The following is a 67,772-nucleotide window of genomic DNA, read 5'->3' as shown; positions in this document are numbered from 1 at the left end:
GCTAGGAAGAAAATATTAACAATGAATTTATTTTATATTATTTTTTGACATCTCATCAAAGATGAAGAAGAATATGGAAGTCTGGGCATTTACGGGACTGACGACCGTCATAGGCTGGTTTAAGTGATCACTTTACACACGTGTAACATTCACCAATTCTACCCATTATTGACAACCACACTACTCAAATTCTTGGAAGTTCTATATATATGAACCAATTTAGAAACCTTGTTCTTGAATCACTAGAACTTCACTAGAGACATCTATTGGTGAGATGTAAAGAAGCTTTTTACTAAGCAGAAACTCTTTTATTAGTATGTGAGGTCCGAATCCTGGATTATAATCACACACATGAGAAACCCCAGAAAATACAATTTTCATTTTTATTATTAAGCTTATAATTTGACCAGATAATTTATTTACAACATTTTGAGTGTGTCCAAATACTTGTTCATAAAATCTGGATTATCTCCAATTACAGGAGTTATTTCATATTATTTTTTTTTTGACATCTCATCAAAGATTTATTTTATTATTTATTTATTTATTTTAGGATGAAGAAATTTTAAGTACGCTGGAAAAACACAATATCGACGTGAAAGAGTTCAGACAAATGGTTCCAATGGGTACCAACATTCACCATAAGACGTACATGCAACAAAAATATCCGGTAAGTAAATTTACTAGCGATCTATTACAGATTTTTATAAATCATTATAGATCTGAAATAGATTACTCTATATCAGGTGCTTGTCCGCCTCCGTAGTGTGATGGTCAGCATGCTCGGCTACCGTTCTGGAGGTCCCGGGTTCGATTCCCAGGGAGGTTTAATAAATATAAGTGATTTTTTCACTCTAATATTTATTCAATATTACACTGGACTGGTACCTGAAGTGGAGGGCTGATCACCTTTCCTTCATGTGTAATCGATCGAGATAACACTGCGTTCATATGAAGCAGTGCCCTATGCACCATTGGGTGCGGTAAGGGTTTTATTATTTATTATTATTATATCAGGTATTTAAGCCTGACAAGTGAAAAAAAGCTTTTTTTGAACCCTAGATATATATATATATATATATATATATATATATATATATATATATATATATATATATATATATATATATATATATAATAAAAAAAAACTTATTCGCACCCCAATGGTGCATAGGGCACTGCTTCATACAAACGCAGTGTTATCTTGATCGTTTACACATGAAGGACAGGTGATTACCCCTACGCTTCATGCACCAGTCCAGTGTAATATGAAATAAATATTAGAGTGGAAATTTACTAGTTGCATTATATATCTATAATAGTTATTTTAGCCTGTGACAGGATAGAAGGACAGATAGGAAGAATAAGGTTTTTTAACGGTTTTTACCGCAATGGCAGCGCCATCTGTTGAACGTGACAGAGCGACATATTAAAACATCGCTCATGGCAACAGCATACTTCTTGACAATTGCTGTCATTAAAGTTATATTCACCGATTGCTCTGAGTTTTGTAATGAATTCGCGCGCGTTTTAAGTAAATATAAATGTAAACATTTGTTTGCTTAAAATATTCGACTGGTAAAAATATATTACACAATACGTTTTGTGACAGGTGAAATGAGTTTTATTTGAAACAGCTATTTTTACCGCAATGGCAGCGCCGTCTGTTGAACATAAAAGAAATACAGGCAATAGACAAGAAATTCTGTCACATAGCATTTTCGATGTTTTCGATTGAATTATTGTTTCATAGGTTTATAATATTTTCATTGCTTTATAAGATAGTGAAACTTTATACTTTTTTCTTTTCTATTTAACCAGACTGAGTCGTAGCAACGCATGGTCGGTACAGTTAGTTTATTTATAATTGACGATCGAGAAATCTTAGTGTAGATCGATGCAGTGCCTTATGAATATGCCGAATAGGGGTTAATAGAAACGTCATAAAAATGCAGAACACAGAATTTTACAAGTAAAATGATTTTCAATGTCATATATCCTTCCAGCATTTAAAGAAAATAAGGAATATTTAAAATTACAAAACGATCAAGTAATCTCTGCGTAAATACGATGTAGTTCCTTATGCACTATGCCGAATAGGGGTTAATAGAAACGTCATAAAAATACAGAGCACCAAATATTTCAAAGAAAATTAAAATACAATGTCATGAACGTATCAATCCAGCAATGAAATAAAATATAAAATATTTAAAATTACAAACATAATAATAATAGTTTACTTACAAAATAAATAGATCCCTCAAAATCCAACTGTCGTCTTTATATTCCGCGTAAGTACTATAAACCTTGGGGTTATTAATCTAGAAGGCACTGGTTTGATTCAAATTAGAACTCACTGTATTTGATTTATTTCACAGAACTTTTCACCGCCACAAAACATCTCGAGGAGCCTACTCGCGATGACGAACATTCCCAGTTCACTGGCATATCCGAGACCCGTCCAGCCTAAACTAATTCTCGAACCAGAATACTACGATTCAATTGAAAAGGGGAAAAATCTAATACACCCGCCATTGAAACGAATGTCAGTTACCTCAATAAACGAACAAACCCCCGATTACAGAAAAATGTTTGAAAGAGGTGGGGATCTCGGGTGGAATCCAGCGAGGAAACCTACCCGCTTACAAAGCTTCGGAAAAAATCCGACAGGCTGCGGTAGTGGTAACGTTTTTTGGAAAAATAATAAAGTTGTACATATGGAGAGCGATCTGCAAAAGCGATTTCAATGAAAAAATTAGATAAAAAATATAGCTGCATTTAAATTTAAACAATAATTGTTAAAACTATTTATGTATTTATGAGCAATTATATAAGTTCTTGAGGAAAATCCGCCAGATGTCAGCACAATAAGGATTTCTTGAAAAAAATAACAAAGAAATGTGGAAATTAATCTACAAAAAAATGTATTAGTGAAAATTTACACTTTTATATTGTATTTAAAATGTATTTTTTAGTACTACTGTAAATTAATAAATTAATTACGTCACAAGTTATTTATTTATATTTTTATTTCATTATTTTAAAATTATCTGACGTTTAAGAAAGTGACTGAAATCTAGCTACGGCTATTGTAACACCGCTTATCATGGCCCCACATGGGCTTCAAATTTACAAGCTTTATAGCCTTTGTCTACTCGTGGGTAGATTTACGCTTTATGTAAACACAAGTTATTTTTTGATATCTCATCAAAGATGAAGAAGAATATGGAAGTCTGGGCATTTACGGGGCTTACGACCGTCATAGGCTGGTTTAAGTGATCACTTTACACACGTGTAACATTCACCAATTCTACCCATTATTGACAACCACACTACTCAAATTCTTGGAAGTTCTATATATATGAACCAATTTAGAAACCTTGTTCATGAATCACTAGAACTTCACTAGAGACATCTATTGGTGAGATGTAAAGAAGCTTTTTATTAAGCAGAAACTCTTATATTAGTATGTGAGATCCGAATCCTGGATTATAACACAAGTTAAAATAATTTCATGTAATTCATGAGTGAAAACTTTAGGCAAAAACACTCGCAATTCATGGTATTTTCATTCGTTTATGTAAATATGTTAAAAATACAAACAATTACAGTAAATGTATTAAAAAAATAAAGTTTTCCTTCGAAATAAATACTATATGGTTTTATTATTGAAAGGTAAGGAGTTATAAACTAAAAAACAATATTTTTCAATATATGTTTATCCATGTAACGACCGGGTCTCAGCACAGCCGGACGCTTAGTGAAATATATTATTGCGAGTAGGGCCTTAATAATAATAATAATATTAACTTACTATGTAGGTACTCGCAAGCAGCGCACTAAATTTCACGAGCGTGCCTTTGCTGTTGCGGACCGAACGCGTGAAATGCTCTTCTACCAGTAGTTAGAAATTAGAAATAGTGTAAATAAATCATGTATACTCTCTTCTTTGTCCAATTCAATCACAGCGATGCGCTGTTGAGGTAGTATTTTACGAAAATGGCGCTATATAAATTATCCAATTTCATTATTATTTACAACAAGACAGACGATCAAGTATTAAGTTTAAATTCAGTATAAAATCGACTAACAGGAGGCCGTCATTAACCCTTCCTTCCCGGTGTTGTGTACCTTATACACATTGCTTCTAATAACCATAATATCTCTATAAATATAATAAATACAAGGCTAAGATTTACGGCATTCCTCCATAACATATTTACGCATCGTTTTAAAAAATAATATTAATAATTATCCGAATTTATCGGGTACATCGGAGGTATTTTGTGAATATCAGAAACAAATTCGCGTATAAACAGCGCGTGAAGAGTGTGCGGGAACCGCGACACTATAATCGCATCTCATTCTTGCATACTTGCACCGTGCAAGCGTGAGGAGCTCAAACTCAATGTTCTCTGGCTAGCGGCAGTAGCTCTTGGGCTTCCGACAGGAGTGGAACTATGCTTGTTCCTTGAGCGTTGCCAGATGGTTTTTTAATGTTTTCAGCAAATAAATATAAATTTTTACTTCATTTATAATTAATTAAGGGGATTAGCTATGAATGTCTGCATTTTTCTGGTTTAAATTCGCTAATTTTTTATTGTATAGTGACAAGAGTGGACCTATGCTTGCTCAGTGAGCGTTGCCAGATGATTTTTTAAATATTTTCAGCAAGTAAATCTAAATTATTATAATTTTTTACTTCATTTATAATTAATTAAGGGGATTAGCTATGAATGTCTGCCTTTTTCCGATTTAAATTCGCTAATTTTTTATTGTGTAGTGACAAGAGTGGACCTATGCTTGTTCCGTGAGCGTTGCCAGATTTTTTTAAAATGTTTTCAGCAAATAAATCTAAATTATTATAATTTTTAACTTCATTTATAATTGATGAAGGGGATTAGCTATGAATGTCCGCAATTCTCCGATTTAAATTCGCTAATTTTTTATTGTGTAGTGACTACCCAACACCGGGACGCGCGTTTTATTTTAGCGCTGGAAGGGAAATGTTAATCCTTCACTGCATGACTTTTTTTGCATGACTGCATTGACAGTTCGTCTTGGAGAGACAGGTGAAGTTATTATTTTGGCGTTAATAGCGCGCCTTTTGGCTAAATTATGAACTATATGTTAGCTACATGTTAGCCAATGCTTTTGAAAGTATAGATTTATTTAATTTGGGTAGTATGTTTTCTAGGGATGGAAAGATTGATAAAGACATAGAAAGGAAATTAAATGCTGGGAACAAAGTGAATGGTGCACTGAAATCAGTTATAGCAAATAAAAACCTATCAGCGGAAGCTTAACTGGCAGTGCACAACGGAGTCCTGGTTCCAACTCTAATGTATGGAAGTGAAACATGGAGTTGGCAAACGAAGGATGAAAGTAGACTTAAAAGAACGGTTAAACAAATTTATGAGGCGAATGTTAGCGGGAAAAGAAGCAGAGGAAGACCGAGAAAAACATGGCACGATCAGGTATGCCAAATACTTGAAAGTGGTCAGGTTAGGAGTCGTAACAATCGGCGGGTATGTATGAGGAGATGCATGAACGTGGAAGAGGCGAAGAATGTTTGCAAGCACAGAGTGGTGTGGCGCTCTATTCTCTCTGCCTACCCCTGCGGGGAAGTGGCGTGATGGTTAGTTAGTTAGTTAGTTTAGATTTATTTAATATATTGTTATCCTCCTTGAAATCTGTACTTTCTCAGCATTTCTTCTCCATGTTACAATGGTAAATGTTCTGTTTCAGTCTCTCTTGCTGCTCGCTGATAGTGTTTGAAGGAGAGGTGTATTTACCAGTGCTTACTATTTGTTATTTTAATGTGATTTTATGTTATAAGACTATTTGTTATAAGACTTTTTGTTTCTCTATTAGTGTATTTTTATATTAGATACTGTATATAATATACATATGTATTATCTTAAAGGCCGTTCAATAAATAAATAAATATATACATGAGTTATCAATGTATCTAATCAGTAGCAACAAAGAATGGTTGCTTATATTTTTAAAGAACGTTTTAACACGAGTTTTGGGTATGTAAGAAATTTAATACACTTTGCAGTGAAGGGTTTTTTTTTCCTTTGGGGGTCAAGAGATCTTGCATCCCTTATGTCACTGCGACCCAGTGGCGTGCCTAGGGTTTACCAGTAAGGCAAGCCCATTATTTTTCACATTCGTGAATACATGATGTACCTTTAATTTCTTTACCTCATATCAATCCCAGTATTAAGCACCCAGAAAGTATTATAAATATAAACAATGTATTGTAATCATTGTAAAAATATGCTAACATGTAACTTTTGTAAGGTATAGCCATCGACTTGAAATAAAGAAAATGTTCACTTTAATAAAATATCTTCCTCAGATATTAACCATAACCAATAAGTATCATCACCATATAATGGCATGCATAGTGTTTAATAATCATGTAAGCTCGCGATAATTTAAAAACAGTCATACATTAATTGTGTATTTTCAATCATTTGGTCTAGATTTAGTCATTTTTATTTGGAGTTGTTAGGCAAGCCGGGCTTTTGGGCTTGTAGGGAAGTACCGCCACTGCTGCGACCATATTAGGTCTATTGTGCCTTCCCTCTGTACAGCTCACTGCCAAGACCTACGTGAGTCATGTAACTCACGACCTGTCTTGGTGGTAGGAGCTTCACCTTCTCGGAGTCCAGTAGAGGTCCTCTAAGGATGTGACTTCGTTTGTGACAATTGTGACATTTGTCACAATTGTAAAGAATGCGGATTGGCGTTTCGCTATCTTCCATACAAAATCAGCATACTGGGGAGTCATGAAGTGAGATTTTTGTCATGTGTTTCCTCAGTTTGCAGTGTCCTGTCAAGGTCCTGGTTAGGATCTTTATTTGTTTTTTGCTAAGCTTTAAGCAGTGAAGGGTTAAGGAGTTTGGTGATATCTGGGGTGCGGCGTTCCATCCTCTCTGCCCACCCTCCAGTAGCTTGAAGTCTGAACGATCTTCAGGAAAATATTACAGTATAATGGTCGATATTTGCTGGGGTAGTGCGAGTCGGAAATCAGAGATCAGAGGTGCTGAAACTTGAATGTGCTAGGGGAGGCGATGCACGTTGGAGGGCGGAGAGGGGGGGTGGCCGAGGGGAGGGGGTGGCCGAGGGGAGGGGGGTGGTACTGATGGTTCTAAAGGAGGAGGTCAAAAGCGAGATTAAATTTTCTGCTAAATCTCAGAGGTATAGCTTATTATTACCCTACAAAACGCCGGCGGAAACTACATGCAATATTTTAATATTAATATTTGTTATTATTTTTTGACATCTCATCAAAGATGAAGAAGAATATGGAAGTCTGGACATTTACGGGGCTGACGACCGTCATAGGCTGGTTTAAGTGATCACTTCATACACGTGTAACATTCACCAATTCTACCCATTATTGACAACCACACTACTCAAATTCTTGGAAATTCTGTATATATGAACCAATTAATAACCCTTGTTTTTGAATCACTAGAACTTCACTAGAGACATCTATTGGTGAGATGTAAAGAAGCTTTTTATTAAGCAGTGATTTTATTTTTTGTTACACGTGTGTAAAGTGATCACTTAAACCAGCCTATGACGGTCGTCAGCCCCGTAAATGCCCAGACTTCCATATTCTTCTTCATCTTTGATGAGATGTCCAAAAATAATATGAAGTTTATTTTGTTGCCAAGCAAAGGTCACTTAAATGGCCCTCCTGAAACATTCGTGTAACACGTGTAACATTCACCAATTCTACCCATTATTGACAACCACACTACTCAAATTCTTAGCCCATGTCGTCAGCCCCGTAAAAGCCCAGACTTCCATATTCTTCTTCATCTTTGATGAGATGTCAAAAAATAATATGAAAATAACTCCTGTAATTGGAGATAATCCAGATTTTGTGAACAAGTATTTGGACACACTCAAAATGTTGTTAATATTACTTATTAATTTTTTTTACAAAAATGTTAATAAAATCAGTATATAACCACTCACCGAGATTTATATGTCTACCGGTTTCGAGACGTACCCGTCTCTTCGTCAGGACAACTACTAACACAGCATGCAAATAATACTACTCTTCACCACCATAGCACCATTTACCTCATCTCGAAACCGGTAGACATAAAAATCTCAATGAGTGGTTATATACTACTTTTATTAACATTTTTGTAAAAAAATGAATAAGTAAAAATGACTAACCACAAAGTGAATGCTTTAAATATTAATTTTATTGAGAATAATATATTTTTTTTTTTTTATTATTATTTTTTTTTTCATAATACATAGATACATTCAAATATACATATTCATTTCATATATACATTTATTAAAGAAAACACCACTTGAGTTTTATTATAGACTACATGTTTCAGAAGTTAAACTTCCATCATTCAGGTCTGTATAATAACTAAAATATAAAATATAAAATTGTTCTATAAATAAGGAGAGGGGAAAGTAAGGGGAAGGGGTTAGTCAAGGGACGGAATTTGAAAACAAAGGAAAAATGGAAAGCAATGGCGAAGAATTTTGAAACAATATATTATTTAATAAATTATTATTAGAATTCAGGTTTTTTTGGATTTCTAAATTTTCAAGATAATTCATAATTTGGCCTTTATATGGAACAAGGTGCAATAATTTTAATTTATGAGAGTGAAATGAGTGATTAGTATCTATTATATGATTTGCAAATTCAAAACGAAGTGTTTTCTTTAATCATTGTAACATGTCTTACCACAAAGTTAATGCCGAAACAATAAATAAAATATCATATATACATTTATTATACGTATTACGGCTCTTTAGGCATGGCCTGTGTTGAGCCGAATACTAACATGGTAATACAATTTTTATATTATTTTTTTAATAATAATAATAATAATAAATCCCTTACCGCACCCCAATGGTGCATAGGGCACTGCTTCATATAAACGCAGTGTTATCTCGATCGATTACACATGAAGGAAAGGTGATCAGCCCTCCACTTCAGGTACCAGTCCAGTGTAATATTGAATAAATATTAGAGTGAAAAAATCACTTATATTTATTAAACCCCCCTGGGAATCGAACCCGGGACCTCCAGAACGGCAGCCGAGCATGTTGACCATTACACTACGGAGGCGGACAAAATTATTTTTTTATATATTTTAAAATAATATATTTATATTATTTTAATAATAAGAGTGCACTATGCACCATCGGGGTCCGGATAAGGGTTTGAATGAAATTTATAAACCTATATTATAAACCTATATAAATTTATAAACCTATATATAAAGAAAATTGTTCAGGACAGTTTTTTATTTGTTTTTCACCGAGTCCTATCATCCCATCTCAAAAGCGCATAGTTTCCGCCGGTATCCAAGCCCACCGCTTTCGTCTGTTCGTAATATTCAATTATTAAACAATAATCCTACGTTTACAGGCCCCGCGAGACCACCCTGTACCCCCATACACCCCATGTACACCCTACAAACACCATGCACCCTCCCTTCACACTTCGCAGAAAGCGTGGAGGCGTTACGAACTTATCAATTTTCATATTTCCACCGACTCAAGGAAGAGAGAGAAATGGGGAATGATTTGATGTTTTATTTATGTTTGATTGGGCTGGATCTGAGGGGTGGTGGGATGCTGAGATGGTGGATGATGAGATCCGGGGTTCGATGCTCCACGTGATGAAACAAAAATTGATTGACAACATTTTCAGTGCGTCCAAATACATACAATGATTAAAGAAAACACTTGTTTTTTACCACTTGAGTTTTATTATAGACTACATGTTTCAGAAGTTAAACTTCCATCATTCAGGTCTGTATAGTAACTAAAATATAAAATATAAAATTGTTCTATAAATAAGGAGAGGGGAAAGTAAAGGTAAAGGGTTAGTCAAGGGTCGGAGTTTGAAAACAAAGGAAAAATGGAAAGCAACGGTGAAGAATTTTGAAACGATATATTATTTAATAAATTATGATTAAAATTTAGGTTTTTTTTCTTTAATCATTGTAACATGTCTTACCACAAAGTTAATGCCGAAACAATAAATAAAATCTCCAAATACTTGTTCTCAAATCTGGATTATCTCCAATTACAGGAGTAAAAAAATTCTCCTATAATTGGAGATAATCCAGATTTGTGAACGATTATTTGGACACACTCAAAATGTTATAAATAAATTATCTGGTCAAATTATAAGCTAAAATGACAAGTATGAAAATGTTTTCTGGCGTTTCTCATGTGTGTGATTTATAATCCAGGATTCGGACCTCACATACTAATAAAAGAGTTTCTGCTCAATAAAAAGCTTCTTTTCATCTCACCGTTATATGATGCAGTGCCCTATGCACCATTGGGGTGCGGATAAGTGCTAACCCTAAACAAGAATAAGAATAATATGCCGCTTTTGCTGGGATACAGTACATTTTCTTGGCATTCCGAAAACATGCACAACTGAAAATTTACGGTTTTTGATATATGACGTTGTTGAACGGAGTGAGCGATTTGTACCAGAGCCGCACTTGGAAGGTCAGAGAGCCGCATAGGGCTCCGGAACCACATATCGCTCACTCCTTTCAATAACGTCATAAATCAAAAATCGTCAATTTTCAGTTGTGCATGTTTTCGGAATGCCCAGAAAATTTACTATATCCCAGCAAAAGCGGCATATTTATAACATAATATTTACCCGCTATAGGGCAGAAAGTGTTGTTTTTGCATTTTGAAGAAAAGGTATTGTTTAGTTATTTTTTTCAATAAAATAAATATTTTTCTAATGGAGAAAAAACCTTCAGGTTTTACCTAAAAAGATCTGTTGCACAGTAAAAAGTTCAATAAGTGGGTTGATATTTATTTTTGATACATTGTATTAATTTTTAAACTTTAAAAACGTTCTCCTGAAAAATAACGTTTTTTGATTTATGACGTTCTTGAAAGGAGTGAGCGATATGACGTTGTTGAAAGGAGTGAGCGATTTGCACTTGGAAGGTCAGAGAGCCGCACACGGCTCCGGAACCACATATGTCGGACCACTGGCATACAGAGATGAATGATATAATTGGTGAGGCAGTAACGAATGCGTTTACACTAAACTCCCATCTAGCGGCACATTAGACAAATATAAAACGTCTCTTTTATGTTCGACTCGACCAAATTACAAGACCGTCTGGTGAAAATAACTGGCAAAATTATAAGCTGTATAAAAATTTTAATTTCGCGTTTACAGGCGTCTCCCAGTATGTAAAATAATCCTTTTTAAAAGGGTCTTAATACAACTTACTCAAATAAACCATAGATGGATACTGCCGCGAACTCACGCATGAAGTGACTTGAGAATGGTGCATAGGGCACTGCATCGTATATAAACAGTGTTATCTTGATCGTTAAATATACGAATGAAAGGTGATCAGCCTTGCGCTTCAGGTACCAGTCCAGGGTCATATTAGACTGATTATACATATCGTAGTCGTACAGGATAAAGTGACCAAGTGCATTTTTTACAAAAACGCAATTATTGACTATTTGATATCTTACTAGCTTAATATTGCCCTGAAAAAATCCCAAAGGATTTTAAACTTGTTAGTATAATATATTGACTTGTTAAAAATGACTAGCTGCATTGATGTTTATTTTCTTACCAAGCAAAAGTGACTTAAATGGCCCTCCTGAAAATTTTACGTTTTGTCAATTGGTCACTTTCTCCTGTACGACTTATATACTTGTACGACTATATTAATAATAATAAAACCCTTATCCGCACCCCAATGGTGCATAGGGCACTGCGTCATATAAACGCAGTGTTATCTTGATCGTTTACACATGAAGGATCGTTTACACACAAAGGTGATCAGCCCTCCGCTTCAGGTACCAGTCCAGGGTAATATTGAATAAATATGACAGTGAAAAATCGTTTGTATTTATTTTACCCCCCTTGGGAATCGAACCCGGGACCTCCAGAACGGTAGCCGAGCGTGCTGACCATTACACTACGGAGGCGGACAAACATGACGGAGACATGACATACGGAGACGACTATATTAGACTGAAAAATCACTACCTAATATTTATTCCCCAAAAAAATCCACATCTCATATTCTTCTATGTATATTTAAATATACGTTGAGGTATTAATAAAAAAATCTATTTTTTTAAAAGTTTTTTCCCGTTTCGTGATTCGGTTGAACAGATAGTACCTACTTAGCGGTATATTAAGACGATCTGGCAACACTCGCGTGGGTAGCTACCAGCTACTGTTATACAGCGTACCCTCAAGAGTGCCGGCGCATTTAATGGAGTTTAAAAAACATAAACACTCTAATTGAAGAGGCTAATTTCCAAAGATACGTCGAGGAAGTGATTCGGTCCTAAAAAAGACCACTTCAGCGTGGGTCGGATGGAAATAAAACATTGAATATATCTAGACTACTTCCTTGTTTCTGTTGAGAACTCTAGACAACGCTTGGATGGGTCGAATCATGTACCTACTGTCATAAAAGTGGTATTTTTTTCTTCTTTATTTTAAATTCTTTTGTTTATACAATATAATATAAATACAAATACAAAAAATATATCGTAGTCATACAGGATAAAGTGACCAAGTGCATTTTCCAGAAAATCGTGATCATTGACTATTTGATATCTTACTAGATTAATATTGCCCTGAGAAAAATCCCAAAGCGATTTTAAACTCAAAGTATAATATATAACTGCATTGATGTCTTCTTCTTGCCAAGCAAAAGTGACTTAAATGGACCTCCTGAACATTTTATGTTTTGTTAGTTGGTCACTTTCTCCTGTACGACTATGATATATAAAATATAAATACAAAAAAGGTCATACAAAGACATGGCCTGGGTGTGGGTATACATTATATCGACGGCCCCTACGTAAAGTACTCTATCTGCAAATCTGTTACTTTACAGGAGAGAGTTTAGAAGATTTTTTCAACGTATTCTTTTTTATTAATAAACGGTTTTATCTGAAATTCTAAACTAGTATTATACATTCAAATACACGATAAAATAATGTATTAAATCGTTTAAAAACTTTATGCCTTGTCAAAATTAAGTAGAGAGCGTTTTAGGAGTTCAGTTCGTTTCGAAAATTCGATGTAGATAGCGTCTCATACGCCTGAAAACTAGGCGTAATTTATTTTATATATTTTTTGATTGTTTAACTAACTAACTAACTAACCATCACGCCGCTTCCCCGCAGGGGTAGGCAGAGAGAATAGAGCGCCACACCATTCTGTCCTTGCAAACATTCTTCGCCTCTTCCACGTTCATACATCTCCTCATACATACCCGCCGATTGTTACGACTCCTAACCTGACCATTTTCAAGTATTTGGCATACCTGATCGCGCCATGTTTTTCTCGGTCTTCCTCTGCTTCTTTTACCAATACCATTCGCCTCATAAATTTGTTTTACCGTTCTTTCGTCACTCATTCGTTCCACATGTCCAAACCATCTCAACACACCTTTCTTAATTTTATCGATAATGCTTATCTCAGCTTTGCATTCCTTCCTTATTTCACTATTCGCACATCTATCATAAATCGTTTTGTCGCACATTCTTCTGAGAGATTGCATTTCGACTGCATTCAGTCTACTTTCATTCTTCTTTTGCCAACTCCATGTTTCACTTCCATACATAAGAGTTGGAACCAGGACTCCGTAGTGCACTGCCAGTTAAGCTTCCGCTGATAGGTTTTTATTTGCTATAACTGATTTCAGTGCACCGTTCACTTTGTTCCCAGCATTCACTCTCCTTTCAATGTCTTTATTAATCTTTCCATCCCTAGAAAACATACTACCCAAATACACGAGGGAGGTCACAATAGACCTAATATGGTCGCAGTGATAAGAGATGCAAGATCTCTTGACCTCATAAAAACATTTGTAAATTTCGAAACTAGTCGTGTATAATGAAATAAAACTGATTAAGTGGTTTTATACAAGTGTTTTTTTTGTATGAAATTCTTCTTCATCCATGCTGTGATGTCAATAAAAATAATAATAAATTTGGATAACTTATATAGCGCCATTTTCGTAAAAAAAAATACCTCAAGGGCGCTTCACTGTGAATGAATTGGGGAAAATATTATGGTGGAAATGATTTAGCAAACAAATGTGTTTTAAGTCTTTTTCTAAAGATTATCTCATTCTCATTATTTCTAACCATTGGTGAAGAACATTACAAGCCGTCGGTCCCGCAACAGCAAAGGCACGCACGCCAAATTTAGTGCGTTGGTTGCGAGCTGGTAAGATGACTTTGCCTATTGCAGATGCTGTAGCCGATCGAAGCGTGAGACGTCTTTCAACCAATTCATCTGGAATACACAGCTCTTTTGGATAGATACTCTGGAGCCATATTGTGTATTGTTTTAAACATGAGTAGGCAGAGTTTATACTTAACCCTTTCGGGAAAGCGTAACCAGTGGAGTTTGTGAAGTAGTGGGGTGATGTGGCTGAATTTAGAAATACCAAAAATCAGTCTCGCTGCTGCGATTAACACTGATTACAGTCGAGTCATTTTATTGTTTAGTAGACCCGTGTATATACCGTTACAACATTGAATCTCTCTGCCTGCCCCTGCGTAATAACGATATAGTTTAACTTCATCAAACCATAAGTAAGACACGCACAACCAAGTGCATAGTTTAAAGCACAGCGCATAGGCTGTAGCAGAGAACCTGATCATATTGTAAACAGGAGATCGCCATGGATCTTCCTCGAAAGATATCTAGAGGAAGACCAAAAAATTCATGGATGCTGCTGAAAGATAACGTTCGGAGATAACAAAGATTCGGAGGCATGGCCTAGGTGACGTTGACCATGACAGAAGGAGACGAGGAGAGCTCCCCAACAGTCTACAAAGACGACAAATAGGATTGAAATATCAATTTTAATATTATTTTTTGACATCTCATCAAATATGAAGAAGAATATGGAAGTCTGGGCATTGACGGGGCTGACGACCGTCATCGGCTGGTTTAAGTGATCACTTTACACACGTGTAACATTCACCAATTCTACCCATTATTGGTTCATATATAAAGAACTTCCAAGAATTTGAGTAGTGTGGTTGTCAATAATGGGTAGAATTGGTGAATGTTACACGTGTGTAAAGTGATCACTTAAACCAGCCGATGACGGTCGTCAGCCCCGTAAATGCCCAGACTTCCATATTCTTCTTCATATTTGATGAGATGTCAAAAAATAATATGAAAATAACTCCTGTAATTGGAGATAATCCAGATTTTGTGAACAAGTATTTGGACACACTCAAAATGTTGTATATCAATTTTAAATTTAAAAAAATGAGCGTATTGTGCGTTTGTCAATTATGAGTAGAATGGTGAATGCTACACGTTTGTAAAGTGATCACTTTAACAACCTATGACATCGTTAATAATAATAATAAAACCCTTATCCGCACCCCAATGGTGCATAGGGCACAGCATCATATAAACACAGTGTTATCTTGATCGTTTACTCATGAAGGAAAGGTGATCAGCCCTCCGGTTCAAGTACCAGTCCAGGGTGATATTGAATAAATATTACAGTGAAAAAATCACTCATTTATTCTTACCCCCCCTGGGAATCGAACCCGGGTCCTCCAGAACGGTAGCCGAGCGTGCTGACCATTACACTACGGAGGCGGACAGACATCGTTAGCCCTGTAAAATACCCAGACCTCCATATTCTCCTCAATCTATTTTTTTCTTTCTTCTTTCATGTTGTGACGTCAACATTCAATCTCTCTGCCTGGCCCTGCTAATAGTCAAATTGTCACCTAGTTTGAGCTCATCAAACCATCAGTAAAACACGCACCAACGAGTGTTTAGTCTAAACCCTGCCGCATGTCACTGGAATGTCCTCCACGACGGTTCCTTTGCGCGGTTAGGGTGGAGCGTTGACAGCGCCTTATTGCCCAATTTCACGGCTGCGAGTCGGCGGAGATTTAGGGTGCTGTAAAGACCCCGGATCCGACGACTGGCGGGGTAGGTAGATGGGTAGGTACCTACCCCAGGCGGCGACCTAAAACACTTCCTATGTTATGATTTATGGCAACACTTCGGCTGCGAAATGCGAACGAATGCAGGGCGCGGTTGTTCTTGCTTAGTTTTGATTAAAAAATAGTTTTTATTTTTAACTAACTAACCATCACGCCGCTTCCCAGGGGTAGGCAGAGAGAATAGAGCGCTTTTCAGGGGTAGGCAGAGAGAATAGAGCGCCACACCACTCTGTCCTTGCAAACATTCTTCGCCTCTTCCACGTTCATGCATCTCCTCGTACATACCCGCCGATTGTTACGACTCCTAACCTGACTACTTTCAAGTATTTGGCATACCTGATGATGCCATGTTTTTCTCGGTCTTCCTCTGCTTCTTTTCCCGCTAACATTCGCCTCATAAATTTGTTTTACCGTTCTTTCCTCACTCATTCGTTCTACATGTCCAAACCATCTCAACACACCTTTCTTAATTTTATCGATAATGCTTATCTCAGCTTTGCATTCCTTCCTTATTTCACTATTCGCACATCGTTTTGTCGCACATTCTTCTGAGAGATCGCATTTCGACTATTTTTTTTTAAATATTTTTTTTCGATTATTTATATTTATAAAGAGAAATATTGGCGACTCTCCATTTGAGAGTTACGTTTTACGAATTTTGTAAATTTAATTTTATATAAAAAAGAGATATATCGCTCACTCCTTTCAAAAACGCCAGTTTTTTTTTAATAAATGGCGTTTTTATACGCATATTTATTTTATCTTTATATTATCTTGGGGTAAAATGCGCAAGTCTCTAAGGTTCATATGACATATCGCTGACTCTTTTCAACGTCATATATAAAAAAAAGATTTTTCAGGAGATCGTTTTTAAAGTTTAAGAATAAAATAAAACGTATTAAAAATAAATATCAAGCAATTTTTTGAACTTTTAATTGTGCAACAGATCTTTTTAGGTAAAACCTAAAGATTTTTAATCCATTTGAAAAATATTAAGTATATTTAAAAAAATAATTAAACAATACCTTTTCTTCAAAATGCAAAAACAACACTTTCTGTCCTGTAGCGGGTAAATATTAAGTTAAAAATATGCCGCTTTTGCTGGGATAAAGTACATTTTCTGGGCATTCCGCAAAACAAAAAAATTGACGAGTTTTGATATTTGACGTTGCTGAAAATATGTGAAAATATGTGTTTTTTATTATTTTCACAAATATTTCAATTTCATAACATTTCTGTGAGCCCAAGCGGCTCATTATTAGAAATAGGTATTAAGTTGTGGTAGAGTGGGTTCGAACCTAGAAACTCTTACTCAAGAGTCCGCGACACTAACCATAAGACCACAAGCCGACACTATAATAGGATGATGATAATAATCACAAAAAATAAATATAATAATGGCGTAAAAGGTATGGCGTTCTAATCTCTCTACCTACCCCTGCAATGCAGCGTGATGGTTATTTTTTTTTTGGTGTTGTCACAATTGAAAAACCGTGCTGTTGTCAAAGTCTTGCATATTTGCACCTTCAACAAACTTCGACTAGAAAATTATAACTTAATGGGTTTATTACAACATCCCATAATGTCTTACTATAGGGTGGTTCAATTCTGACCGTCCTTTTTGTCTTTTTTATAAAAATTATTTAATTTTTTTTTATTCGATATTAGAACTGATTTTCTCCTTATGATTTCCCGACGTTCGCCTCCGTAGTGTAATGGTCAGCAAGCTCGGCTATCGTACTGAAGGTACCGGGTTCAATTCCCAGAGGGGGGGGGGGAGTGAATTTTTCACTCTAATATTTATTTAATATCTATTACCCTGGACTGGTACCTGAAGCGGAGGGGTGATCACCTTTCCTTCATGTGTTAACGATCAAGATAACACCGCGTTTATATGATGCAGTGCCCTATGCACCATTGGGGTGCGGATAAGGGTTTGAAGATGGAGATTACTGATTTCAGTGCATCATTCACTCTGTTCCCAGCATTCGCTCTCGTTTCCATATCTTTATCAATCTTTAAAATTATCAAAAGTTATAAATAATAATCAAAGTAATTATGAAATCGGTGGGTATGTATGAAGAGATGCATGAACGTGGAAGAGGTGAAGATTGTTTGCAAAGACAGACTGGTGTGGTATTAAATTATTCTAAATAATTACAAAATGATTTTTTGACATCTCATCAAAGATGAAGGAGAATATGGAAGTCTGGGCATTTACGGGGCTGACGACCGTCATAGGCTGGTTTAAGTGATCACTTTACACACGTATTATGACTTCATTTAAACCATTGTTTCGCCGCGTGTGTGCCGCGGCACACTGGTGTACGGTAGTGATTAGTTGGTGTGCCGCGAAAAAAACCAGTCATCACCAGTCTGATGATGTCGGTAATGATGAAACCCGGTCGCTGGTCAAATAAAAAAGTGGAAAAGCTAAAAATATTGGTTTTAATCTAATAATAAATTAGTATTATAGTTGTCAATCATGGGTAGAATTGGTGAATGTTACACGTGTGTAAAGTGACCACTTGAACTAGCCTATGACGCTCGCAAGCCCCGTAAATGTTCAGACTTCCATATTCTTCATTTTTGATGAGATGTCAAAAAATAATATAGTAAAGATTACGTTTTTACAACATATTTTCAATCAACATACCACTGCATGAATTCAATAGATTTAGATAAGTTTGTAGTACAACATTTTGAGTGTGTTTAGATACTTGTCAAGTATTTGGACACACTCAGAATGTTGTAAATAAATTATCTGGTAAAATTATAAGCTTAAATAATAAAAATGAAAATGGTATTTTCTGGCGTTTCTCATGTGTGTGATTATAATCCAGGATTCGAACCACACATACTTATATAAGAGTTTCTGCTTAGTAAAAAGCTTCTTTACATCTCACCAATAGATGTCTCTAGTGAAGTTCTAGTGATTCAAGAACAAGGTTTCTTAATTTTTTCATATATATTGAACTTCCAAGAATTTGAGTAGTGTGGTTGTCAATAATGGGTAGAATTGGTGAATGTTACACGTGTGTAAAGTGATCACTTAAACCAGCCTATGACGGTCGTCAGCCCCGTAAATGCCCAGACTTCCATTTTCTTCTTCATCTTGATGAGATGTCAAAAAATAAAATAATTTTGTAGTATTGTAAAAAGAATATTCTTATTTTCTTCTTCATCTTTATTGAGATGTTAAAAAATAATATGAAAAATACCACCTATAATTGGAGATATTCCAGATTTGCGAACAAGTATTTAACACACTCAAAATGTTGTAGGTAAATTTTTAAACCCCTTGTTTTCTTGTAGGTAGTTAGGTACCCTTAAATGATGCTACACTGACCGCAATAAAATAATATCCAGCGGCTCTTTGCCGATCGCCGCCTCCCGATCCCATACCAGACGACGGCCCCATAAATCTCCCCGAAACGGTAGTCCAAACACTGAGCGCAGAATACCAACACAACGGCACGGCGACCCTGAAAATACGACGTCCTAACGTCTTTACAATGCGCAGTAAAATAATTTCCAAAGAAATTATCAGTGTCGAGGCCGTAAAAGCGTAAACAAGACAAAAATGGACCGATATCCATCATATAATACGAGAATTGTTGGGTAACTAGGTACCTACTGCCATTAGTATTTAAAATTTGAAAAAAGTACCCAATAAAATGTGGGTAGGTACTTTATTATGTTTTTAATGGCAACTTCAAAGGCTCAAATAATCAAAAAGAGAACGATATTCAAACAAAGAGAAACGTCATTATTTGAATTTTCGTTGACGTGCAAACAAGAAAAAAATGGCTCGATATTCACCATATAATACGAGAATTGTTAGGCAAGTAGGTATCTACTGCCGTTAAAATTTAATTTGAGTATTTAAAATTTGCAAAAAGTACCTAATAAAATGTGGGAAGGTACTTTTTTGCTGCATTCAATGGCAACTTAGAAAGCTCTGATTCCGGGATAAAGAGAACGCTGTTCAAACATTGAACTGTTAATAAAGAAACGTCATAATTTGAATTTTAGTAAACGTTTAAACAAGACAAAAATGGACCAATATCCATCATATAGTACGAGAATTGTTGGGTAACTAGGTACCTACTGCCATTAAAATTTAATTTGAGTATTTAAAAATTGTAAAAGGTACCTAATAAAATGTGGGTAGGTACTTTATTATGTTTTTTAATGGCAACTTCAAAAGCTCAAAGAATCAAAAAGAGAACGATATTCAAACTTAGAGAAACGTCATTATTTGAATTTTCGCAAACATTTGAAAAAAAAAACAAAAGAATTTGTTGCCGAATATTGGTAACAAATGTAAGTAAGTACTGCTCTTAAATTTTAATTGGACTTTTTTCAAAATACAGTATTGAAAAAAGTCCCAAATAAAATTGTGGGTAGGTATTTTTTTCTGTTTTTAATGGCCGAAAATGTATGTTTAATATCGAATTGTTGCCGAATATTCATTACAATCGTTATTAAAATACTGCCTTTATCTTTGCAAATTGATATTTTTTAATACAGCGGTAAGTATTTAAAAATTTTAAACAGTATAATTATAAAATTCGCCACACCACCATAATAACTCTGTCTTTGCAAACATTCTTCGCCTCTTCTACATTCATGCATCTCCTCATACATACCCGACGATTATTACGACTCCTGACCCGGCCACTTACAAGTATTTGACATACCTGATTATGCCAGGTTTTCATTAAATAAATAAACATTAATAATAATGCCTCCGCCTCGTCGTCCGCCTCCGTAGTGTAATGGTCAGCACGCTCGGCTACCGTTCTGGAGGTCCCGGGTTCGATTCCCAGGGGGGGGGTCAAATAAATATAAGTGATTTTTTTTCACTGTAATATTTATTCAATATTACCCTGGACTGGTACCTGAAGCGGAGGGCTGATCACCTTTCCTTCATGTGTAAACGATCAAGATAACACTGCGTTTATATGAAGCAGTGCCCTATGCACCATTGGGGTGCGGCTAAGGGTTTTATTATTATTATTATTAATAATAATGTTTATTTTTAATTTATTTTTCAGAACATATTACATACATAAGTCATATATATATATACAATATATATTATATTTCCGATGAGTAATTTCTATTTCTCATTTTGGGACATGGGATTAAGGTTAACAAGACTGGAACACAAATAATAAAGTTACAAAAAAGATTTTTTTTTAAAAACCAAAACGAATACAATGCAAAATATAAAAACAATAAACAGTTTTAATAAATAGGCACAAGAAGCATATTTAAAAGAAATAAATGAGAAAAACATGAGGTAACATAACTAATTATAACATGCGTAGGTAGTACCTACTGCCCTTAAATATTGATTTGATTATTTACTAAAACTAACTAAACTAACTAACCATCACGCCGCTTCCCCGCAGGAGTAGGCAGAGAGAATAGAGCGCCACACCACTCTGTCCTTGCAAACATTCTTCGCCTCTTCCACGTTCATGCATCTCCTCATACATACCCGCCGATTGTTACGACTCCTAACCTGACCACTTTCAAGTATTTGGCATACCTGATCGTGCCATGTTTTTCTCGGTCTTCCTCTGCTTCTTTTCCCACTAACATTCGCCTCATAAATTTGTTTTACCGTTCTTTCCTCACTCATTCGTTCTACATGTCCAAACCATCTCAACACACCTTTCTTAATTTTATCGATAATGCTTATCTCAGCTTTGCATTCCTTCCTTATTTCACTATTCGTACATCTATCATACATCGTTTTGTCGCACATTCTTCTGAGAGATCGCATGTCGACTGCATTCAGTCTACTTTCATCCTTCTTTTGCCAACTTCATGTTTCACTTCCATACATAAGAGTTGGAACCAGGACTCCGTTGTGCACTGCCAGTTTAGCTTCCGCTGATAGGTTTTTATTTGCTATAACTGATTACAGTGCACCATTTACTTTGTTCCCAGCATTCACTCTCCTTTATATGTCTTTATCAATCTTTCCATTGATTATTTAAAAAAATTAAAAAGTACCTTATATAAGCTCCAATTGTACGTACGATGAAAAATAATAATTATTTTTAACATCTCCTCAAAGATGAAGAAGAATATGGAAGTCTGGGCATTTACGGGGCTGACGACCGTCATAGGCTGGTTTAAGTGATCACTTTACACACGTGTAACATTCACCAATTCTACCCATTATTGACAACCACACTACTCTATATATATATATGAACCAATTTAGAAACCTTGTTCTTGAATCACTAGAACTTCACTAGAGACATCTATTGGTGAGATGTAAAGAAGCATTTTTATTAAGCTGAAACTCTTATATACTCTGATTTGGACCTCACATACTAATATAAGAGTTTCAGCTTTATAAAAAAGCTTCTTTTCATCTCACCAATAGATGTCTCTAGTGAAGTTCTAGTGATTCAAGAACAAGGTTTCTAAATTGGTTCATATATATAGAACTTCCAAGAATTTGAGTAGTGTGGTTGTCAATAATGGGTAGAATTGGTAAATGTTACACTTGTGTAAAGTGATCACTTAAACCAGCCTATGACGGTCGTCAGCCCCGTAAATGCCCAGACTTCCATATTCTTCTTCATCTTTGAGGAGATGTTAAAAAATAATATGAAAACAACTCCTGTAATTGGAGATAATCCAGATTTTGTGAACAAGTATTTGGACACACTCAAAATGTTGTAGAAAAATAATTAAATAAAATCAGTCGCAACACGTGTTTTGGGATACAAACAAAAGGCGATACATTAAAAGCGATTTGAATATGTACCTTTGGTCTAGGTATATTATTCCTTAAATGCACGTCATTAGCTGAAGTGGTACCTAATTTGTAAACCAGATAGTTATTACACGGTAATTTCGAGAAACCCCCAAATTATCGCTCGTAAACTAATATATTTCTACCTGTTTATTTGCTATCGACTTTCTTTTCTCGGCAAACATGATAATAATTAGTTTTGTTTATGTATCGGTCGGCAGAAAATAATTGGAAATGGTTTAAACTGAGATTAAGTAAGGGTTAAAAGCCATTAGGGGATTATAACACTTTACGTTACTAGGTAGAAACTGGGCCATTGGTTATTTCAAAATAAAAATACAATTGTTTAACATTTTGTGTAGTTTTTTAAGTGTGGAAATAGCGCTATGGTAGTGAAGGGTAGTATTATTTTTTGACATCTCATCAAAGATGAAGAAGGATATAGAAGTCTGGGCATTTACGGGGCTGACGACCTGGGGCTGTCATAGGCTGGTTTAAGTGATCACTTTACACACGTGTAACATTCACCAATTCTACCCATTATTGACAACCACACTACTCAAATTCTTGGAAGTTCTGTATATATGAACCAATTTAGAAACCTTGTTCTTGAATCACTAGAACTTCACTAGAGACATCTATTGGTGAGATGTAAAGAAGCTTTTTATTAAGCAGAAACTCTTATATTAGTATGTGAGGTCCGAATCCTGGATTATAATCACACACATGAGAAACGCCAGAAAATACCATTTTCATTTTTATTATTTAAGCTTATAATTTGACCAGACAATTTATTTACAACATTTTGAGTGTGTCCGAATACTTGTTCACAAAATCTGGATTATCTCCAATTACAGGAGTTATTTTCATTTTTTTTGACACCTCATCAAAGATGAAGAAGAATAGGGAAGTCTGGGCATTTACGGGGCTGACGACCGTCATAGGCTGGTTTAAGTGATCACTTTACACACGTGTATGGGTAGAATTGGTGAATGTTACACGTGTGTAACATTCACCAATTCTACCCATACACGCCCCGTAAATGCCCAGACTTCCATATCCTTCTTCATCTTTGATGAGATATCAAAAAATAATATGAAAATAACTCCTGTAATTGGAGATAATCCAGATTTTGTGAACAAGTATTTGGACACACTCAAAATGTTGTAAAGGGTAGTATTGTTTGCATGCTGTGTTAGTGATTGTCCTGACGAAGAGACGGGTACGTCTCGAAACCGGTGGACATAAAAATCTCGGTGAGTGGTTATATACTAATATTATTAACATTTTTGTAAAAAAAGTAAATGCTTTAAATATTAATAATATTGATAATAACATAAAAATACACATTGACCAGCTCTAATGTATGGGAGTAAAGCGTGGGGTTGGCATAATAAGGATGAAAGTACAACGAATGCAGTCGAAATGCGATCTGTCAGTGCGGAAAAAACCATGTATGATGTTCATTGGAACTATTGAGTGATGTAATGAAAGAATGCAAGGCTAAGATGAGCATTATGGATAAAATTAAGAAAGCTTTGTTGAGAGAGTTTGGACATGTGGAACGCACGAGTTAGGAAAGAACGGTAAAATCAATTATAGGGCGAATGTAGTTGGAAAAAGGAGCAAATGAAGATCGAGGAAATCTTAGCACGATAAGATATCGCTCGCTCCTTTCAAGAACGTCATAAATCAAAAAACTTGATTTTTCAGGAGAACGATTTAAAGTTTAAAAATATAATACAATGTATTAAAAACAAATATCAAGCCACTTATTGAACTTTTTACTGTGCAACAGATCTTTTTGGGTAAAACCTGAAGATTTTTTCTCCATTTGAAAAATATTTAGTAAGTATATTTAAAAAATAATTAAACAATACCTTTTCTTCAAAATGCAAAAACAACACTTTCTGCCCTGTAGCGGGTAAATATTAAGTTAAAAATATGCCGCTTTTGCTGGGATATAGTACATTTTCTGGGCATTCCGAAAACATGCACAACTGAAAATTGACGATTTTTGATTTATGACGTTCTTGAAAGGAGTGAGCGATGTGTCAAATTTCCTGTCAGGTAATACATACCTACTCAGCGAGTAGGTATGTATGAGGAGATGCATGAATGTGGAAGAGGTGAGATATGTTTGCAAAGACAGGGTGGTGTGGCGTTCTATTCTCTCTGCCTACCCCTGCGGGGAAGCAGCGTGATGGTTAAATAGTTTAAAATATGCCATCCAACTAACCATCATTACCCGCAGAAGTAGGCAGATAGAATAGAACGCCTCACTACAATCTGAATGACTTTTTTTTAAATCGCCTCTTCCACATTCGTGCATCTCCTCATGCATACACGCAGATTATTACGAATCATATCTAGATTTATTTTGACATACATTCATGGGGTCAAAATCTAGGTAGGTGTGTTTTTCAAATGGCCGAATATAGAGAATACTGAATTTGTATCGAACTTAAAAATTAAATTAAAATTAACAATAATAAAAATACAAGGGAAATATTTTAGAATCAAATAAGTACTCGATAAAATTGTGGGTAGGCACTTTTTTCCGCTTTTAATGGCAACTCTGTAGGCTCAGATTTAAAAAGAGAACGCTATTCAAACATGGAATGGTTCATAAAGAAACGTCATTATTTGAATTTCATGGCGCGTACAAAGCTTTCCTTAGTGCCTCAATAAGGAACGCCATTTCCGAAATTGCGTTAAATCCTTTGCTTTGAGCAATTAAACCGATAATGAAAATAAATTATACGTCAAAATTCGCGCGGGAACCTTACTCTATTTAATTTTCTCTGACGTCCATTTATGCTTCATAATCTCCCGTTACCCCGCATATATCTCTCTCACCCGCACTGATTACATTCCAATAAGTGCGAGCGAAACGCCGCATAATTATCGTCATAATCTTCGGGTCACTCCGTCTCGCTCGCACCCGCCATATCCAAACCCAAACAAAAGAGACGCCTATAATCTAATTCCCAGAGCAGTTATTACGTTTCTAATATTCCCAGCAGATGCCGTCGCGTTTCTTGGTCGGAAAATGCAACGCGTGCAAAAGAGAACGAGCGTCATAATGTCAATAATGATACTGTAATTTTATCCCTTTCTAACGCTTGAGGAAAGATATTGCGCAAATGAAACAAACGATGCGGCAATTCAAAGGTTCTTATTACAAAACCGCCATTGTTAAAAAAAAATCAAAGATATCCCTCTCATCCCGCGTACGTTGAAAAGAGACAGATTCGAAATCTTTTCATCTATTGGAGCGGAAAAACAAACTCGGCTCCGATTGGCCGGCGTTCAAACTGTGGGCGGAGTCGTCGCTTTGAAAATATACAAGGCTCCTCCTTCATTTTTGAACACGTTCGAATTTCGTATATAGAGATGTGTAAGCGGTCCGAGCTAATCAGTCGTTGACATCGACATTTGCGGAGCGGATCGACAGTATTTCACAAATTAAATCGATATTTTCGTATTTCGATCAAAAATTACAAAAACATTTTAAAAATCAATAAAATTTAGACATTTTGTATTTCTATCTACTGTTTTTTGTGTGAATATTTGCGTGATTGTGATTTTGACGTCATGTTTTGAAGTGTCAAATCGGACAGTTTTGGATTAGTTTTTTCGCGATTTTTGTGACTTTTGACACTTTCGACGGTTACGAAATGCAGGGATTTAGGAATTACGGTGTCGATGTGCATAAAAACAGCAGCAATCCGTCGATCGTCGTGGATCTGATGCCGCCTCAATACACTGGGATGGGTAGCCACTCGCCTCCCGATTCTCCGAAGAGCAAAGGTAAGACTCAGTCTACATTTCAAAATCTTATTTAATATCTAAATGATTTATAATACCATTTGCCTTGACACCATAAAATAAAACCTATTAGTTTTACCGTCGCATACTTTTCTTTCATATTAGATACGAACTACAAAATAATTTGACATATTTAAAAAATGACAGTTCAAAATGAACCATGTAACAATTTAACACATTTGTTTAAACTGACATTCTGATGAAATTTTATCTAATATGCACCTGCTTAGATAACTTGATATAACTACCCACATGAATTGATGTAACAAATATTTCAAATGTTGAATGGAAGGTAGGAATTTACATACATATTTTTGCATTTTATGTAAATAAATTTTAGAATAATATAGAGTATTTTGATTACCTATAAGGTATATATCACATACCTACATGAAAACAACGTGATCAATCGTACTCTGTTATAGTTGTTAGGTGAAACAAACTTAAAAATAAATAAATAATGTAACTAATGGGTCTTCAATTTCATAATTGGGATGTATTCCTTACTTTTTTCGCACAAAGAACAATGTAGTATTATTCCATATTATTTTTTGACATCTCATCAAAGATGAAGAAGAATATGGAAGTCTGGGCATTTACGGGGCTGACGACCGTCATCGGCTGGTTTAAGTGATCACTTGATCCTGTAATTGGAGATAATCGAGATTTTGTGAACAAGTATTTGGGCACACTCAAAATGTTGTAAATAAATTATCTGGTCAAATTATAAGCTTAAATAATAAAAATGAAAATGGTATTTTCTGGCGTTTCTCATGTGTGTGATTATAATCCAGGATTTGGACCTCACATACTAGTATAAGAGTTTCTGCTTAGTAAAAAGCTCATCTCACCAATAGATGTCTCTAGTGAAGTTCTAGTGATTCAAGAACAAGGTTTCTAAATTGGTTCATATATAAAGAACTTCCAAGAATTTGAGTAGTGTGGTTGTCAATAATGGGTAGAATTGGTGAATGTTACACGTGTGTAAAGTGATCACTTAAACCAGCCGATGACGGTCGTCAGCCCCGTAAATGCCCAGACTTCCATATTCTTCTTCATCTTTGATGAGATGTCAAAAAATAATATGAAAATAACTCCTGTAATTGGAGATAATCCAGATTTTGTGAACAAGTATTTGGACACACTCAAAATGTAGTATTATTCCAATATAGGTATCTTCTCATATGTACCTAAAAACAACGTCCATACCACTTAAACCTGCAACTATAGGTACCTACTTAAAAAAATCTCATTGTATATTTTGGTGTCGAAAGTCTACGTAATGAAAGGGCATGTATGACTAGATGTCTAGATGTGAAGGAAGCTAGGAGTGGATGTCAGGATAGAAGAGTGTTGGGTTCCAACCTCTGCTTACCCCTGCGGGGAAAAAATCTGATGGCAGTAGTAGTAGTAGTATGATGTAAATTTATACATATATGTATTATAAAAAATGTTATATTACATATATATTACTTGACACTTCACGTTTAATTTGTCAAAACATAATTCATATTTATTATATTTTACGTTAATAGCATGACATAATGACATGACAGTGTGTTGAGATGGTTTGGACATGTAGAACGAATGAGTGAGGAAAGAACGGTAAAACAAATTTATGAGGCGAATGTTAGCGGGAAAAGAAGCAGAGGAAGACCGAGAAAAACATGGCAAGATCAGGTATGCCAAATACTTGAAAGTGGTCAGGTTAGGAGTCGTAACAATCGGCGGGTATGTATGAGGAGATGCATGAACGTGGAAGAGGCGAAGAATGTTTGCAAGGACAGAGTGGTGTGGCGCTCTATTCTCTCTGCCTACCCCTGCGGGTAATATTTGTCAGTAATATTTGCCAATACTATTTTCCTAAAATAAATACCATTTAGCTAATATCATTACAGGAATCGATTAATTCTTTTGCAGCAATTAAATCCCTAATACCTGTACCTAATCCATGTACCTATGTATGTATGTATGTTAGCTTAATGGGTCAAACAATGGATGCTTACTATAAAAATAATATAGATCGACTAGGAAACATGGGAAGTCACCTACACAACTCCGTTTATTTAATCGTTTTATCGAAATTTTTAATAGTGCCAAATACGGCGAAAAGAAATAATGACGATCAAAATTACATCTCATTAAAAACGGCATGGACATTAATTGCTTTAAAAAATGGATTTGCATCATATAAATTTAAACAAATAAATATATTTCCCTCTCCAAACATAATAGCTTATCTTACCTTGCTAAGACTATCCTTACTTATCTATTTAATAATCACTCACATAAGATAAGAAAACTCCTAACAGCAAAGCCCACATATCGCTCACTCCCTTCAAGAACGTCATCAATCAAAAATCGTCAATTTTTAGTTGTGCATGTTTTCGGAATGCCCAGAAAATGTACTATATTCCAGCAAAAGAGGCATATTTTTAACTTAATATTTACCCGATACAGGGCAGAAAGTGTTGGTTTTGCATTTTGAAGAAAAGGTATTATTATTATTTTTTATTATACTAAATATTTTTTGAATGTATAAAAAACCTTCAGGTTTTACCTAAAAAGATCTGTTGCATATGAAAAAGTTAATAAGTGGCTTGATACTTATTTTAAACACATTGTATTATATTTTTAAACTTTAAAAACGTTCTCCTGAAAAATCAAGTTTTTTGATTTATGTTGTTCTTGAAAGGAGTGGGCGATATTTAAGTACTATACTTTTAATTTGATAAACTTTATGGTAATGTTCATAGAACTACAACATCCATAAAACTGAAACGCATCAAACAAAATCAAACATTGGTCAAAGTAACTTAATTTAATGCAATAAAGCTGTACAACGTGCTTCCAATATCTATAAAGTCGTTAAAAATAGAAACATAATACAAAAGTACTTTTCATAAGTGGATAATAGAAGTGGGCAGATCTGAAATGGATCGCATCATTCAGCCATGTCGTATTTGGTTGCATAAACAATTTTCTTGCATTAAAATTCTGTAAATAAATTTTGTAAAATGTGTCCTAGGCACGGGAAAACCCAGTGAGGGTACATTATATGTATTTTATTTATTTATTTATAATTTGTATTTTAAAAAAAAATTAGATTCAAACTATTATAGGTAGCTAGGAAAATTTCACATTAGTAAAGATTATACACATACATATAAGTGATCACTTAAACCAGCCTACGATGGTCGTCAGCCCCGTAAGTGCCCAGACTTCCATATTCTTCTTCATTTTTGATGAGTTGTCAAAAAATAATATAATAAAAGCATTATCCGCACCTTAATGGTGCATAGGGCACTGCTTCATATAAACGCAGTGTTATCTTGATCGTTTACACGGGAAGGAAAGGTGATCAGCCCTCCGCTTTAAGTACCAGTCCAGGGTAATATTGAATAAATATTACAGTGAAAAAATCACTTATTTTTATTTGACTCCCCTCTGGGAATCGAACCCGGAACCTCCAGAACGGTAGCCGAGCGTGCGGCGAAACACTACGAAGGCGGACAAAATATTATAGTAAAGATTATGTTTTTACAACAAATTTTCAATCAACATAGCACTGTATGAAGTCAATAGGTGTAGATAAGTTTGTAGCATTGTAAAAAAATATGGAATTAACCTTTTCCATACATAAGCGTCGATCTAAACAACTTTCTCCATATTTTTCGTGTAAAAATACAAAAATAATACTGGATATTTTCCTAAATTTTAATATTCACAGTCCTTCCGGGAAACCACCCTTCCGTAATAAAATCAAACAGTTCACTTATCGACATTATCCCGAACAATTTTATACCATTTCTGCTAAGTATGAATAATAAAAGGCATTAGCAAATGGGCAACCAAAACTTGTCCATGTGCCCAAAATTGCCCCAATAAATATTTACAGTCCTCTGTCGGCACATCACTAATCGCATTTCTTTTACGGCCGGCAATTAGGACATCTCTATTGTCTCGGTTTTCCATAGAAACTTACCCATTGGCAGCTCTCTCCGTCATAAAACTGGGTCTCCCATACAAAGGGAGTCTGGAGTTTTGTTATCTGCTTGTATCTGTGGAATTGGGATCGAGAGATTTTTAAAATGTGGAGGTAGGTTCACGATTATTTGGGCGGTTGGTTGAAAAAAAAAACCCTTAGTTGAAACTAATAAAAATGTTTCAAAATACCATCACATTTAAATTACTGTGCAATTTCCGCAACGTAAAAGTGCCCACCTACTTGTAGATTTAGAGCGTTTTTTTATATTTATTATTATGAGGTCAAGATCTTGCATCCTTAATGTCACTGCGACCATTTTAGGTATATTGTGACCTCAAAAGATTAAGAGTATGGTTTCTGTTAAAATATTTTTAAAAATCAGTAATGTTTTTAAGTTTTGTACTGACATTTCTTGGTGGAACTGTATTTTATAGAATAAAATTATACAGTTGTTATTTTATTCTATAAATTCTATGTTTTACAATATTTCAATCAAAATACTCTTCTTGGTGTGGTTTGTTTTTACGAGGGGTTAGCCTCCTGCGATGTCGATTCCCAGCTGTCAATCCATCTCTTTGGTGGCCTCTGTGAGAGTCGTCTACCTTTAGTTAGTCGTGTAGTACAATATCTGAATGGTTCCATTCTCCTCGTATGCGTATACCAATGTCTTCTTCGTTGCCTTCCCCACCTAACGACATCTTCCATCTCACATATTTCTCCTATCCTCAAAATCGAACCGAATCAAAATCAAAATTACAAATTCTGGATTGTAGGTAGGTTAGGAGGTATCAATTTAGGAAGATTAAATGGTTAAATTAATTTTAGAGGAGTTTCTCCTTTGCCTAGAGATATGGGTACATTCACAGATTCGATATTCATAGCATATTGAAGGAATTTATCCTTCGTCGTAGAGAGAAGCTATGTACATAGGTACCTACTGCTTTTCTATACCACATCGCTATTTTCAGACCAATTTATTATTTCTAGTCAATGTATCTAGATCGTCATCTGTCCTCAAATACACGAGGCAACACCAAAACTAGCAGTTTATTTGACATCAATGGACAAAACAACTTGACAATGTAAACCCCATAACTCGATTTCATTGAATAGATCCACCATCAAATTTACACATTGAAATGTTGACCGCATGTCATCAATCCCCATTAGTTTATTAGAGATAATTTAACTCGTAGGGGGTGGAAATTCAAACGTCAATGTGATATTTGTGATGTGTGAAAACGGCAAGGTTTAAGGTTTTTTTCGTTTGGTAGTATTTCAGCTAATATTCGAGTTTATATATGTGTGTGTGTTTAATAAAATAATAAAACTGATGTCGTACATAACAATTGCCAACTTTTCACTGCTAAGATATGTGAGAGGATTTTTTAATCGATTTTATTGTATCAATAAAATAGGAAATGTATTTTATATATTAAAATCATTGTTAACTTTGAGGTATGGTTATATAACAGTCTCCTTATCATTCATCGTTCACTTTGTGTAATACCAAATTCGTTATTATTTCGAAACCGATAGTCTCTGATTAGTGTTCATTAAAGTGGTATTACACAAAGTGAACGATGAATGATAAGTAGAGTGTTAAAATAAGGAATATTTACTACCCATGAAAGAAATGTGGCTTATACATATTATGAAGTATTTTACGTGAAAATAGTTGAAGGATTAGACTCACTCTGCTTAATAAAATGACCGACTTAGCTGTTGAGCTAAGATAAATAAAAAATATATCGTAGTCATACAGGAGAAAGTGACCAAGTGCATTTGTTTACAAAAACGTGATCATTGACTATTTGATATCTTACTAGCTTAATATTACCCTGAAAAAATCCCAAAGGATTTTAAACTTGGAAGTATAATATATATTGACTAGTTAAAAATGACTAACTGCATTGATGTTTATTTTCTTGACAAGCAATAGTGACTTAAATGGCCCTCCTGAACATTTTACGTTTTTGTAGTTAGTCACTTTCTCCTGTACGACTACGATATATAAAAAACATTCTAAGAAAAGGTTTTTGTTTTCATTTTCGTCCACGTTTTGTAAAATTTACAATTATCCAATGTTTGAATTATTGATTCAAGATTATTGGTGGCTTTAGCTAAAAGCTACTACATCTGTCACTGCTAATAGCGTGTAGCTACCAAAACGCCGGTTAATTTAAAAATAGCCAGGCTATCCATCAATGTACACCTCCATTCTATGGACATCCATACGTGTGGGTGTTGAAAATTATCCCGTCGGCGCACGCGCGTCCCTATTAATTGTCTCCAAATTGTCACAGATTTGGCGCTATTAATTCTGTCAAATTGACAGTCGAGGGCGTCCCCTCCCTAAATGGTGTTATTTAGAGATGTGCCGGTCGGGATTCACCGAATTAGCCGAATTGGCGCGTGGCAATTACATCGATAAATGTGTAATGGGATTGTGTATTGTGTTTTTATAGGGGAAGCGAATCGAGGAGTAATTGCCCGGAACCCAAACGTGTTATAATGATATGTTTTGTATTCTTTCTTTGTGTAGTGGTTAGGACTGTGTGCAAGACGTCTCGGGGTCAGTTATCGACGGAATTTACGCGCTATTTTTTATTTATCTAATATGCTGATAGCGTTTTTAATAAGAGGAACACAGGAGAATAGGTCGATAAGGATTGTTTTTAATAGAAATAGAAAAATATATCGGGAATTATTAATTATTAGTATTTACGAAGTAAATTTTAAATAAAAATAAACATTTATATTAATTATCTAACCATCACGCCGTTTCACTGCAGAGGTAGGCAGAGAGAGAAGAACGCCACGTCCTAATAAAAACACCTTCAAAGAGCTGAAATTTTCAAAATACAAGGTTTGAAAAAACCTATGCACTATGATGTAGTGCTCTATACACCATTGTGCACAAATACGGACTAAACTTAATATATTTTTTTTATATACTAATAATTATAGTGTTAGCGGTTCTAAGAAAAACATCTTTAAAAAGGCTGAAATTTTAAATATACAAGGTATAAAACCTCTCCACTACAATCTAATGTAGTGCCCTATACACCATTGAGCGCAAATACGGACAATAGTTAATAAAAAAGACGAAACAGGAATTAGATTTATTATGTTTTTTTTAGTTTCTACATACCAATAGTATTTAGCGGTCCCAAGAAGGTTCAGAGGACCTCAAAAGGACCGCAGCTTCAAACCCGCCGCGGACAAATATTCCATTAGTATCCACCCGCGAAGTGGACCGACGGCTGCCTGCCTACGCGACTTCGCGCCACACGGGAGTCGAACCCGGGATTGTAAATATTGATTACAAAGTTTTACGACCTCACCTTCGGCTACCGTTTGAAATTAGTGTTATAATGATACGACGGCAATGAATCATAGCAACAATATTCTGATGTCTACACATTTTATTTATTTATTTATGTTATTATTGTATAAGAATGTGCGGCAAAACGATGTATGGTATGATAGATGTTCTAATGGTGATATGAGGAAAGAATGCAAGGCAATCCATCAAACTAAGGATGGTATGTGAGATGGTTTGGGCAAGTGAATCGAACGAGTGAAGAAAAAAGTATAAAAAAATATGAGGTGATTGTAGTTGGTAAAAGAAGCAGAGGAAGACCGAGAGAACTTGGCATGATTAAGTTCATGATTTCAAATACTTGAAAGTGGACAGTTAGAGGTAAAGATAGTCTGCTGACAAATTTGTACGTTCTTTTCTCTCTGCCTACCCTGCGGGGAAGCGGCGAAGTGGTTAGTTATAATAAAGTAACATTAGTTTTCTTATGACATTTTCTTCTTTAAATTGTCTTCACCTAAATGGTGCAAAGGGCACCGCATCGGATTGACGCTACTTTATCTTGATCGTAAATAATATGATGTTTTCAATTATTTTAAATAAGCCAAAATAACCACGACCATCAGGAAACATTAGGGAACTAGGCAGCTACCTAATAAAATTGTAAAAAAAAAGAAAAAAGTACTTACTGCATTTATACAGTTTAAACTAGGAATATTTTAAATAGAACACGTTTAAATCCCATTTCCGCACAGTCGGCCGCTAATTGGTCGGGAGACGAGCTTCCTGTCTACGAATTCAAAATTCAAACAAATAATGGAACAAGAAAAAAACGACTCTAAACGTCAGATTTCAAAAAAGGAACCAAGATAAAGTACCCACTTGAAAAAGCTGAGACAAATTACCGCAACGTCTATATCTGTCGATAGTGATGGGAACGTCTTATTTTAATGTGTAAAATAAAGAGACACTTTGTAGAGATACCAAATCGTCCACTCGAAGCGCCTTTATGGGTCTCACAGATTTAATAGGTCCTTTCTACGACGGTACTTCGTATGATAATTTTTCAAGTGGCCCGTGAGAGAGTCGGTCCCTTTGAACGAATGGATTTTAAAGTGTCGATATTTTTTTGTTTATTTATATTTTGTTATGTTTTTCTTAATGTGTGTGCTACCGACTCTTGAGTTGTTTTTAAAAACCCGGTAATTGACGGATGAGCTTCCGGGTTACGCGGTTTTTCGAGAAAACATGGACATTAACTAACTAACTAACCGTCACGCTGCTTCCCACAGGGGTAAGCAGAGAGAATAGAACGCTTTACCACTCTGTCTTGTCAAATATTCTTCACCTCTTTCACAATCATGCATCTCCTCATTTCGACTTCTGACCCGGCCACTTTCAAGTATTTGACATACTTGATGATGGACAGATCTTCTTTGGCTTCTTCTGCTCCTTTTCCAACTACACTAGCCCCATAAATTTGTTTTACCGTTCTTTCCTCATTCATTCGTTCCACGCGTTCAACCCATCTCAACACATATTTCTTAATTTGTAAATGATGCCTTGCATTCTCTCCTTATAACACCATTCGAGCATCTACCATACATCGTTTCACCGCGCTGAGAGATCGCACTCCGTCTGCATTCTGTCTACCTACATCCGTCTTTTGACAACTCCATGCTTCATTTCCATACAAAATTATTATTTTGATAATATTTTTTTTAAATATTGACAAAAACTGAAATACAAGCCAAGATTTCCTGTCTTTCTCTGCTCCTTTTTCCAACTACATTCGCCTCATATTTTTTACCGTTCTTTCCTTACGCATTCGTTCCACATGTCCAAACCATTTTTCCTTTCTTAATTTTATCGATAATACTTGACCCGAAGAAGTCGAATCGATCCAATAGTGGAACATCTGCCTCTGAAGATAAAATAAATAGAAAATAATACAATAAAAACACTCCAAGACATTTGTCCACTTAAAAATTACTAATTTTCATTAGCTAACAAGGTGTCTAGACTAGCTAAGTGGTTATGGGTCCTGATTTAAATACAGCCACACATTTTGATGCATGGCTGTCACAAAGATATATGTGACAGATGTATCTATGTATGTAACCCAATGTTAGAGACTGTTGACTTTCGTTTAGATTTTTTTTGTATATATATTCAAAACCCCTACTCACTTCATCGTAATTCATAGGGATAGAATGAAAAAAGAACAGTAGGGCAAATTTACGATGCGAATGTGTCTGGCGATAGAAGCAAACGAAGACCAGGGAAAGCTTTGTATGATCAAGTGGGTATTTCAAATTCTCAAAAGTGGTCAGGACAGGAGTTGGAGTAATAAGTGTTGTGGCGCTTTATTCTCTCTGCCTACCTCTTGCTTACCTTTATGCCTCTCTGGGTATCAAATTTCCAGCGTGGTATCCAAACGCCTTAACCACTACACCACGGAACCTGACACATATGGCAATACTTATGATTTTTTAATTTTTTTTTCGCAGATTGCGTCAGTCCGAGCCCGGAAATGCACGGGTCGCTCTCCGGGTCTTCAAACGACCCCAACATACGGCGATACCGGACCGCCTTCACTAGGGAGCAGTTGGCCAGACTGGAGAAGGAGTTCTTCAAGGAGAATTACGTCAGCAGACCGCGACGGTGCGAGCTGGCCGCGCAGCTTAACCTACCCGAATCTACAATCAAGGTACATAATTCAATTCATAAATCTATAATAACGATTTTTTAATGCATTTTTTACCGTCGAAATGCGTTCTCACAGAAGAATGTGCTGCATTTTTATTTTTGTATTTTAATCATCATTGCCCCTTACAAGGGCCCAGAGCAGCCGTGTACTAAGCTTCGAGAATAGGTGTCTGCGGAGAATTTTAGGCGTGCGGTGGTTTGACTTTGTGAGGTGTGAAGAGATAAGGCGTAAGACGCAGCAAATCTTGGTCAAAACTGTCGTCAAGAAAAGGCGATTCAGTTGGCTTGGCAATGTACTCCGCATGCCTCCCGAGAGCCGCCATCAAGCTTGTCTCTTTTACGACCACTGCTGACAATTCGTCGGCAGTTCTCGTCAGAACTTCGGGATGCGTATCTGACTATTGGGAGGATGCAAGGGAGCTGGCAGCCGATGGAAAAGCCTGGAGACAGTGGACTCCATATGCTCCACTTAGGGAGCGGATATGTTTTAATAAAATAATAATAATCATCATACTATTCCACAAAGTTAATGCCAAATTAATAAAAAATATGAGATAAATGAAGTCGGAAATTGGAGTTTAAAAAAAATGAAAAAAACTTGGCATGATCAAATATTTCAAATACACACTAGGGCGTGTTCAAGTCAGGAGTCAGGATAATTGTCGTGTATGTATGGAAGAGGCAAAGATTCTTTGCAAAGACAGAGTGTTGTGGCGTTCTAATCTCTCTGCCTACCCCTGCGGAAGCAGCGTGATGGTTAGTTTGTTAGTTTAATTCATAGAGACCCATTTTCGTTAAATACTGCCTTATGTCAAATTTAAAGATGACGTCAGAAATATCATTAGAGTTGTAATGTCATATTATTATTTATTTAATTCATTATTATTATTATGCTTCAAAAACCCTTATCCGAACCCCAATGGTGCATAGGGCACTGCATATAAACGCAGTGTTATCTCAAGATAACACGAGAAGGTAATGTGATTAGCTCTCCGCTTCGCCTACCACATACTTACATTTCTCTGTCCCCCCTTTGAGAATCGAACCCGGGACCTTCAGTACGGTAGCCAAGCGTGCTGATCATATTACACTGAGGAGGCGGACTTTGAATACCCAACGTTGAAATGTTTTATTTGTATTTATTTATTTAATTATTATTACAACGCATAATTATAAATAAATAGTAAAGAAAAGCCGTTAAAATTTTATTTCCCTAAAAATTCTGAAGCTTTCACTACGCATGCGCTAATTCTGTCAAACAAAAAACTAAGTGCTAATCATGCTTTTATCAAATCGCATTATACACGCAATTATCACCTCTGGGTCTCTTTACACAAGGCGCACAATTGCCCGGTCGGTTTACGGCCGGACGTCAAAGGGGCCGCCGGCAATTATGGCCTTTATGACATCGCTAATTAAGACCCACATTGGCTTGCGTTTTATTATTTGTTTTATTGGCGGTGTTCAGGAGGGAATCTGATCGCTGCGTTCATTTGTGTAAGGGTGATAATTGGTTGTGTTTGTGCCCGGCCATTGTGAAATTTGGTTAGATTTTAGCGAGATTTATTTTATTGTTGTGGCAATAGTGTTTTTTTGACTGATTCATGGATGTAAGAATGTTAGAACTACTTTATAGATGGATTCGGTATTTTTTTTAAAGTATTTACTTACGTCATTATTTTTTAATATAACGAACAACAAAAAAACGTATCCATGTTTTTTCACGCGTCTTCGATTGTCATTTTGTAGAAAACTTATAAATTTTGAGCATATATATATCAAGTATGTTATGGCATTTTAAATAGTGTAACATTAAATTTTTAAATTGTATTTTCTATGTAGAAAATAATACGTAAGCCTGGTTACTCACAGGGCTTGTGACCTGGCATTGGCTGGCTTAAGGCATCACTCTGTAAGCAATTTTTTAAGAGATTAGAAATTTATAAAAAGCGTATTAAACCATCAAATTTTTGAGCGAATTTGAAAAAAAAATATGCCAACATAACAACGGTGATCGATGTTCAAATACAGTGCTTTTCTTGTTTAATTATTTTTAAAAACAAAATGTTAGTTTGCTCAAAATCTTAAATCTCCTAAACATTTTACTGGTTCTTTGAAAATTTTACACTTGCTTTCCAAATCCACGCGTTTTTTTTTACCTGTGAGTTTTTTTTATATCAATGGCAGCTCCATCTGTTGAAAGTAACAACTACTCGTGGAACACTAAACATTGCTTATGGCGAATAGTGCGCTTCTTGACGGCTGTTATAATTTGTTTTCACTTTTTCTTTAACAAGACTGAGCTGCAGCAACGCGTGGCCTAGTACAAATAAAGTTATAATAATAAATGGTGTCAAGAATTTAAAAAATTCGGGTTTCACCCTTTTTCCTAAGCACAGTCGAATTATCTTCGATATTACTCTTCTGGGGATGGTCGATGTGCGTATCTCGGATGCTTAATTGCTTAATGCATATCACATGATAATAGATATCGCTTGTAAAAGCCGCGTTGTAAAATCGCCGACAAACAGAAAGGGTATAAAAGGTGCCCAACACATCATGGCCTTTAATTTCGGGCTCCTATGCCGCTTATACACGCACCTGGTTACAGGGAATTCCAACCCAATTTCGACTTTTCGATCTCCGGATAAAATTTACTATGAAATTTTCTTATTCAACTCAAATGTGTAAATAAAAATATGTATTATATATACAAATGTTTACATAATTTTCTGTTTACAAATGTTTATTTTAGGAATAAAATAAACATTTGAAGGAATTCAACACTGATATTTTCTATGGAAAATTCAAATAATGACGTTTCTCCATGACCCATTTCAAGCATCAAAAACGTTGTTTTTTTTTAAATCGGGGCCTTCGATGTTGCCATCAAAATAAAAATAAAAAGTACCTACCCACATTTAGGTACCTTCTTCAAATATGTACTTCCCGTTGCATTTTCGTTTTGAATATCAATAATTCAAAGGTAAATGTAGTATTTTATTAACGTTTGTAATGAATATTCGGGACATTTGTATGTATTTGATATTTATTCACCCATCTGGGAATTTAACCCAGAGGTTCTAGGACGGTAGCCAAACGCTCTAACTACTGCTCTATAAAGGTGGACAATTGTTTGACAATACCTTATGTAACGCATTGTTTATTAATCCTTCACTTGGTAAATAGCACTATTCCACAAAATCAATTATGCACATTTTTCGATGTATTCCGCATGCATCATTATCAAACACCGTATGAACGAGTATATAACAATATGACAATGACTAAAGCCTCCCCCATATTGTCTATGTTCCCATTGATAAGAAATAAGAAACAGGTCCTACCAGGGGGCTTCATTTTTAAACTTTCCAAGGGCACAACTCTAAAATTTAGCCTTACCTTTACATACGGAATTAGGATAACAATTCCGAATGCATCGAAACACGTTCCGCAATGGATTTCAATAAAAAATGGTATTTACCAAGTACATTTAAATTAAAAACGAACAGATATTATTATTAAGTGCTGAATCAATTAATGAAAATTGTGTAACCCATTCTATGGGAGGTTGAAAAGCAATGCTTTGAATTTCTGTGTTTATTATGGCACGTATATGTATTGTGTTTGTATTTAAGTTCGGTGTTTAAGTTATCATAGCTGTGTTAAGTGGTGTGGTTATTTGGCTTTGATTATAGCGCAGTAGATATGGGCGATCGAAGAAATAACGAATTAAATAACGTCTTTCAAGGAAACCGTTAATTCATTCGGTTTTAGGATTCGATCATTGAAAGCTGATCACGTCAATCGGTGCACAAATTAAGTCGCGTATGGCGTATTTCTAGCTCATATTTGACAATTTGACAGCAAAACATTGAGCTGGTTAGAAATATAAGCAGAGAAAAAGTAACTAATGCCACCATAGACAAAATATGGAACATGCCTTTGATCAAAATTCACATTTCGAAGGTGGACAAACTCGCGTTTGTGTAAAGACAATACTTAACATATTGTGGACCAAGAATTAAGTACTCAATAGATTCTTATCATTGTAATATATTTCCTGTTGATGAAAGATTCTTGGCAGAGTTATCCGGAATAATTATTATAATGTTGGTATCCATTATGCTTTATGTGTAATCGAAACAAATGTCTTGTATTTTTTGGCAATTTATCAAAAATACCATCAGTTTTCTGAATATATAGGTAGTGTGATTTATTTCAACAAAATTTAAGGCTATTAAACGCTAATGTCATGTCGCTCACGTCTTTCAAGAACGTCATAAATCAAAAAACTTGATTTTTCAGGAGAACGTTTTTAAAGTTTAAAAATATAATACAATGTATTAAAAATAAATATTAAGATCCGGTATTTCTCGGTAGAGAATTGAAAGCCGATACATCAGTTTTTGGCGACCAAAGGGTTGATCATAATGGAAAACAAAAAAAAACAGCTTTAAAAACTTGGTGTTAATTGACGCTTCAAAACCTTTCATGGTATAAATGTGGTCTTAACTTCAAACGATGAAGCGTTACTTAATGGTGTTTATTTCGTCAATTATCCTCAAAAAATCCATTCATCGCCACTCAATGACTGTATACAAATCAAATACCAATTTGATTAAACCTTTCAGTCATGCAATTAAGTTTTGTGTCACCATTTATGCATAATGATGTCGGCATAGCAGAATTACATTAATGTAAAAAGTAAAATCAGATAAATAGATAATTTCGTGTGTTTGGGTAGTATGTTTTCTAGGGATGGAAAGATTGATAGACATAGAAAGGAGAGTGAATGCTGGGAACAAAGTGAATGGTGCACTGAAATCAGTTATAGCAAAAAAAAAACCTATCAGCGGAAGCTAAACTGGCAGTGCACAACTGTCAGTTTAGCCGAGTCCTGGTTCCAACTCTAATGTATGGAAGTGAAGCATGGAGTTGGCAAAAGAAGGGTGAAAGTAGACTGAATGCAGTCGAAATGCGATCTCTCAGAAGAATGTGCGACAAAACGATGTATGATAGATGTGCGAATAGTGAAATAAGGAAGGAATGCAAAGCTGAGATAAGCATTATCGATAAAATTAAGAAAGGTGTGTTGAGATGGTTTGGATATGTAGAAAGAATGAGTGAGGAAAGAACGGTAAAACAAATTTATGAGGCGAATGTTAGCGGGAAAAGAAGCAGAGGAAGACCGAGAAAAACATGGCACGATCAGGTATGCCAAATACTTGAAAGTGGTCAGGTTAGGAGTAGTCAATCGGCGGGTATGTATAAGGAGATGCATGAACGTGGAAGAGGCGAAGAATGTTTGCAAGGACAGAGTGGTGTGGCGCTCTATTCTCTCTGCCTACCCCTACGGGGAAGCGGCGTGATGGTTAGTTAGTTAGTTAAAATCAAGGAAAATTTGGCATGATCAAGTATTTCAAATACTCGAAAGTGGTCAGGTCAGGAGTCGGGATAATTGGAGGGTGTGTATGAGCAGACGCATGAATGTGGAAGAAGCAAAGACTGCTTGCAAATACAGATTTGTCAGGCGTTCTTTTTTCACTGCCTACCTTTGTGAAGAAGCGACATATGGTTAGTCAGTTGGTTCATAAGTGTTTTATTTATTGTTTCGGCATTAACTTTGTGGTAAGACATGTTACAATGATTAGAGAAAACACTTCGTTTTTTACCACTTGAGTTTTATTATAGACTACATGTTTCAGAAGTTAAACTTCCATCATTCAGGTCTGTATAATAACTCAAATATAAAATATAAAATTATAAATTAATTAAAATTAAAATTGTAAATCAATTTTATATTTTATATTTTAGTTATTATACAGACCTGAATGATGGAAGTTTAACTTCTGAAACATGTAGTCTATAATAAAACTCAAGTGGTAAAAAACGAAGTGTTTTCTTTCATCATTGGTTCATAAGTGAACAAGATATGCCAACATGCTACAAATTGCCTGCAACATGGAAAAATTAGCGTTTGGCTGGTAAAAGTAACTGACGGAATGAAATGGAAGTGGAGGACAGAAGGCTGAAGAAAAAGAAAAAGAAGATTTGTTTTGAATATTTGAAAGCATTAACTTTGTTGATCGTATTGATTTATTATTTTGAGAAATAAAAAGACTTTGTTTTTTAGTTGGAACAGTTGGTTGTTAATAAAAATGTGAGTGGATAAAAAAACAAAGTCTTTTTATTTCTCAAAATAATATAAAAAGAAGATATGGGAACAGTTATAGTCTTTGAAACAAAATACATAATACGTAGATTGTTCAGCCGAATCGATCAAAAATATTCATCCTGGTTCTGATAAAAGTGATAGAAACTAGAGCTATAGATGTCTCCTTTTCTTTGCCTACAGTGTATTCTGTGTGTCTTTGTATTTTTCTGTTTCTAATAAAGTATTTTCTTTTTTACCAGGTCTGGTTCCAGAATCGTCGCATGAAGGACAAGAGGCAAAGAATAGCAGTCGCCTGGCCTTACGCAGCTGTCTACAGCGACCCCGCCTTTGCAGCGTCAATCCTTCAAGCAGCGGCCACCTCAGTAGCTCTTCCTTACGCATACCCAGGTCTGGGACATCCTGGACTTCCAAATCCAGCACTGCTAGCTCACTCCCAAGCCCACTTTCCGAACCATCAGCTCTTAAACCACACTGGAAACCTCTTGGGGCACCCGAATCACTTCAGTCCTTACAACCACTACGCCAGATATGCTCCTTACCCCATTCCTGCCAATTCTTCCATCAATACTTCAAGCTTGCCGCAGAATACTACAGCTAACCAGCGCCCTCAAAGTCCAGTTAGATCAACTTACCCAGCGAATTTGCTGCATTCGATTAATCTGACGCATCAAATGAACCCTTCGTCGCAATCTACGTATTTAAACCACCTTTCTGGAGCCACAAGGAGTCAGAAAGATCTAGACGCATCTAGGAATTCTTCGTCACCTGTCACTGTTTCGTCCAGCAGGATGAAAAACAACGAAAGCCCTTGCAACTCCGAAATTAGTGTCAATTCCAACTTGAGTCTCTCTCCTGTCAGCCACGTGGGAAGTGCAGACATCCACGCAGAATCCAAACCACACATGGACAAGATTTTGAGCCACATTGGACAGAAGACGTATCCTCAGTATGGAGACGTCTTGAGGCATCATCAAGCTCAGGATTCGTACAATCATCAAGCGTCTGGGAGAGACATGACGGTCCACAGCTCGCTTCTGGAGTACGAGCAAAAGCAGAACTTTAAAATCGAAGAGCAAACTGGCCTTGTCCAAGAAAAGCCGAAACTTTTTAAACCATACAAAAGTGAAGCGTAATTTAATATGTGTATATATATATTTAAAAACTGCATGGAAAGTACTCATTAAAATTAAATTAATTTACTTAAAAATTAGGCATTTTAAAATTTAGAATCATTATGACGTAGGTTGTAAAATTAAGAAACTAAATTGTAAACCGATTTCATTCATTGATTTGCTAGTCAGTTTCTGGTAATAAATATCATTTTTTATTTAAGTTTTACTTGGTAAATACCACTATTACTTAAAATCTATTATGACACGTGTTTCGATGCATTCGGTATCATTTCCCAAACACAGTATGTGAAGCTTGGTCCAAATTTGAGAGTTATATATGGGACGTTGAAGGATAAAGAGGGGGTAGGAGATGTTTGTTATTTTGTATCAGTGGGAACATAGACAAGGGGGGAGGCTTTATGGCTGTCCAAAATCAAAACACAGTAAGGGAATTTTTTTTGTAGTATGTTTTTTTTGCATTTTTAGATTCTTAGACTTAGTCCAAAAATGCAAAAAAAACGTACTACAAAAAAATGTCCCTTACTGTGTTTTAAGTTTGGACAGCCATTTTATCATTGTCATATTGTTAATATACACACTTCGTTTGAAATTGATACAGAATGCATCGAAACACGTGTCATAACAGATTTTAAGAAAAAGTGGTATTTACCAAGTAAAACTAAAATTATGAAGTATTGACAATATTTTGAGTGCGTTCAAATCTTCGTACACAAATACCGGATCTAACCTCAAAAAACTTATTAAAACTGACAATATCGAATTCTTTGTATTGACAGGGGTTGCTACTTATCTTTGGCTGGTTTGAACGATTACTTATACACTGTGTTACATTTACTATAGAAAACCATTACAGACTCAAATTTCGAAATTGTACATATGTAAACTGCTCACTTAAACCAGCCGATGACTATCGTAAGCCCTGTTAAAACTAATATGTACTTTCATATTCCTTATTCATTACCTTTTTTTACATGTCTTAGTTTACAGTAAAAATATGCTTATTTTATTAAAAAATTTATTTGGTAAATACAACTTTTTATAAATTTGAAAAAGTGGTATTAACCAAGTAAAACATATACTTAAAATAGATAGATATTACCATAAAGTGACAGCCGAATCAATCAATGAAATTAAAAATATCTTCTTGTGAAATAACGATAAAATTTTATGGTTTCTTGATTTTTTTAAATTGTGAATTGTCATTTTTTGTTGTTATTACCTTATATATTTTAAAAAGACTTAAATGAGTTGATCTCTTTTGTTTATTCTGTTATCCTCGTTTTAAGATTGTATAAAATAGGGTTAGAACAAGTTTTAATTCATTTTTAGACGATTTAAATTTAAAAACTTTGTTTTTTCTGTGAAAACAAAGATTCTATATTTATTTTGCACATGAAACCAATAGATACTAGATATGACATGAGATTTGCTTTAAATCATACTTTATTTATATAAAATGGATGTTTTTTTATTGCAAACGATTTATAAACAAAGACTTATAGATGTTTAAATATAATTTTCATGTGTTATTTGGGTTTTTTTAATTATTTATATTTATTATTATAACTGAGCTAGTCTCGTTATACTGTATATACTTTTTATCACTGTAAATTCTAGCTAAAATACCTTGTTTTTGAATTTGATAAATACTTAGTATTATATAATTTTATCCTAGAATCATGTAATTTTTATAATAATGCTATTATAAATATATTATCTAGTCTTCTGAGAGGACAAAAAATACCAAAATCTTTTGTTTTATACACCCAGTTAACCCTAGATATCTTTTATTTATTTATTTATATTTCATCATTTTGTCCGCCTTCGTAGTGTAATAATCAGCACGCTCAGCTACCCGGAGGTCCCGGGTTCTATTCCCAAGGGGAAGGTCAAATAAATATGTCTTTTTTTCACTCCAATATTTATTCAATATAACCTTGGACTGGTACCTGAAGTGGAGGGCTGATCACCTTTCCTTCACGTGTTAACCGATCAAGATAACACTGCGTTTACATGATGCAGTGCCCTATGCACCATCGAGTGCGGATGAGGGTTTAAATTTAAATAAAATTAAAAATTATTTGTAGAGCCCTACTATAGGTACTATGCAGTATACTATGCAGTGCCCTATACACCATCAGGGATGGGAAAGGATTAAAAGGCCTGGATTTTTGATTGAAATGTCTTATGGGAATTAGTTCCCTTTATAAGGGTCGTTTCTGTCCGCCTCCGTGGTGTAATGGTCAGCACGCTCGGCTACCGTTCTGGAGGTCCCGGGTTCGATTCCCAGGGGGGGTTAAAATAAATATAAGTGATTTTTTCACTGTCATATTTATTCAATATTACCCAAGTGGAGGGCTGATCACCTTTCCTTCATGTGTAAACGATGAAGATAACACTGCGTCTATATGACACAGTGCCCTATGCACCATTGGGGTGCGGATAAGGGTTTTATTATTATTAGGGTCGTTGATAAAAGTCAATAATCAGTGATTACTATTTTTGTTATAAATATTATCCGTCTACTAAATATCATGATTTTCGATCCATTTTCAAAGAAAATGGGTAGCCCATACGAGTTTTAAAAGAATTCTCGTTAAATGTTTTTTTCTTTGAATATTACATTAATACCAATATGTATGTATTGTTGAAATGATATACAGTATCGAACAGATTAATTGAAACAAAACTTTATAATAAATATTAGAGTGAAAAATTAATTTAATTACACTAGTAATAGAGAAATTTTGAAAATATATTAATCTTTCACATGGCCATAGTCTCTAGCGCATATCGCTCACTCCTTTCAAGAACGTCATAAATAAAAAATCATCAATTTTCAGTTGTGCATGTTTTCGGGATGCCCAAAAAATGTACTATATCCCAAAAAAGAGGCATATTTTTAACTTAATATTTACCCGCTACAGGGCAGAAAGTGTTGTTTTTGCAATTTGAATAAAAAGGTATTGTTTAATAATTTTTTTAAATAAACTAAATATTTTTCAAATGGAGAAAAAACCTTCAGGTTTTACTTAAAAAGATCTGTTGCACAGTAAAAAGTTCAATAAGTGGCTTGATATTTATTTTTAATACATTGTACATATTATATTTTTAAACTTAAAAAACGTTCTTTAATGACGTTCTTGAAAGGAGTGAGCGATATGTGCTCACTAGCAGTATTCAGGATTCATATTTTTTCTTTTTAAACAGGTCGGAATCTCTTTATTTTGTAGAATCTGTTTGTTTTTCAAAAGCAGGCCGCTTAACCGCAAATGAGATAATAATTTTAGAAATTCTGGTTTTTCCGCTAATAAGGTCAAAAAGCATTCGTGAATACATAGTTAGTTACTGTAAATAGTGCATTGTACTTTTGGTACAACCTTCCGAGAAAAGTCGATATAATACACAAAAATCGATAAGGCGATTACAGGAAGGTAGGTATGGCCAAAGGTAATTCCTTTTCTAAGGATTAGTTTTATATTTAAAAAAATTGCCACAATATTTTGAGTGTGTTAAAATCTCGTCCGCCTCCGTAGTGTAATGGTCAGCGCGCTCGGCAACCGTTCTGGAGGTCCCTGTTTCGATTCCCAAGGGGGGTAAAATAAATAAATATAACTGATTTTTTCACTGTAATATTTATTCAATATTACCCTGAACTGGTACCTGAAGCGGAGGGCTGATCACCTTTCCTTCACGTGTAAACGATCAAGATAACACTGCGTTTATATGTTTATATAACTTATTAGTTACTATACAGACCTGAATGATGGAAGTTTAACTTCTGAAACATGTAGTCTTTAATAAAACTCAAGTGGTAAAAAACAAGTGTTTTCTTTAATCATTGTAACATGTCTTACCACAAAGTTAATGCCGAAACAATAAATAAAATATGATTTATTATTGATTGATTTGGCGTTTAATTTGTAGAACTCCATTTTAATTTATATATTAATTTATAAATCTGTGTTTGATTTAAAAAATGAATAAATAAATTATTATTTACTGTTAAACATATCTTACAATTTTGTCACAGGGGAAAGAACGATTCAGTGAGCGATGGATATTGTCATTCTGACATTATCAGAGATTATTTCTGAGTCAATTTCACGGACCCACCCCCTGATGTAACATGTTATATCGTCCATACTTAATACCATAAAAATATCATTGTATTGTAATCTGATCACATTATCCGTATCTCTTTCTCCCCTTGCAATATAAATAGCGGAAAAAAATACCAAAATAATCCATTTTTCGTTAACACTGCGTGACACTATTAAATTTAAATAAATAAAACACTTGTAGAAGATTACTTGCGACAACATTTTGAGTGTGTCCAAATCTTCTTCTTCCTCTTACCCTCATCAGTGCCCAATGGTGCATAGGGTACTGCATTATATAAACGCATCTTGATCGTTAACATCTTGATCGTTAAGAAAAGATGATCAGCCATCCGCTTCAGGTACCAGTCCAGGGTAATATATTGAATAAATATAACAGTGAAAAATACACTTTTATTCATTTGACCCCCTCTGGGAATCGAACCCGGGACCTCCAGAACGGTAGCCGAGAGTGCTGACCATTACCATTACACTACGGAGGTGTCCAAATACTTGTTCACAAATCTGGATTATCTTCAATTAGTTTTTTTTCTTAACATATATATATATATATATATATAACTCCTAATTGGAGATAATTCAGATTTGTGAAGAAGTAATTGGACACACTTGAAATGTTGTAAATAAATTAACAGTTTTTTTTAATCAATGTTTTATTTAGTGAATTACACTATTTCACTAAGTAAAACATTAATTAAAAATGGATAGATTTTACCACAAAGTGACTGCCGAATCAATTAATGAAATAAATTAACTGGTCAAATTATAAGCTTATATAAAAAAATTTAAAACGATATTTTTTAGCGTTTCTCATGTAGGTACCTATGTGAATATAATCCAAGATTCGGACCTTGCATACCAATGAAAGAGTCTTTGCTTAATAAAAGCTTTCTCTTTTTCAACATAGATGGCTGTTGTGAACTCACTTGTAGGTACTGTGTCACGAGTTTGATCAATATATCTAGGAAGTTTAAAAAATTTAGTAGTTTGGTAGAATGGTGAATATTGCACGTGTGTAAAGTGATCATTTAACCATCCTATTACAGGTCTTAAGCCTTGTAAATACCCTCACTTGCAAAAATTTTTTTCATCTTATTTTTTATTTAAAAAAAAATACATACTTATATGTATTTTTATTATTTGCAAAAATACTTCAATTTCATACTATATCTGCCGCTATAGGAGCCGCTTAGATTCACACCTAAGCGGCTCCTTATTAGAAATAGGTATCAAATTTTGGTAGAAAGGGTTCGAACGGAGACTGACTCGAGAGTCCGCGACACTAACCACGGGACCACAACCCGACACATTGTCGAATTACTGAATAATACACGAGTGAAAAGTGATTGCCTGTTTTTATATATATATATATATATATATATATATATATATATATATATATATATATATATATATATATGTATATATATACATAAATATATTATATATATATATATATATATATATATATATATATATGTATATATATACATATATATATATGTATATATATATATATATATATATATATATATATATATATATATATATATATATATATATATATGTATGTATATATATATATATATATATATATATATATATATATATATATATATATATCGTGGTCGTACAGGAGAAAGTGACCAACTGACAAAACGTAAAATGTTCAGGAGGGCCATTTAAGTCACTTTTACTTGGCAAGAAAATAAACATCAATGCATTTAGCCATTTTTGAAGTTCTAATATAATATAACTTCCATGTTTAAAATCCTTAGGGATTTTTTTCTGGGCAATATTAAGCTAGTAAGATATCAAATAGTCAATGATCACGTTTTTGTAAAAAATGCACTTGGTCACTTTTTCCTGTATGACTACGATATATATATATTCACCATATCATTTGTAATTTATCATCATAATCCAAGGTAATCCCCGTTCAGAACATAAAAAATACGATAAGCTTTCGAAATACTTCAACAGATGTCACCCTATTGCCGTGATAATTAAAAAAAAGCACTCGCGACAAGTGTTAAATAACAAACAGAAGAAGACTATAATAATATAACTCATAATTATAATACAATACCATCCCTTGGCTATTGCGAGGATTTGCTGTATAAACAGGGTTAAAAGATTGATCGAGGGGTGAATTTCACCCTTATTCATAACAGCATTCAAAATGTCACAACAAATTGTGCATTTTATTATTAGGGGGTCTCGAATATTTTATTTATTTTATCATATATACACATATAATTTTATGCATGTGTTATTTAGAGACAAAATAAAGATTATTTTTTGATATCTCATCAAAGATGAAGAAGAATATGGAAGTCTGGGCATTTACGGGGCTTACGACCGTCATAGGCTGGTTTAAGTGATCACTTTACACACGTGTAACATTCACCAATTCTACCCATTATTGACAACCACACTACTCAAATTCTTGGAAGTTCTATATATATGAGTTTCTGCCTTATATAAGACTCACATACTAATATAAGAGTTTCTGCCTTATAAAAATAAAGCTTCTTTACATCTCACCAATAGATGTCACTAGTGAAGTTCTAGTGATTCATGAACAAGGTTTCTAAATTGGTTCCCAGACTTCCATATTCTTCTTCATCTTTGATGAGATATCAAAAAATAATATGAAAATAACTCCTGTAATTGGAGATAATCCAGATTTTGTGAACAAGTATTTGGACACACTCAAAATGTTGTATACAAAATAAAGATTTTATAAAATAAAACAATTTTATTTTAACCACTTTTTTATTTGGTATATTTATTCTCCTACCAGTTACGACAAGAGAAGTTGTATGCTGTGAGTTGGTGTATGATATTGTAAAACATGTATAAAAATCAATGTTTTAGAATCAGTACAAATTTAACCCTGATGATGACAAGGTTCTTGTCGAAACCGGTTTAAGAAAGAATGTACCATTGAAAAGTGGTCAAAAAGTTGTTACATTTTATAAAGTTTATAAAATATGCCACAAAGTATCTGCGAAAAACATTCGAGAAAGAAAATAAAGAGTTCACGCATTCGTAGAAACCTCCTGGCTGTAACAGGCATCAATAGTAAGGTAGAGAAAAGGCAATCGAGATGGTATGGGCACATAGGACGCAGAGAACCTGAACATATTGTAAACCAGGTGATCGCCATGGAACTTCCTCGAAAGACATCTAGAGGAAGACCAAAGAATTCATGGATGCTGCAGAAAGATACCATGGTTCAAAGGCATGACCTAGGTGTCGTTGTCCATGACAGAAGGACCTACAACACGAGGACGAGAAAGCTTTGGTGATTTTTTTCATTTATGTTGACATGTCTAGATACATGTAAAAATGACTCCTAAGTACAGAAAATCAAGTATTTGGACACACTCTATATGTTGTCCCAATTTTACGCTCAGTCCACTTGAAATAAAAATTATTTTCATAAAGCAGGGGTTGAATAATGGAGCAAGTGCGCGCAGCAAGTCAATTTACAGCAATCAACCCTCTCGCAGTTCGCATCCCCTAAAAACGTGACGATTCGGAACAATTAGCGCCCCACACCCTTGGGAACGAACATAGAATACTGCCTACCCGATACGGCCTCAGGTGTAGCTGCTACTATGGTATATAGCGCAGTTTCCCAAACTTTTATGACCCGTGAACCACTTGTCAATTTTTTTTGGTAGACCCCTGACTGGCTTATATTGAATTTTCCTAAAGTAACTCCTAATATGCACTATGAACCATATTTGGAGTTATGAACTATACCAAATATGCAAATGTGGCTACATCGTAGAATGCTACGCATTCTATGGAGCGATATGGTCAGCAACCAATCGCTCACACCTTTCAACAACGTCATATATAAAAAATGGTGGGAACAAAGTGAATGGTGCACTGAAATCAGTTATACCAAATAAAAACCTATCAGCGGAAGCTTAACTGGCAGTGCACAACGGAGTCCTGGTTCCAACTCTAATGTATGGAAGTGAAACATGGAGTTGGCAAAAGAAGGATGAAAGTAGACTGAATGCAGTCGAAATGCGATCTCTCAGAAGAATGTGCGACAAAACGATGTATGATAGATGTGCGAATAGTGAAATAATGAAGGAATGCAAAGCTGAGATAAGCATTATCCATAAAATTAAGAAAGGTATGTTGAGATGGTTTGGACATGTAGAACGAATGAGTGAGGAAAGAACGGTAAAACAAATTTATGAGGCGAATGTTAGCGGGAAAAGAAGCAGAGGAAGACCGAGAAAAACATGTCACGATCAGGTATGCCAAATACTTTAAAGTGGTCAGTGGTTAGGAGTCGTAACAATCGGCGGGTATGTATGAGGAGATGCATGAACGTGGAAGAGGCGAAGAATGTTTGCAAGGACAGAGCGGTGTGGCGCTCTATTCTCTCTGCCTACCCCTGCGGGGAAGCGGCGTGATGGTTAGTTAGTTATTTATATATAAAAAAAACTTGATTTTCAGGAGAACGTTTTTAATGTTTAAAAATATAATACAAAGTATTAAAAATAAATATCAAGCCAGTTATTGAACTTTTTACTGTGCAACAGATCTTTTTAGGTAAAACCTGAAGGTTTTTTCTCCATTTATAAATACTTGGTTTATTTAAAAAAATACTAAACAACACTTTCTGCCCTATAACGGGTAAATATTATGATATATGATGGTAAATATTATATATATACATATTTATATGGACCCCCTGCGTATCTACATCAACCCATTTTTTCTCCATTTATAAATACTTGGTTTATTTAAAAAAAAATACTTAACATTTTCTTCAAAATGCAAAAACAACACTTTCTGCCCTATAACGGGTAAATATTATGATATATATATATATATATATATATATATATATATATATATATATATATATATATATATATATATATATATATATATATATATATATATATATATATATATATATATATATATATATATATATATGTATATATATATATATATATATTTATATATATATATATATATATATATATATATATATATATATATATATATATATATATATATATATATATATATATATATATATATACATATTTATATGGACCCCCTGCGTATCTACATCAACCCCTGGGGGTCCATATAGACCACTTTGAGAAACTTTGATTGCTATTCCTCGTATCGATTCAAAAACCCTTCAAACCAATTTGAGAAAAAAAATCATCAATCAACACAGATAATTCATTTCGAGGCAAAACCTCAACCAGATGCACCCCTTGCCAAGGAGTGCCCCTTGAAAAAAAAATCATTGTGATATATTTGGTTTGATTATTTTCTAGCATAGTATATAATTATCTTTGTCTAATGGTGCACAAAAATTGTCCGCCTCCGTAGTGTAATGGTCAGCACGCTCGGCTACCGTTCTGGAGGTCCCGGGTTCGATTCCCAAGGGGGATAAAATAAATATAAGTGATTTTTTCACTGTAATATTTATTCAATATTAGCATGGACTGGTACCTGAAGCGGAGGGCTGATCACCTTTCCTTCATGTGTAAACGATCAAGATAACACTGCGTTAATATGACACAGTGCCCTATGCACCATTTGGGTGCGGATAAGGGTTTAATTATTTAATTATTATTTATTTGGAGTAAGTAACTAAATAACATAGATTTATATTATCCACTGACACTTGGTGATGGAATTGCATTTTAATATATTATTAGATTAAAACCAATATTTTCGCTTTTCCACTTTATTTTTATTTGACCAGCGACCGGGTTTCGTCGTTACCGACATCATCAGACCGGTAAAAATATTGGTTTTAATCTAATAATATATTAACTAAATAAAAACTTACCATCACGCCAGATTCCGCAGGGTAGACAGAAAGAATAGAACGCCACACCAATCTGGCTTTGCAAACAATCTTCGCCTCTTCCATGTTAATGCATCTCCTCATTATTTGAAATACTTCATCATACCAAGTTTTTCGCAAATACTAGTTCACAAATCTGGATTATCTTGGAGATAATCCAGATTATAGCAGTTATTTTTCACATTATTTTTGACATCTCATCAAAGATGAAGAAGAATATTAAAGTCTGGGCATTTACGGGGCTGACGACTGTAATAGACTGGTTTAAAGTGATCACTTTACACACGTGTAACATTAACCAATTCTACCCATTATTGACAACCACATTACTCAATTTTTTTTGGATTACCTAACGTCCAAGTGACTCTGAAATCTAGCTACGGCTTATGCAACATCGCTTATAATCACTACTCAGGCTTCAACTTTTTATGTTTCATAGCCTTTGCCTACTCGTGAGTGGATTTTCTCTTTATGTTTAAAGTTACTATGGTTTCATGTAAATTATGACTGAAAATTCTAGGCAAAAACATTCGCTTACTTTTTTACCTTTTTTTAAATTACCTAACGTCTAAGTGACTCTGAAATATAGCTACGGCTTATGCAACACCGTTTATCATGTCCCTACTCAGGCTTCAACTTTATAAGTTTCATAGCCTATGCCTACTTGTGAGTGGATTTACTCTTTATGTTTAAAGTTAAAATAATTTCATGTAATTCATGAGTGAAAATTCTAGGCAAAAACACTCGCTACCTTGGAAGTTCCATATACATATCGCTCACTCCTTTCAAGAACGTCATAAATCAAAAATCGTCAATTTTCAGTTGTATATGTTTTCGGAATGCCAGGAAAATGTACTATATCCCAGAAAAAGTGGCATATTTTTAACTTAATATTTACCCGCTATAGGGCAGAAAATGTTGTTTTTGCATTTTGAAGAAAAGGCGTTGTTTAATAATTTTTTTAATTGTACTAAATATTTTTCAAATGGAGAAAAACCCCTCAGGTTTTACCTAAAAAGATCTGTTACACAGTAAAAAGTTCAATAAGTGGCTTGATATTTATTTTTAATAAATTGTGTTTAATTTTTAAACTACAAAAGTTCTCCTGAAAAATCAAGTTTTTTGATTTATGACGTTCTTGAAAGGAGTGAGCGATATATATGAACCAATTTCGAAATGTTGTTCTTGAATCACTAGAAATTCACTAGAGACATCTATTGGTGAGATGAAATTTGAAATATGTAATTTCATTGAGTCGAGATTCTGATGGATTCCGTATTCTCCGAGACAATCTTTTTTTCGATAAATTCCTTCAAGAACATTGTTTATTTATTTATATATTAAGATTTATACAAGAAAAGTTATACGATTATTTTATAGATATCTGTTGTCCATATAAAAATATACATGGTATGGTCACATTAGGTTTATTGTATACGAGAAAATACATAAGCTGTTGGCTCGCCGTCATAATGCAGAGAAAAAATATATAAACAAAATATTATATCCAACTAACTAACTAACCATCACGCCGCTTCTCCGCAGGGATAGGCAGAGAGAATCGAACGCCACACCACTCTGTCTTTGCAAACATTCTTCGCCTCTTCTATATTCATGCATCTCCTCATACCTAACCGACGATTATTACGACTCCTGACCCGGCCGCTTTCAAGTATTTGACATACCTGATTGTGCCATGTTTTCTCGGTCTTCCTCTGCGTCTTTTCCCACTAACATTCGCATCATAAATTTGTTTTACCGTTATTTCCTAACAATCGGCGGGTATGTATGAGGAGATGCATGAACGTGGAAGAGGCGAAGAATGTTTGCAAGGACAGAGTGGTGTGGCGCTCTATTCTCTCTGCCTACCCCTGCGGGGAAGCGGCGTGATGGTTAGTTAGTAAGTTTTTTTAGTTAGTATTAATTTAAAATAATCACTCATTTGATAAAAACAAAGGTCTAAATATATAACACATATCGCTCACTCCTTTCAAGAACGTCATAAATCTAAAATCGTCAATTTTGAGTTGTGCATGTTTTCGGAATGCCAAGAAAATGAACTATATCCCAGCAAAAGCGGTATATTTTTAACTTAATATTTGCCCGCTACAGGGCATAACGTGTTGTGTTTGCATTTTTAAGAAAAGGTATTGTTTAATTAGTTTTTCAAATAAACTAAATATTTTTCAAATGGAGAAAAAACCTTCAGGTTTCACCTAAAAAGATCTGTTGCACAGTAAAAAGTTCAATAAGTGGCTTGATATTTATTTTTAATGCATTGTATTATTTTTTAAACATTAAAAACGTTCTCCTTAAAAATCAAGTTTTTTTAATTATGACGTTCTTGAAAGGAGTGAGCGATATGTAGTAGCTGTGGGGAATAGTTATTTATTGTTAAATGTCTCTTACATTCATTCCTAATAATCCAAACTTAAGTGTCATGTAACCAGTTACTATTTTTAATAAATACTTAACATAAGTTTCACTTTTTTAATTGCGTAGTCCGCCAGACGAATGTTTATCTTTAAACGGTTAATATTGTTCAATAAATTTGAATGCAATCAGTGTTTTTTTAAGTAATTTTTAATATTTTCAACAAATAGACATTATAATTTTTATTTCCATAGATATTTTTCTTCCTTCTATGAAAACAGCGAGCGAAATCTTTATTACCAGCGGTTAGCTAAATTAAATGTTTGTGCATCGGAAAATATCACATACAACTCACACATCCTTCACGCAATAATCGACTCTATTTCGACCACATAAAGCTCATTTTCCTGTACGAAATTGTTGTCGTTTACGCCGTTGTAATGTCAGCTATTTGTCTAAATTAACTTCGCCAGCTGCCAAGCGAATACGAGCCTTACGGCGCTTAGAATAAGGTGGATTTTTGTGTGTTGAATATAAACTTTTGGTACTTAGAGCTGTATCTAAATTAGATTTTATCCATGGTGTTAACCTATTGACCCCGGTTTACAACTTTTTATATATTTTTTTATTAATATTTTAAATCAAACCAAATTACTTGATTTGATTATCAAATTATTGGACATTTTACAAAATAAATTGGTCGTTTATTTTTTTTTAAAAGTTCGAAGTTTTTAATTACATACGTTTCAAGTTACTCATAATTCAAAGTAGGTTCTCATGATTCAAAGAAGTATTGATAATCTTATATGAAAACTTGAGTACACATCGCGCGCACAGACTATGACAGCGCGCCGCGCAACCTTCCAACTTGATGACTGACGCACTTGCTAGTCTTTAGAATAAAAGATGTGAGCAGGTATTCACACTGATGGTATATGTAGTATTTATCCCATAACCCTTTTATTTAGTACAATATAATGCCCAATTTCGTATGTAAAATGTCCAATTTAATTTATAAGGCATCCAATTTGATTTGTAAGTCATCAACCTTTATCTGTAAGGCGTCCAATTTGGTTTGAAAAGCGTTGTATTTTATTGAGAATGCGTTATTTGGTTTATAAAATGACCAATTTTATTTTTAAGACATCCAATATCATTTGTAAAGCGTCCTATTTCGTTTGTAAACAACCAAGTTTATCTGTAAGACGTTCAATTTGGTTAGTAAACATCCAATTTTATTTGTACGACATCCAATATGATTTGTAAAGCGTCCAATTTGGTTTATAAACAACGAATTTTATCTGTAAGACGTTCAATTGGTTTGTAAAACGTCCAATTTTATTTGTAATTCGTAAATTGGCTTATAAAACGTATAATTTTATTTGTACGCGTCCAAATTTATTTTGTAGCACGTACAATATGATTTGTAAGTCATCCAATTTGGCGTATTTGTGTGAAGCCAATACGATTAGTAAGGCGTCCAATTTGGTTTGTAAACGTCCAATTTAATTTATAAACGTTCAATTTAGTTTGAAAACGTCCAGTTTAGAATATTAACGTTCAATTTGGTTTTTAAATCATCCCGTTTTATTTGAGAGACGTCTTATTTGGTTTGAAAAACGTCCTATTTGGTAACGAAATGTTCAATTTGGTTTTCAAGCATCCTATTTGGTTTGTTAACGTCCAATTCTAAGTGAAAAACCTGTATAGTTGTTGAATTATTTTATTTTACAAAATTTGCTTGGCCACTAAGAGGTTATTCCAATATGGCCGCCGCTAGTAACAATAAATTAGTAAAGATTTATTAGTTGTTGGCGGCGGTTCAGTAGCTGCGGATTGATTGACTGCCTAAGATGTTAATGCGGGTTCAAATCCCATTTACGGCGCCCTATCCACCGCCTTACGCTCTACACTATACCTATACACAAGGCCCCATATTAGGGCGCTCATTGGCTGTTCGCTTTGCGGTGAAAAGCGAACACAAAACGTAATAAACCGCTTAATAAGGACACCGATGTATGTATTTATTTTATTTAAAATCGGCTATTGAAATCCCGACTTTATCTTGCTTAAATTATTTATTAAAAAAACATATCTAAGTACCTTAACGTAAAATTCATATAGAACATATCACTCGCTCCTTTCAAGAATGTCATAAATCAAAAATCGTCAATTTTCAGTTGTGCATATTTTCGGACTGCCCAGAAAATGTACTATATTCCAGTAAAAGAGACAAATTTTTAACTAAATATTTACCCGCTCCAGGGCGGAAAGTGTTGTTTTTGCATTTTGTAGAAAAGGTATTGTTTAATTATTTTTTTTAAATATACTTAATATTTTTCAAATGAAGAAAAAACCATCAGGTTTACCTAAAAAGATCTTTTGCACAGTAAAAAATTCAATAAGTGGCTTGATATTTATTTTTGATACATTGTATTATATTATTAAACTTTAAAAACGTTCTCCTGAAAAATCAAGTTTTTATTTTTATTTTTGACGTTCTTGAAAGGAGTGAGCGATATATGAACCAATATAGAATCCTTGTTCTTGAATCACTAGAACTTCACTAGAGACATCTATCGGTGAGATGTAAAGAAGCTTGGTAATTATTATATTTATAGAGATATTATGGTTATTAAATATATGTGGTTAATAAATATAAGTGATTTTTTCACTTTAATATTTATTCAATATTACCATGGACTGGTACCTGAAGCGGAGGGCTGATCACCTTTCCTTCATGTGTAAACGATCAAGATAACACTGCGTTAATATGACACAGTGCCCTATGCACCATTGGGATGCGGATAAGGGTTTTATTATTATTATTATTAGAAGCAATGCGTACTAGGTACACAAAACCGGGAAGGGAGGGTTGAGACAATGCTACAAGAGACGCATTTGAACAAAAATAATTATTATAAATAACTCAAAAACGTGTATTGTTCAAATTCAGACGGTAGCCATAAAGCATTGAAAATTCTCGCAGAAGTTAACTTGTCATTTATGGGTTTATTAGGGTATGTCGGGATGGTTATTAGGGTAGATTGGGGCGAATTGGGACAGTCGGGAAACAATGGGCCAAATGGGCCGGCACTAAATTTGCAGATTATTGTCCAAATTCGGAGACGTTTCCACAAACTGGACCCATTGTCGTGCGAAATGGGATAATTAAAACCTTTTTCGAAATGCTTGCTCAAGCTCCTATTCTCGAATCGTAGTAAAATCGTAGTTGGTAAAAATTTTGTTCGCCTCCGTAGTGTAATGGTCAGCAAGCACGGCTACCGTACTGGAGGTCCCGGGTTCGATTCCCAAGGGGGGTAAAATTAATATAAGTGATTTTTTCACTGTCATATTTATTCAATATTACCCTGGACTGGTACCTGGAGCGGAGGGCTGATCACTTTTCCTTCATGTGTAAACGATCAAGATAACACTTCGTTTATATGACGCAGTGCCCTATGCACCATTTGGGTGCGGATATGGGTTTTATTATTATTATAAGTAAAAATTATAGGTAGGTATACATTGAAAGCGGTCAGATCTGATACAGAAGCATCTAGGCTTCCTGACAGATCTGCTCTTGCTAAGATTTTTTTTTTTAACTAAGTAGCGAAATTTTTTGAAAAGGTAAGTATACAGTGCCAACTCGCTAATCTACTATTACTATTATTTACTACTACCATCACGCCGTTTCCCCGCAGGGATAGGCAGAAAGGATGGAACGCCACACTCTTCTATCCTGCATACACTCCTCGCTACCTTCGCATCCATATATCTAAGTAGTCATACATGCCCTCCGATTACGAAGACTTTAAACACCACCAGATTTAAGGATCGATCTGATCGTGCCAAGTCTTTTTCGGCCGTCCTCGTTCTGTTCTCCCGCTCACATTCGCCACATATATTTTCTTAGTCATTCTCACATTATCCATTCGTTCCACTTTTCCATACCACCTTAAAGAACTCTTCGTAATGTTTTCAATTATCTCTTGTTCATCCTTAGGTACATTCCTTTCTTATGTCTTCATTTTTAATTCTGTCATACAATGATTTCCCACACATTCGTCTGAGGGAGCGCATTTGAACAGGGTTTAATACCCCGCATAAACATGGAACAGATCAAAATCCGGCCTGAAATTGTTCAGTATAGCGGTATCTCTTCCTACAGGCATAACCATCGGCAGGTTGGTCCTGTGTATAGGAATGGGAAACAATCTATGCCGACGCTGTCTTAGGTAACTGTTAGGAACATACAGACCAATGCTCCGGATAATTTCAGGATTATCGATCATACCGCGCAACAATCAATAAAAAATGCGTAATCAAATACACATTCCTTCTAGTCTCTAAACTATTGTAGCCAAGCATACCCTGGAGAAACTCGGTCGGGTAGAGCCAAGGATAACCTAGGTAGGGCATTTGTGCAGTACACAGAATTTTACCGTCCGGCACTTCAGCTTGATAAAGCGGATGATCGGCTTGGATTGGCTTGTGCTTTTGTCCATCTTTCTTAGGATCGGAGCTCTTGATCGGGGCGTGAACACGTTGCGCGTAAATTCCATCACGCTAAACTGTCGCAGTCGCTTTTATTTCTCAAAACCGGACTGCCGGACGGTAAAATACCGTGAAGTGCACGAGCAGCTGTACTCTCTTAAGAATGTTCAAGAATCGCCCCCTGAATTTGTAATATAGCCCACTCCTTTCAACAACGTCATATGTCAAAAAAATTGATTTTTCAGGAGATCGTTTTTAAAGTTTAAAGTATAATAAAATGCATTAAAAATAAATATCAAGCCACTTTTTGAACTTTTTACTGTGCAACAGATCTTTTTAGGTAAAACCTGAATGTGTTTTCTCCATTTGAAACATATTTAGCATATTTAAAAAAAAATATTAAACAATACCTTTTCTTCAAAATACAAAAACAACACTTTCTGCCGTGTAGCGGGTAAATTTTAAGTTAAAAATTTGCCGCTTTTGATGGGATATAGTATATTTTCTGGTCATTTTGAAAACATGCACAACTGAAAATTGACGATTATTGATATATGACGTTGTTGAAAGGAGTGGGCGATATGTACTCGTATATCTAAAAATTTAACCCAGAGCCATTAGTGTGTAGTAAATTTGTCGAATCTTCGTCATTATTTCGTCTTTATTATATTTTGTCGTTCCGCGCTGGCGAATAATGTCGCATGAGTAGCATTGCGCGGAGTTGGTATGGCGATTCGTTTTAATGTCGCATTCTATCATCCGTAGATGCGACGTAAACGACACTAACCGTACTTAATATGTCCACTTTTTACCCGTTTTATTATAGCTTTTATGAAGAGAGTTTGCCTCTAAACTTTTCAGTCCTGAAGGATTTTTCAGAGTGGATAATGTTAATTAAATTTTATTGAAAAATATTCAATATTTTATTTATAACATACAGTATCGAACATATTAACAGAAAACAATAATTTTTTGTTGTATTTTCGTAAAAAGTTTTGTAAAATCTTTTGTATATTAGTTATATCACAAATTAATATTTAATATGATCTCATTTGGACTCAATCAAAGACTTTACTCTTCTTGGCATCTATTATATAAGGTTTTGGCACGTGAATGCCATTTTTTCGTCTCGAAACCATACCTGAATTATGGACAAAATGAGCTTTTCCACCGATTTCCATCAATTTTGGAGAGCCGATTCTTACAGATTGCCGATGGATTTTCAATTAGGTTTATGTCTGGCAAAATTCTTGACCAGTCCATGTGCATCACGTGCCAAAACCTTATATAATACATGCCAAGAAGCGCAAAATCTTTGATAGAGTCCAAACGAGATCATTTTAAACATTAATTTGTGATATAACTAATACAACAACAAAAAGTTTTGTTTCAATTCATAAGTTCGATACTATATATATATATACATATATATTTATATATATATATATATATATATATATATATATATATATATATATATATATATATATATATATATATATATATATATATATATGTATATATATATATATATATATATATATATATATATATATATATATATATATATATATATATAATATATATATATATATATATATATATATATATATATATATATATATATATATATATATATATATATATATATATATATATATATATATATATATATATATATATATATATATATATATATATATATACGACTCACTCATTTTTAAAATATGCCACTTTTGCTGGGATATAGTACATTTTCTGGGCATTCAGATAACATGTACCACTGAAAATTGATAATTTTTTTATATATGGCAATGTCCGCCTCCGTAGTGTAATGGTCAGCACGCGCGGCTACCGTTCTGGAGGTCCCGGGTTCGATTCCCAAGGGGGGGCAAATAAATATGAGTGATTTTTTCACTGTTATATTTATTCAATATTACCCTGGACTGGTACCTGAAGCGGAGGGCTGATCACCTCTCCTTCATGTGTAAATGATCAAGATAACACTGCGTTTATATGAAGCAGTGCCCTATGCACCATTGGGGTGCGGATAAGGGTTTTATTTTATTATTATGGCGATGTTGAAAGGAGTGAGCGATATGTATATATGTATACAAAAAAAAAACCTTAAAGAACTCTTCTAGTCTTTTTTAAGTATCTCTTTCGGCCTTTCAAATGAAAGGCTGAGGCTTTCATTGTGTGACAGAAATCTGTCATACAATGAAGAACTCTTTCTGTCATCTATGTTTAGCATTATTAGGTTTGGAGGCAGTGAATATCGCGAGGGTGAGTGTAGTAGAAGAGGATGGAACGCGTGCTGGTATTGCAGGGGATTAGGGGATGCTATTGCAGTCTATCCTGAACAATTGATTGTCACACAAAAGGGTCGACAGCCGATTAAACCATAACACGAAAACGCCGGCTTCGGGGGGGAGTCATGATAACTCGAGGGGAAAACATTATAACTTAAAAGCAAATACGATTTATTCATTTGAAATGCTAATCGTAAAAACAGACCAGAAACAAAATTTTAATTTTTTTAAAGATAAATTACACAAATATTTAAGGATAAAATAGTGTTAAACAAAAAATTTTATGAACATATTACTAGAAATAAGGATAAAATAAATAAGACTGCCATTGTTGCAAAAACCGAGTCACAAAATTGTTTTGAAAACGTATGATGAGATGCCTGCATGTATGAAGAGTCTGAAAGAATATTTTTTATTTTTTTTTTATTTTTTAATCAAAGATACATTGTATGGCAAAAATAATAAACATAGTTACATATTTTTTTATTTTTTTTTTACGTGCTACCTCACTAAGAGAGCAGATTGCTCGTGTTTAGAGAGGGAGTTCGTTTACAGGGTTTGTATATATAAATCAGAAGTAAAAATAAACTTACAGGGCTTGTACATATAAATATGAATAAAAAATAAGAAATAATAAATGGTAATCAAACGGGAGTTTGCCTTATATGTTTTTGTAAATCATTTTTGAAAGATTTTAAATTGATTATATTTTTTATTCTTGCAGGTAGTTTATTAAAATGTTTTATTCCTATAAAAAAATAGTGGTTTTGAGCTGCACTAGTATTATATTTTGGGGTCTTTAAGTTATTTTGTGATCTTGTATTTGTAAAATTATGTGTCAAAAATGTTTAAAAAAATAAATGTTTTGTTTACTGTAAGATGTAAATATATATATATATATATATATATATATGTATATATAGATATATATATATATATATATATATATATATATATATATATATATATATATGTATTTATATATATGTATATACATATATATATATATATATATATATATATATATATATATATATATATATATATATATATATATATATATATATATATATATATATATATATATATATATATATATATATATATATATATATATATATATATATATATATATATATATATATATATATATATATATATATATATATATATATATATATATATATATATATATATATACATATAAATTCAGTGTAAATAATAATACGTATTTAAAAAATAAATATCGTTAACTGTATGTTTCTGCCACTTGTTTCTTCGATTTAACTTTATTAAAGATATTTTTTCATATTATTTTTGGACATCCCATCAAAGATGAAGAAGAATATGGAAGTCTGGGCATTTACGGGGCTTACGACCGTCATAGGCTGGTTTAAGTGATCACTTTACACACGTGTAACATTCACCAATTCTACCCATTATTGACAACCACACTACTCAAATTCTTGGAAGTTCTATACATATGAACCAATTTAGAAACCTTGTTCATGAATCACTAGAACTTCACTAGAGACATCTATTGGTGAGATGTAAAGAAGCTTTTTTTTAAGCTTTTTCATCTTTGATGAGATGTCCAAAAATGATATGAAAATAATTCCTGTAATTGGAGATAATCCAGATTTTGTGAAAAAGTATTTGGACACACTCAAAATGTTGTAAATATTTTTTCATGTTTATTACGAAAGCTTATTTTAATTTATTGCATTTTTTCACTTTCATTATAAAATAGACATGTGTGGTTCTTCCTCTGCGCTTAGAGCAGTTATCTCTGTGTATAAGGGAGTTTAATACGAATAAAAACATGAAATTCATCCCCATTAATACCAGCTCAGTTTAGCCACCCTGCACACCATATTATATTACAATGGACCAGCGAAACAACCGTTTACGCGCTAACCCCACTTTACACCATAAAAATGTAACGAGTGGTCAAAAATAGGTATATCTAATATATGACTTTTGAAAAATAATTAAAAAATTACGAGTAACCTGCGATACCTCTATTTTATGGGCTGGTCTATATTAGATGCAAGATATCGTTTTAATCTCTAAAATATCAAGCACATCTCAAAAAAATTCTTTATTGTAACTGCAGACAGTTGGTAGGATTCCATATTGAATAAGTGAGTGTTTGATAATATCTTAATAAGACGAAATGCGTCACATATTATTATACATCGCTCACTCCTTTCAACAACGTCATAAATAAAAATAAAAACTAAATTTTTCAGCAGTTCGTTTTTAAAGTTTAAGAATATAATAAAATGTATTAAAAATAAATATCAAGCCACTTATTGAAGTTTTTACTGTGCAACAGATCTTTTTAGGTTAAACCTAAAGGTTTTTCTTCATTTTGAAAAATAACTAGTTTGTTTAAAAAAAATAAACAATAGCTTTTCTTCAAAATGCATAAACAACATTTTCTGCCCTGTAGCGGGTAAATATTAACTTAAAAAATATGCCTCTTTTTCTGGTATATAGTATATATTCTGGGCATTCCGAAAATGTGCACAACTGAAAATTGACGACTTTTGATATTTGACTTTGATTATATAAAAAAAAATTAAGAAAGGACCTACAATTTTGTGGCCAGCGCATACGCGTAGGGGTTGTAAAAATAGCATAATTGGCTTGAAATTTTGACTTGTCGGATGCCTTTCCTACCCTTCCTACGCTAAATAACTATCCCTCCTGTCCAAATCGGTTCAGGGGTTGAGGGGGATTATATTATAATGCGTATTATCAATTCTTCAGACGTGTTGTCGGCGTTAATAGGTAGCGGAGCGGGAACGCACTTGTTTGTGTGTCGAGGTTTAAATTTACATACTCGTATTTATATTGCTGAATGATAATCTCACAGGTTTGAATACAGTAGAACTTCGGGGTTAATAATCGGTTATTCGAGATAATAAACCCTGCACTAGACAGGTTAATATAATATGTCACTCACTCCTTTCAACAACTTCATATAAAAAAAATCGATTTTTCAGGAAATCGTTTTTAACGTTTATAAATATTATAAAATGTTTTAAAAATAAATATCAAGCCACTTATTGAACTTTTTCCTGTGCAACAGATCTTTTTAGGTAAAACCTGAATGTTTTTTCTCCATTTGAAAAATATTTAGTATATTTAAAAAAATAATTAAACAACCTTTTCATCAAAATGCAAAAACATCACTTTCTGCCCTGTAGTGGGTAAATATCAAGTTAAAAATATGCCGCTTTTGCTGGGATATATAGTACATTTTCTGTGCATTCCGAAAACAATTGACGATTTTTGATATATGACGTTGTTATTTATTTATTTTATTTTTATCCATTTATTTATTTATTCATTTCATAGAGACATAGATACATTCATAGATACATTAACCATATGTATTATATTACGGCTCTTTAGGCATGGCCTGTATTGAAAGGAGTGAGCGATATCGCTCACTCCTTTCAAGAACGTCATAAATCAAAAATCGTTAATTTTCAGTTTTGCATGTTTTCGGAATGCCCAGATAATGTACTATATCCCAGCAAAAGCGACATTTTTAACTTAATATTTACCCGCTACAGGGCAGAAAGTGTTGTTTTTGCATTTTGAAGAAAAGCTATTGTTAAATTATTTTTTTAAACATACTAAATATTTTTAAAATGGAGAAAAAACCTTCAGGTTTTACCTTAAAAGATCTGTTGCACAGTAAAAAGTTCAAAAATGGCTTGATATTTATTTTCAATACATTGTATTATATTTTTAAACTTTAAAAACGTTCTCCTGAAAGTTCAAGTTTTTTGATTTATGACGTTCTTGAAAGGAGTGAGCGATATGTCATTTATATATTTTATAGAAGTAACTATAAGTGAGTTTATAAGTTTATTTGTGTATAATAATACTTGAGTTTATAAGTTGTAGATAGGTAATGAAACGGTAATAGTTAGGTCCCCGGGTAGGTACCTATGGTACAGGCACTGGATTGCACTGCACATCCGAAAACAATTGACGATTTTTGAAATATGACGTTGTTGAAAGGAGTGAGCGATGTGTCATTTATATATTTTATTATAAGTGAGTTTATAAGTATATTTGTGTATAATAATATTTTAGTTTATAAGTTGTAGATAGGTAATAAAACGTTAATAGTTAGGTCCCCGGGTAGGTACCTACAGGCACTGCATCGCGGCCATTTTGATTTATCTGTCAAGTAACGCCGCCCACCGTTATCTCCCATGATTCTGTTTCCAATTTGGTGAACTGCCAGCCGCTCGAGGGGCCGCGGGCGCGCTTATCAGCAGGGGGACGGATATTATTTGGCAAGACGAGAGGAAACGATTACAGAACGAGCTGGAAACATGTATATAAGACTGTAAGACGTTTTCCTGCGTTTTCCTCATAAAATTGCCTCCAAAATCCAGGATAGTTGAAAATTATTTTTATTTTTTATTTTTACCGATTTTTTTAATGCCTACCCGAAGGTACGGGAGTTAAATGAATGTATGATCCATCCAAAGTTAAATTTATCCTTGGATCTAGCAAGATATGCCAACCCGATTTCATATGAACCCTTGATGATATTAAATTTAAATAATAAAAATGAAAATGGTATTTTCTGGAGTTTCT

The 67,772-nt window shown here is 34.2% G+C and overlaps 1 protein-coding gene across 1 annotated transcript; it reads left to right on the top strand.

Moving 5' to 3' along the window:
* Positions 1 to 26,233: 26,233 nt before the first annotated feature.
* On the top strand, positions 26,234 to 44,108 carry eve (homeobox protein even-skipped). Its single transcript, XM_088268454.1, has 3 exons — positions 26,234 to 26,620; positions 36,459 to 36,658; positions 43,075 to 44,108. The coding sequence occupies exons 1-3, from the start codon at positions 26,488 to 26,490 to the stop codon at positions 43,966 to 43,968; spliced, it is 1,227 nt and encodes a 408-aa protein (XP_088124580.1). The 5' UTR covers positions 26,234 to 26,487; the 3' UTR covers positions 43,969 to 44,108.
* The last annotated feature ends 23,664 nt before the right edge of the window (positions 44,109 to 67,772 follow it).

This window comes from Brachycentrus maculatus, unplaced genomic scaffold (genome assembly GCF_059751285.1).
Source record: "Brachycentrus maculatus isolate JH-2025_06_01 unplaced genomic scaffold, ASM5975128v1 h1tg000324l, whole genome shotgun sequence".
Lineage (NCBI taxonomy): Eukaryota > Metazoa > Arthropoda > Insecta > Trichoptera > Brachycentridae > Brachycentrus > Brachycentrus maculatus.
Note: the sequence above shows the minus strand (reverse complement) of the source record. Positions and strands in the feature narration are given on the sequence as shown.

What these genes read in the sequence shown, in the direction of transcription:
- eve (XM_088268454.1), top strand. Translation starts at nt 26,488, where the DNA reads ATGCAGGGATTTAGGAATTACGGTGTCGATGTGCATAAAAACAGCAGC. An exon ending in CGATTCTCCGAAGAGCAAAG is followed by an intron (nt 26,621 to 36,458) that starts GTAAGACTCAGT and finishes TTTTTTTCGCAG; the next exon opens with ATTGCGTCAGTCCGAGCCCG. An exon ending in TACCCGAATCTACAATCAAG is followed by an intron (nt 36,659 to 43,074) that starts GTACATAATTCA and finishes CTTTTTTACCAG; the next exon opens with GTCTGGTTCCAGAATCGTCG.